Genomic DNA, 72089 nt, shown 5'->3' on the forward strand with positions numbered 1-72089 from the left:
ATTACCTGAAGATTAATGCATACGCAAGAACATAGGGTGCAAATTTTGTGCCTTTGTGCAGTTTGACGTTTGAGCCAAGATATACCGTTAAAAAGACCTAAAAATATTTTTTAACAGGCGCCTGGGTGTATTTGCCCAAGGAACAAGTATACGATGTTTGACGTCAACCGATAAGAAATAAAACATAGCCCCAAACTGAAATTTATGGAAGATAGAAAACAGTTGAGCAAATACAGTGGGTTTCCAAACAATGATGTTGGCAAATTAACTAGACACACTGTTGTTTATTTCCCCACTTTCCCTGCTTTCTCCTTTCGTCCTCTCCACACCTCGCCAACTCCCCTCTTTCCTCCCTTGCCTTCTCTCTCTCTCTACTGTCTCCTTCTCCACCCCTTTTAACGCTTCCCCAGTGCCCCTTTCTTTCCGCTTTTTCTCCTCTTCTCCCCCTCAGTCCTTTAACCTGCACGTTATGGACACTGTGTCTTGCTTACAATGCCGTTGCAATCTAGTTGATGGAAATGGGAACAACGTTAGTGGAGGGGAGTTAGGCAAGACAGGGTAAAATTATCTATTTTGTTACGATTCGTGTCATGTTGGCAGAATGAAACGCATTTTAAGTATCAGTAATAAAATACAAAATATGCATTACCGTGATAAGGGTTAACAACCCTTGGGTAATTGGTTAGTAACGTGTGTGTGTGTGTGTGTGTGTGTGTGTGTGTGTGTGTGTGTGTGTGTGTGTGTGTGTTTGTGTGTGTGTGTGTGTGTCCTCCCATTCCGTCCCTCCTCTTCTTCCTTGTCTCTTCTTCCTTCCCTCTCCTCTTACTTCCTTCCCCTCTTCTGTCCCCCCCCCCTCATCGCACATTCCCTTTCTCACTTTCCCTCACATGCCCTCTTCTCTCCTCTCACATCATCTTGACCTCTCCCTTCCTTTTAATTTTTGCATCCTCTTGCCCCCCCCCCTTTTCTCTTGACCTCTCCCTTCATTTTAACCTTTTTCTCATCTCTCCATCTCTCCTTTCACCCTTCACCTCCTCCTCCTCTCTCCATTTCTTCCTCCTCTCTCCACGCCACGCTCTTCTCTTCATCATTTTCTCCTCTTTCCACTCTGGTGCCATTCATCCATCCTCAACCCTCCACATCTATCAACTCTCCACCCGTCTCCCTTCCATGCCTTCCTATCACTCTCTCCTCTCTTCTCTCCCTTCCATTCACTCCTCTCTGCCACCTCTCCTACCTGCTTCATCTTATCTGTCCTCCACGCCCTTCCATCCAACCTTTATCTCTGATTCCCTTCTTCCATCCAACCTTTATCTCTGATCCCCTCCTTCCATCCAACCTTTATCTCTGATTCCCTCCTTCCATCCAACCTTTATCTCTGATTCCCTACTACCATCCAACCTTTATCTCTGATTCCCTCCTTCCTTCCAACCTTTATCTCTGATCCTCTTCTTCCATCCTACATACTCGCTCCCCCCTTCCTCCAATCTCTCTTCACTCCTCATATTTGCTCTGTTGTCCTTCCCTCTTTTTTAGCACATTATTTTTCTACCTACAGTCTCCAACTCTCCCTTTTTTTTTTTCCTCGATCCTTTAACCCCCCCCCCTCCACTCGATCCTAACTCAGTTATTAACAGGTCTTTTCCCTCCTCCCTTCTCCTTTCCCTTCCACCTGCCATTACCTCTACTGTTTTTCTTACCCTCCCTTTTCTTCCATTATATCTTCTTCCCCTAAATCGTTGTTTCTTTCACTCCCCTTTCCCCTTCTCTCTTCCGATTTGTCCAACTCTCCTCTTCCTCTCTTACATCGTTCTCTTCAACTCTTCACACCCCTCCCCATCAACCCCCTACCATCCCCCTCCCCATCAACCCCCTACCATCCCCCTCCCCATCAACCCCCTACCATCCCCCTCCCCATCAACCCCCTACCATGCCCCTCCCCATCAACCCCCTACCATGCCCCTCCCCATCAACCCCCTACCATCCCCCTCCCCAACAACCCCCTACCATCCCCCTCCCCAACAACCCACTACCATCCCCCTCCCCATCAACCCACTGCCATGCCCCTCCCCATCAACCCACTACCATCCCCCTCCCCATCAACCCCCTACCATGCCCCTCCCCATCAACCCCCTACCATCCCCCTCCCCATCAACCCCCTACCATGCCCCTCCCCATCAACCCACTACCATCCCCCTCCCCATCAACCCACTGCCATGCACCTCCCCATCAACCCCCTACCATCCCCCTCCCCATCAACCCCCTACCATGCCCTCCCCATCAACCCCCTACCATCCCCCTCCCCATCAACCCCCAGCCATCCCCCTCCCCATCAACCCCCTACCATCCCCCTCCCCATCAACCCCCTACCATCCCCCTCCCCATCAACCCACTGCCATGCCCCTCCCCATCAACCCTCTACCATGCCCCTCCCCATCAACCCACTGCCATGCCCCTCCCCATCAACCCCCTACCATGCCCCTCCCCATCAACCCACTGCCATGCCCCTCCCCATCAACCCTCTACCATGCCCCTCCCCATCAACCCCCTACCATGCCCCTCCCCATCAACCCACTACCATGCCCCTCCCCATCAACCCCCTACCATGCCCCTCCCCATCAACCTCCCCATCAACCCACTATCATCAACCTCCCCATCAACCTCCTACCATCCCCCTCCCCATCAACCCCCTACCATGCCCCTCCCCATCAACCCACTACCATCCCCCTCCCCATCAACCCACTACCATCCCCCTCCCCATCAACCCACTACCATGTCCCTCCCCATCAACCCACTACCATGCCCCTCCCCATCAACCCACTACCATCCCCCTCCCCATCAACCCACTACCATGCCCCTCCCCATCAACCCACTACCATGCCCCTCCCCATCAACCCACTACCATGCCCCTCCCCATCAACCCCCTACCATCCCCCTCCCCATTAATCTCCTTCTGTTGCATTCATTTTCCTTCCCCTGTACCTTTATCTTCCCTCCTCTCCTTCATTCCTTTCCTTCTTCCTCTCTCTAATCATTCGTCTCTCTTCCTCCTCCCTTCTCCTCCACGTCCTCCTCCCTCCCACGCAGGATTTCGGTGGGTGTGGGAGGTAAAGAAAAGAAAATATCGAAATAAATTAAACTGTGAAATGGACAGAGAGAGAGAGAGAGAGTAGTGTAGAGTGTATCAAAGTTATATGATAAAGAACTCATATTATTCTGTATCAATTTTCGTTCCTGTTAAGCATATATATTCAGCATATGGTATTCTGCCAGTGTTTAGTAATTTCTTTCTTAGTCCATTTGTGTCCTATACTTATTGCTTTTGTTTTTCTCTTCTCTCTGTTACCTATTTCAACCCAACTCATATGTCTCTCTCTCTCTCTCTCTCTCTCTCTCTCTCTCTCTCTCTCTCTCTCTCTCTCTCTCTCTCTCAAAGACACTCGTATAAAATCAACGGCACTAACAACCTTTCATCATCATCGATATATCACTAAGATGAGGTGCAGTTAAGGACATAAGAGCAATGGAGAGTAAAGTTACATAGACAGATAATCATACTGACATGTTATGAGAGCGAAATGTAACCAACCAACACGCTATGTCAATTTATCATTCAATTTTATTTATGTACTGGTGATTAAGTGACTTTTAATACATCCCAGCTATGGGTACTTACCTTCCACTGACAAGCATAAGTCTTATCTCCTAACATCCTCGTACATGAGTTATCACTTGGGCACAAATATCCACCATATATGTTGTGGTATGCAAGAATTATCACATTCTTCTCTGGTGCCGTAAATATAAACTCTCTTAGCTGAGCTCTACAGTATATAAAACTGTTTTTATAGTCTAATCTTCATTCGTACAGCTACAAGACATGAACAAATTAGGGCTAATACTGCAGTGGTAACTTATGAGAGGAGAAACGATGTATGATATAGTTAACTTATGGAGACTTGCCTAACGTCATTATAATAAACATAACCCCTGATGTTATGATATTAGTGGAGTTGTTTTATGACGTGTCGGTGAGGCTGTATGGAACTACAGAGAACATGATAATATCAAAGACAAATCCACAGAGTTTCCTTGTAGTATCTCAGATCGAATACGCTTCCACACTCCCTAGCCTAGCCCTCCGCAGCATTGCACGACGTTACTTACATACTGAGGAACTCTTTTGTGTGAAACGTTATAGATTACTTCCATTAACCCCTACAGGATATTGTATTCATATTGATTATCTCTTGTATTACGGTGTTATTGTGCAGGACGTAGAAAGTCACTACATACTTTAGACTCATATTCCCTGTTCCACACTGCCATAATTCACAGAGCTATTCCTTACACTATGACACTACACTGCTACATTTTCAGACGAAACACTCCCCCACGTTGCTACACTGAACTAATGGTACACGTACACCACCCATTACTACATTAATCATTGCCACTCCTGAAACTGTAACCACTCACTCTGCCGCACATCACTCCGCCTCATCACAGTGACACACCGCGTACAACTATTACCACACCACACGTTCCATACCTCACACTAATTTACAGCACGCCACCAGATCTAACACTGTCATATCACATATATTGCCAACCCCTACACTGACACACCAGACACTGACCCACCACACTACCGCATCACATCATACATTTCCACATCATAGATTGTCACACAACACATACGTCTACAAAACACACTGCCACACGCTACACTGTTACATCGAACGTTATATGACCACAGGCCATATCGACAACTGCCACATTACACACTACCACATCCCCTAACATGTTTCTACTACCACATGACTATTTCTCCTTCTATTTGTCAACGAATTATATATAATATCCTTCAGTCCCTCTGGTACCGAGACGCCCATTGTATTTAAGTCGGTTAGGTGGGAACACGTGAGAATATGCGAGTCAGAGGTGAAGGCACTGACTTATCGCAACGACTCAAATCCTGGAGGTGACTGGGGTGTTATCATCATGTACAATGCTGACAGAGGGGAACTTACGCCATATTCCTACCCTTTACTCTAGCTCTCCAGTAGCGTGTTTTAAAGCTTATTTTCGTGCTGCAAGAAGGTTTATTCTGTTTCATGATAAACTCTTGAACTAGATGGAATAGAAATATCCTTAGGTAGCCCATCACTATTAGAGCTGAATCTATCAATCTACCTCTCTATCGATCTATTTATTTATTTACCTATTCTAAAAAAAAATAACTTTACCAAATCACCCTGTCACAAAGCCATCGACACTTCATTAGCAAAGTTATCAGAGGATATGTCAAAGGCCTAATGAGATAAGTGGACAGGAAAAATATACTTGCGACAATTAAAATGGAAATTGGCACTGGCGCTTATTTTGTTTAGGCTCCCACTCACCTGCTCTCCTGATCACCGTTGTTAATTCAGTTGGCCGGTTAATGAAAGTAATTAGAGAAAAAATTGGTGCTGAACCACTCACTCTCTCTCTCTCTCTCTCTCTCTCTCTCTCTCTCTCTCTCTCTCTCTCTCTCTCTCTCTCTCTCTCTGTCGAGTTCTTATCTCTCTTGTTTTTGTTTTCTTTCCCCTAACATACACACGCACAACTTTCGTGCAACTTACTATTCAAGCCTGAGAAATGCCTTGGATGAGAAGCACTAGCGATATAGCTATGGTAGAAGGCTAAATATTTGTCACAAACAACAATATATATATATATATATATATATATATATATATATATATATATATATATATATATATATATTAGGTTTTACGGCAGGTATCCCCGAAGGGCTAAGGCGTTGCCCCTGAGTAGAGGACTTTTGGATTGGAGCGTGTAGTATTTTATGACCGGATGCCCTTCCTGATGTCTACCAATGGCCCTTGGGTGGTTTCGATCCTCCGACCCTTCGGTCAGAGCGGAGCGCTCTAACCCACTGAGCCACTTGGTAGAGATACATTGGCTGTATCGGCCCCACTTTGGTCGTGATAGGCCGGTCCTGCAGTGGACACTCAAACGGCTGATGAGATGATATATATATATATATATATATATATATATATATATATATATATATATATATATATATATATATTCTCTTCTATCCTATTTCCTTCCCTTCCCTTCCATTTTCTTCTCTATTCAGCCCAAAGCCTCTTCCCACCTCTCTCTCTCTCTCTCTCTCTCTCTCTCTCTCTCTTACCACCTCTGTTTTCACTCGGTCACTTTATGGGTTTGTTTGCGTGCTTTCCTTCACGGCCAATATCTTGCACAATGCTGAGGCCGGGAGGCTTAATTTGGGATGCAATACTTGGCTTCAACTTTGGCAATACAGTTTGTGTGTGTGTGTGTGTGTGTATTAAAGAGAGAGAGAGAGAGAGAGAGAGAGAGAGAGAATGAATAACGAGAAGTCGGTAGGGCAAATAACTCCCCGATTTGGAAATGTGTGTGGTTAGCTGTCCTACACATATGTGCGGTACCCCATAAGGAGGGTAATGGCGGTCCCGCACAACTCAGCAAATGAGTGGATTTAAAGCATGCACGACGTTGTGGGGTGGATGTGGATGTGGTTGAGAAGATTAGGAGAAATACACTGAGGTGGTTTGGACATGTGAAGAGAATGGAGAATGAAAGACTGACTAAGAGGGTGTAAGTAGGTGAGGTGGAGGGAGGGAGAGGGAGGGGTAGACCGAGGATGAGGTGGAGGGATGGAGTTGAGAGGTATATGAGGGAGGGGGGGGTGAGTTGGGGGAAGGTTAGTCAAATGGTGGGTGACAGAGCGTCTTGGAGGCGTTTTGTCTGCGGCCACCCTTTGCGGGATTAGGGCGTCGGGCAATATATAGATAGATAGAAGACGTTTGTTCACGGCACGTAATAATTTCTTCAGTTAATTTTGCACACACACAAAAAAAATCATTTTTGCAAGACGGATCAAGTAAAAAAAAAAAAAAGACTAAGTACACTGAAAGTTTGTTGTTGTTGAAGGAGAGATGGTCAAGTGATGGTCTATGTCGAGACAGAGGAAGTGAGTTTTTGTGGCATTAATATATATAGGTTTTTGTCTCACAGATAAATAACTGATCAGATGTGTGATAACCCAGAACCTCCTCCCATAATTGTTGGGATGACTGTGGTGGTCGACGGTGTTAGAAGCCGGTGGAAAAAGTGAGGAGTGGAGTATCAGTGTATGAGTGGATGTGGAAAGATTTACAGCTAAGGTCACTGATGAATGGATGGAAGACTGTTTAGAAGGCGAACAGTGATCGTGTATAACGGCATACAGAATTACAAATAAGACACACAAACAGACACAGAGAAGCACCCCCCCCCCACACACACACATACACATACACCCAAACGACGAAGAGCCTAAACGGACGCGACATACAAACGTAACCACTATCTGAGTGAATCAAATATAGATGCAAACAGGAGAGGAAGAATGAGGGAGGAGGTTAAACGGGTAGGAGAATAATATAGAGCACGAGGAAGAATGCAGAAGAGAAGAAAGAAAGAAGGTAGGAAGATGGGTAGGAGAAAACCAAGTTAATCGTGAAGGAAGGCTGAAGACGAGGAGCAAGGAAGGGAAAGTACAAATGGGGTGGGTAAGAGGATGAAGAGGTTGTTGTTGTAAAGATATGAGGACACTGGACAAGAAAAAAAATGACAGGGGGAAAGAAAGGGGAAGAGAGGTGGAAAAAGAATGGAGGATTTGAATAAAAAAGGGAAGGGGAGGTGAGAATCAGAATTAAGAGTAAGAGAAGAAAAGGAAAAGGAAGGATAATGAAATAAAAGATGGAAGAAAAGCAGGAAGGAGACGGAAGAAATAAAAGGGAAATAGCAATGGAGATGAGAAAAAGAGGTGAAAAGGAATAGAGCAGAGGAAAAGGAAGGAGTAAGAGGGAGGAAGAGGAGTGAAGAGGAAGGCTGTTTATATTAGGTAGGCTGGTCCCAAGGTGGTGGTAATTCCGTTAGTGTAATTGCTTGGTCTCCTTGCCCGTACCCTCACCTTCACCTGTGAACCATCATCTGGGGTCTTACGTAAGCTATGTCGCCAAATGTACACTCAGCAAAATACACGACCAAGAATCCTTATATCTGGGATGAAATGGAGAGAAGATGGAGGAACCTGACTAATGGGGCAATAATAGACTAGGAATCTGATCGATGTTTTTATGAATTACTTATGTACTAATTTCGTTCTTGTTTTTTATGTATTTCATTACTTAAGCTTAAATCTTTCACCAGGTAATAACTTGATTTTTCGCCCCCTACTTTTTTCAGGTGAGTAATGGATGCAAGAGCAGCCGTGGCTCACAGGGTTAGGACGCACCGCTCTGACCGAAGGGTCGGAGGTTCGAGTCCACCTAAGGGTCGTCCTCTACCCAGAGACAACGCCTTAATCCCTATCGAAAGAAGGGGACACGGCGTAAAATAAACACAAAAAATGGATGAAAGAGCATTCAGAGGTTGGGGGAGTGGACTTTCTGACCACCATGTGGTGGTGGCGAAAGTCAAGGTTCAAAGGCAATGGTGGAATAGAAGAAGGGAAGGACTGGAAGAAGTAGTCCATACAAGGAGGGTAGAAAGGTTGCAAGAGGATGGAAAAAGTGCAGAATATACCAAAGAAGTGGAAGAACAATTGAGTAAATATGATTTGAAGCCGATGGGAAAGGTGGAAAGGGTGTGCAACATATTTACGGAAAAAGGCTGTCCAGCATGTGAGGTGGTGTGTGGGACGAAGAGAACAGCATGGTGTAATGAACAGGTGATACAAGCTGTGGCGCAAAAGAAGAAAGCATATAGTGAGTGGAGAAAGCTGAGAGACGGAAGAGAGAGTATGTAGGGAGGAACAGAGAGGTGAAAAGATTAGTAAGAGAGAGTAAGAGGAGAGTGGAAGAAGAATTTGCAAGGAATCTGAGTGTAAAGTGGAGGGAATGTATGAAAATGTTCTGGAAAGAGGTAAAGAGAGTAAGGCAGGGTGATAAAGAGTAGTAAAGGGTGGTAAAGGAGTGAAAGATAAAAATGGTAGATTGCAAGAGGAGAAGGGAGAAAAAGTGAGCAGATGGAAAGAACACTTTCAGGAACTGTTAAACATAGAGAATGAAAGTGATGCGAGGATAAGTGGCTAGGAAAAGGCTGGGAGAAGGAGGGAGGTGAGAGGAGAGGAAGAAATAAGTCGGATGGAACTATTGGAAGCAAAGAAGAAAGTAAAAATAGAGAAAGCTCCAGGAATATAATGAGTGTGTGGTGAAATGCTGAAGCATGGAGGAGAGATAGTAGTAGATTGGATATGTAAGATGTGCAGATTGGCCTGGGAGGAAGGTAGAGTCCCAGAGGATTGAAAGTCATGTATAATTATTCCCCTGTTCAAAGGAAAAGGGGAAAGAGAAGTGGCATTTGTCTTCTGAATGTAAGAGGAAAAGTGTATGGCAGGATACTTGTTGACGGAGATAGGGAAATAACAGAGGAATTAGTTGGAGAAGAATAGGGAGGTTTTAGGGAGGGAAGAGGTTGCATAGATCAGTTATTCATTCTTAGGTCTTTTGTGAAAAAGTTTCTAGGGAAGGGAGAGAAGTTGTATGCGGCCTTCACGGATTTGGAGAAAGCATATGACAGGGTGGATAGAGAAGTAATGTGGAAAATATTAGAATATACATATATCGTGTCTTGATTACGGGGGGAAGATTGCATTTGCATTCCTTTACTTCTGGCAGGAAATTTTAGACTCATCATATCTTCTTCATCATCCAAATTTCATCAGTTCACCTCTTCCTCCTATTCTTACCTTGGTGTTGTGTTCTCTCCCTCTCTCTCTCTCTCTCTCTCTCTCTCTCTCTCTCTCTCTCTCTCTCTCTCTCTCTCTCTCTCTCTCTCTCTCTCTCTCTCTCTCTCTCTCTCGAGCCCGTGGACTTGACCAAACACTTTATGCTGATTTACTTGTGAGATCTGCGGGAATTTGTGATGTGGCTGCGATTTGCGCTTCAGGGTGCACACACACACACACACACACACACACACACATATACGGAGAGAGAGAGAGAGAGAGAGGGGGGGGGTTGGTGAAAGGTAAAAAGTTATATTTGCACAGACCATGCAGCCTCTAATGTCTTAATTATGTGGTGCATTCTCATAATACTGTAGTACCGCTTCATATGTGTGTGTGTGTGTGTGTGTGTGTGTGTGTGTGTGTGTGTGTGTGTGTGTGTGTGTGTGTGTGTGTGTGTGTGTGTACATCTTATGAATTAAAAATCTTTTCTCTATCTTCCTTTCTGCTCCCTCCTGCAACACTTAGATTGGTAATGTTTTTTTTTTAAATCATATTCCTCCCTTCCTTTTCACTTTGTTTCTTCCTACTAGCTTCATCATTCATTCCTCTTTTCCTTCTCTTCCTTTTTTTCCCCTCCTTCTCACTCCCCTCTCTTGTTTTCCCCTTCCTTCGCTTGTGTTGTTTCTTCTTTCTCCCTTTCATCCATTTCTCTCCCTTTCCTCCTCCTTTTATCTTATCATTTCTTCTCCCCTTCCCTCACTTTCATTCTTCCTTCTCCGTTTCCTTCTTTCCTTTCCCTTCCTTCCCTTCCTTCCATCACTTTCATTATTATCTCATCGATTCTCCATACTTCTCTCTCTGCCACACACACACACACACACACACACACACACACACACACACACACACATACACTCACACACACATACATACACATTAGTTGTACACTCCTTTTTGGCGTATGAGTTTGTATAATAATTATTTCTTCGTGTTTTCACTTAGTGCTTCATCTGCCTTACATATTCACTTTTCTTCCCCTAAAGCAGTTGTACCTTCATTTCCTTTGTTTTTATATTATTCTTCACTGCACGCCATACTTTCCTCTCACATTCCTTAGTTTGTCATCCTCGTTTCATGTACTATTTATATGTATTTTCTGTCATCCTCGTTTCATGTACTGTTTATATGTATTATCTAAGTGCTGCACCCACTTACTCCTGCACTATTTATTTTGTATGTTACAGTCTCATTCATGTACCAGTATTTTCATTGCACTGTTTTTGTACAAGATTAATCTCACTTTCACACTTCATATTTTTCACGCGTTCCATACCGTTATGTGAAGAAACATCAGTAAAAGTTATTCTCGCAGCAGAATTATGATATTTCTGAATTGCTACTTTCAGACATGTTTTCTGGCTAAGGAAGCCCCCTAAACTGAAGGGATTAATGGAGAGTATAGCTAATCCCTCCAGTTTGATTTTTTTTTTTTTTTTACTGAATCAATCGTCCGGTGACTGGAATTATGCAATACTCGTAATATGTCCTCATAGTAGTGTATATTCCTAGTTACTATTTATTTTAGCCTCCCCTCTTCTTTCATATTTGTATTCTCTACCATTTCAACACCAACACTACTAACAATACTTTCACACGTCTCATTTTACCCACGGCCTCCATAAGAAGGCATCAAGAAATAATATAACATAGTTACCGCCTGCCAAACTCTAAATTTAACACTCATCGTACTTTTGCTTACACAGGTTTCTGGAAATATTTTCATGAGAAAGAAGACTGGCTAGACAAAACTGAGGTAAAATATTTCAAAAGTGATTTTTTTCTTCGCTGTGAATAACAAATACCTTTCAACCTTCTCTCTCATATTCCCTTCCATCTTCCCTCTCTACCTTCGTTCCTCCCTGCCTCCTTCACTCCGCAGAACAACACTGATAAATACTGCGGACTCGGTGTTACTTCCCTATTTAGGTAGGTAGTGTAAAATAAGAATTCCTTACCTTCTTTCCAGTGAAATTTCCATTACAGTTTTCCTATCCTCCATGGTGCTCCTGCTCACTATTTCTTGCCAGCTTCGACTTGAAGGTTTGGTGGGTGGGTGGGGGGATGCCCTGCTTTTCTATCCTTGTCTTCAACTGAGAAAATAGTTTTGTTAATCATAACCTTACCTACACCAAACAGCCAGGAAAGGACCAACAGGTCAGTTGTTGTTTGCTTTCCTATGTACTTCGCACTCTCTGCCTTCCACTCACCCTGCATGCTTCCATCCGTGTGTCCTCCCCTCCCTGCTTCCCTCCCTCCCTCTTGCCTTCTTCCTTCCCTGCATACATCCTTGTTTCACTGTGCAAAGCCTTGTGTGAATAGGGTCGTGTTCAAGGTTGCTGCATCTATAAACTGTCGAGGGGAGCGCCACCTCACGATAACTCTCTCTCTCTCTCTCTCTCTCTCTCTCTCCAGCCATCTTTCCCGGGATTATTACTTATTGTCCCATTGAAATCACGCTACAGGTCTTACGGCAGAAATTGCACCATTGTGGGGCTTCAAACCCCCCACCCAGCCCAGGGCCATTGACCGATGTTGATGAAAAACAATAGCCTTCCAGGGTTTATTGATATCCACTTTTTTTTATTTTTTTCAGAACGATTGGAGCAAAATTGTGACCTGTAGAGTGCAGACAAACAAACGGACAGACAAACATACTGAACTGACCAACATGCTTGTCGAATCTCTCGATTCCAGCAAGCAACAAATATAGGTGAATACATAACCTCCAACTTCCTTGGCGGAGGTACAAACAGAAACAGAGTAGTATGGCAAGAGAAACTATTACACAGAATGGCGAGAAATATGGACCAATAATCGATTCGATGAAAAACAAATAATAAATAAATAAAATGAGACGTATTAAAAAGATTTTTTTTTTTTTTATGATGTGGTTTACTGTATATAAGCTGAAGTTGATTGTTCGCAGATATAATAAACTAATGACTGGATTACAGATACAAAAATAAATGAATATAGTGATGTGGCTAATATGTTTAAATTATTTAACGTATTTGAATTTCGTTAAAATGTAAACTATACTGATCTACCGTAAGATCCGCCGACATGTCCTACAAACACCTCCGCTAATACCAGTGCACCAGTCCGGTATGAGACAGCCCTGGCATGTATTCGATGTGGACGGTGAGTGTTAGCGCCGAACTGGTGAGATGTGGAGGAGCATTGCACGCAGTAGGACTGCTGGGCCTCAGGGAACACGTTATTAAGCTAATGCCCAGAGTCGTGAACATTAGAAAAAAAAAATGTGTGTTTGAGAAGACATGGAAAACTGTATCGTTTATGATAGCAAAGAAAACTAGAAAGCACTCAGAGAGCTCATACCTTCTCCAATGCCATTGCAGGATCCGGATCCGGATTCGGATTCGCCTCAAATGTCAATCAATTCTTTCTTGTCCCATCGCCCACCCTTTCACAAAATTTCATTGTAAATCATTGAGAACTTTTGGAGATATCGTGTGGGCAAACAGACAAACGGGCAAACATAGGTGAATACATAACCTGCTCCAACTTCCTTGGCGGAGGTAATAATAACAAATTAATCGCTTACTGATAGCACGAAGTTGAATCTGTTATTGATAACAAAAACAAGTGGGGAAAAAAAAGACAGCAAAAACACCACCAAAAACAATGTATCACTATAAGGTCAACAGACTGGTCCCAATCCATCCTGGTCCTGGAGTCGATCCTAAGAAGTGTATTATCATTTTGAGGAAGACTGAGGAAAACTGAAGGGTCGATCTCAGGCTGAAAACCTTAAACTTATCACTGTTATCTCTTCGAACTCCCTGAAGTCTTTGTTAGTTTGTTTATTGATATCTCTAGGCGACTTTACTTAGTTTAACAGAGCCCCGTAAAAAGGATGGAGTTGCTTCATCAAGCATAGGCGTAGCAAGAATGATGTAACAATAACGTGTTTTTGAATGGGTTAAATGACAGCAAATGACAACAGAACACATGCTAGCAACACAAAGTAAGAGTGCTAACGGTAGCTGACAATGTATGACAACATCATAAACTGGCGGTGTATGACAACAGCACACTCAACCAACGTATGATAACACAAACTGACAGCTTATGACGACGACATAGTTAACATCACAAATATGAATAAAAGCATGATCCTGCCTGTTCACAATAAAGCCTTTTCCAGTGATGGTTTCTTCAGAAGACCAACACAGTATTTTGTTCACAGCTAAACTAAAGCTGTAAGCGCCGGGCTATCAGGAGGGAGGGGCAATAGCTCACTTTGTTAGTTTATCCACCTGTAAACAGTAAACGTCCATCAAAACACGCAATAAATACAATATGCACTGAAGAACAGAAATGTATAACCACAATAAGAATACGCAAACATGTGCATATTTCATAACAAGATAAGTCGACAGGTGCAGCTGTTTGTTGTTTGTGGTGATGACAGAGTGTGGGAATGACACAAACAAATATTATCAACTTTCCTCATGCAACGAGTAAATTTATATTTGTTCGAGACCATTCCCATAATGGATTACCTTCAAAATATTATTATTTACACTAATACTAAGAGCCTGAAGCAGACAAACAATTTGTGCCTCTTAGACTGCTTATGAAATAGATATAAGAATACTTATAATTCCATCATATACACTGAAAAACTACAGCCTCAGTATTATAAAACAAAATTCTTTTACTAAATTCCAAATCCTTGACAAAGAACGGTATTCAAGATATCAAAGTTCCATCGTAGTGCACGCAAAGTGTGCAGTGTTTACACCTGCTTTCTCAAAGCGAGAGAGGAACATTTTTTTGCGTGTGTTGGCGTGTGCTCGTGTAATTCACCGGGTCGGTCAGGATCACGTGATGGTTGTGATCATCAGCTTTTTACCCTCCTGGAAGAGAGTTGAGAGCTCATATAGTCCTATCTAAGGGCAAAGCCTTGACCTTCACACACGCACATACCCATCCCCTTGCTCAAGGGGAAGTGTAACCACCCGCTTCGTCAGTGAAACATTTCACATCCCGAGCAAGGCGCGAACTCCCATCTTAGCAGATGCTAAGCAAGAGCGTTACCACTGAGTCGGTGAGCGCTGTGTGTGTGTGTGTGTGTGTGTGTGTGTGTGTGTGTGTGTGTGTGTGTGTTTCTTTGTTGTTTGTGAGTGTGTTTGTGAACAAAATAAAGAATTTTGATCCGATTTTAACTAAATATGGCGGAATGGTCGATGATTAGCCACGGAATAGACGTGTTGTTTTTTGGGAACAATAGGTCAAAGGTCAATGTTTCAGGGCGAGGTAAAGGTGTGCTTAGAAAGGAAAACTTAAACAGTCTTGGTCTGATTAAGATCAACCATGCAGGAAGAGTTAAGGATGAGACAAGAACGAACTAATTCAGTTGTGAGGACAATCATCAAAGGTAAAGATCACAGGGCAAGGCCAATATTCGACTCGTGCTTTTGTGTGTGAACAAAGTATCTAAAGCAGGTTGGCTAAGCTTTGAGTCAAACTTAATGGAAGGATTAAGGGTCAGCCATGGAACAACAGACCCAAGGTCAAGATCACATGGTAAGTTCAACTTCATTTTATGCCATTAAGAACAAACTTTGTGGATGGCTAAGGGTAAGTCGAAAATATAAGAAGTCTATTTTGAAAAGAGTTAAATGACATGTCGAAAGGTCAAATATCGAAGCTGCATAACCAGATAAATTTAAATGGTTTAGATCAGATTTTGATCAAAGTTTATGAAAAGGTTCAAGGTAATGCAAGGTTAAAGAGATTCCATTTTAAGAAAAGTCCATTCAAGGTTAAGGGCATCAAATAACGTTAAATGTAAGACCCTATAACTCAAAGACTGATTCGATTTGAACTAGACATGATGGAGAGACTCAGAGCCAGCAAAGGATGAAGAATTTCGATTTTTAGGATAAAGATCGAGGCCACAGGACAAGGTCAACCCAAAGAGTTTTGGTCTTAATTAAACTAAAGGTTATGGAAGAGTTAAGAATCGGGGAAAAGTGAAGCAATTCACTTTTGGAAACAACTGCCTGAAGGTCAAGATCATATAGCAAAGCCAAATCTTTGGCCCTTAGACTAAAAGCATGGGGGTATAGCACTCCCTGAAAGCTCCTTGTTTCGTGCTGTTGTCTTCATTATTTTTTGTTTTTCCTGAGTTCTTTGGCTTCGGGACATATGAACCCTCTAGCAGCTAGTTACCATAGATAAGTCGGAGCAAGTGACAAAACTGATGATTAAAGTGTTTGTTTTGTTCAGTGAGGCTCTTTCATGTGTGAGCACGTCATAGACACGGCTGGACACTAGTACCCATTTTTTTTTTTTTTTTTAATCATCCTACTTTCGTATTTCCCATATGTTACAGCAACGTTCACCCAGTTTTGCATACCTGTTTCTACCCTTCTCCCTTCCATAAACCTTGCTTCGACACTTTCATGAGACCTTTTTCCAGCATTTGTTTTATTCTTTCAATGGGCTTAACGTGGACACAGGCATAAATAACAGCGGGAATTTTTAATATGTTTAAAAGATGGGAGAATATAATGTACGCGATGGGGAAAAGGATGAAAGGGAAAAGAGGTAACCAGGGAGCCAAATAATGCAAGAAAAGGAACAGAACTTAAATGAAAGTGATGGTATAAAATGCGATGGCAGGGAAAAATACTATATTAGGAATGGTTGGTGAGTGGGTCAGTAGAAAGAGAGTGGGGTGCAAAGGCAGGGTGGATAAGCAGGTGGAGTGGATGAAGTGGGTGAGGTGGGTGAAGTGAGTGAGGTAGGGAGGCAAGTTGTAATATATGGGTGGGGTGGGGTAGGGTGGTTGGGTGGGATTGGTGCTTCAATGAGGTGGGTGTTTTTTGTTGGTTGCTTAAATTTTTAGTTGGTTATGCGGATGTGTGGCTTCCCGATAGACAAGCCCGGAGACGGGTTCACCACACTGGAGAATGAGTAGCTATATGGATGAGTTCTTTGATGGGTGTATGCTGAAAAATAAGGTCCGTACTTGGAATAGGTATATGTGGGTAAATAGGTCCATGATGTTACGTCCTTGGATGAAATGGGCAAAATGGAAACATCTGTCTAATGGATAAAAACCGTCCATGGAGAAAGAGGTGCATATGAGAAAATTGATCCACGTGGGGATTTGGTGTCTCAGAGGGCCAAGTCAAGGGGCTTTACAGGGAAACTACCAGGATTCTTTCTTCCCATTTTATTCTTGTATTCTGTTTAATCCCAGTCATTCCCGTAAAACTGAAAGGTAATAATTTCTTTGTCTAAGAAACAAGTTCAAACATTTAACTTCTTATAACTGCATAAATCAGTAATCAAACTGAATAGGTCTTCTTCAACTAAGTCTTAATATCATGATACATCATTCACATACTGTACTAGAAGCATACATGTAACAGAATACTATAGATATACTGAATTATGATACTGTACCTCGGTCACCTGTCATCTTGGCCTTGAGTCCGTGGTTGTGAGTCTGTGACGAGGTGGCCGTTCGCAAAACATATCAAAACAAATTCGGATTTGTAAACAAACTGCAAACGATTGAAGTGCACCTTTTGCACGGTGTCTAAACTAAATGAAGATACAGTTCTGAAAACTAATATATACTGAGTATGCATATAATGGCATGCACATAATGAATATGACATTTACATGTCTCCCCTAAATTGTGAGAGCAATTTACCTTACATTCTAATGAGTAAAAAAGTAAAAAATTAATACTAATATAAAAGTAGAAATTAATACTAGTACTATGAGAAAGAAAACACTTTGGCACAGTTTTGGCACTTAGGTAGGCTCTTTGGTGGGGATACCCCGGTCTCACTCTGCTTCAACTAACAAAATGAGTTTGCGAATTGGTCTTTCAATGAAGGTGATGGCTTGAGGACGTTTACCTTGGTCATCTAACTCTGAGTCTGACATCATTACCTTGACCTTGCTTACATGACCATCTTCATCAGGAAGAGCTTCTATTATTTTTCCTAACTTCCAATTATTTCTTGCCAAAGTCTCTTCTTTTACAATCACTATGTCATTTACTTGCAAATTTCTATGTGGCTTTACCCATTTATTTCTCAATTGGAGAGACTGCAAAAACTCCCTTTTCCATCTAGACCAAAACTCATTTGCTAAGTACTGCACCCTACGCCAGCGCTTCCTTGAATACACATCTACCCTGTCATAGCTGCCTGGAGGAGGTAGTACAACTTTAGATTTCATGGTCAATAACATATTGGGTGTCAGTGGTTCTATGTGCTCAGGAGAGTTCAGTGTGTCTACAGTTAAAGGACGACTATTTACTATAGACTCAACTTCTATCATGAAAGTTCTTAAAGATTCATCATCTAACTAAGACCCATGCTGATCGAGCAATACTGAAAGTACATTTCATACTGTACGTATTTGTCTCTCCCATACGCCACCCATATGACTTGCATGTGGTACATTCATTTTAAATTCTATCCAGTCACAATGATCTTTCAACAGTTCTGTTCTTATTTTCTCTTGGTCCATTTCTTTTAAACATGTCAACAACTCATTCCTAGCACCAACAAAGTTTGTACCCTGATCAGATCTCAACTGAAGTACAGGTCCCCTCCGTCCTATGAAGCGACGGTAGGCATTGATGAATGAGTCTGTGTTCATAGTGTTGGCTTTTTCTAAGTGAATGGCACGCGAAGTCATGCAAGTAAACAATACACCATACCTTTTCAGTTCCTTACGTCCCTTCCTTAATAAAAAAGGGTCCAAAGAAATCAACAGCAGAATAAGTAAAAGGAGCAGTAGGTTCTAACCTATCTGTAGGAAGATCTGCCATCTTTTGTTCCTGTGTACTTCCTCTAACCTTTCTACAAATGGTACACCTGGAAATGTGCTTAGTTACTAGAGAAGATCTTCCTATTATCCAATACCCAGATCCTCTAATCTCACTCAGTATGATGCCTCTACCTTGGTGATGTACTTTTTTATGGTAGTAACAAATCAACAACTCAGTTATGTGTGATTTCTTTGGTAATATGGCTGGGTGCTTTTTGTCTTTGTGCATATTTGCTCTTCTGATCCTTCCACCTACTCTGATGATCCCATCTTCATCCATGAATGGATCAAGCTTATACATCTGACTTGATTTCTTTAGGACATTTTTCTTGTTTCTTCCAACACCAGAAATTAACTCTTCCTTGTTAACCTTGTTCATCAATGCTCTTTTTTCTTCTGGGAATGCTTGTGCCTGAAGTTGTTTTATTATCTCATTTTCAGCTTCTCTCAGTTCTGCTGCAGTCACAGGAATATACTCAGACTTGACATAGTTTTGTTTAGCTGTTTTTACATTTTGCTTACTTTGCTCTTTGCCTTTGAAATTTTTCTGAAGTCTGAGGTATACTGCAGTAGCTCTGGTTGTACGATGCCAATCAGAGAAATACTTCAGTCTGTCTAGGAATGATGATGGCTCTTGAGCTTCTGTGAGACATGATACAACTTTCTTCACTTCAGGATCATCATCTGCAACAATGAAGTCTTCTACTGATGCTTGAGGTGTGTCAAGGAATTGCCAAAGAAAGTCTGGTCCATTCCACCACTTAGAACTGTGAATCATGGCTTGTACTAGCATGCCTCATGATGCATAGTCAGCTGTGTTATTTTCTGTTTCAACATACTTCCAATGTGCTGGTGATGTTTCATCTCGTATCTGTTGAACTCTGTTTGCAACATACACATGGAATTTCTTAGCATCATTATAGATATAGCCTAGTACTACTTTGCTCTCAGTCCAAAATACTTCTTTGACATCTTGGTAATTCAGCTGTCTTCTCAGAATTGTGTGAACTCTTACGGACACAACTGCTGCTGCAAGCTCTACCCTTGGAATAGTGATGGCTTTAAGTGGTGCTACTCTTGATTTTGCCATTACAAGTGCACAATGCATCTGACCTTTGTCATTAATCAATCTAATGTAAGAGCACTGTCCATAGCCTTCCTGACTAGCATCTGAGAAATGATGAAACTCAACTCCTTTAATTTTTCCAAATGCTTCAGGTTTGTAACATCTTGGTATCTTCACTTGCTGCAACAAGTGCAGCTCATTTCTCCACTGTTCCCACCTAGACTTCATGTTTTCTGGTACAGCATCATCTTACCCCATCTTTACATAGATCCGGGAGTATTCTTTTTCCATTTAGAACGAAGGGAGACACTAAACCTAAGGGATCAAATATGGAGCTTACAGTTGATAAAATACCTCTTCTTGTTACAGGCTTACTACTTAAAGTGATCCTAAACTGAAATGAGTCAGATTCAACACACCACTCTACTCCAAGTGTTCTCTCAATAGGCAGTGAGTCCTTGCTGAGATCTAAGCTCTTGATACTTCCTGCCATTTCTTCTGGACTGATGGCTGCCAGTACTTCCTTGCTGTTGGACAAGAACTTATGAAGCTTGAAGCCTCCTTTCATGCACATTGCCTTACTGCTATTAATCAGTTGGATAGCTTCAGCTGCAGTAGGTACGGACTTTAACCCATCATCTACATAAAAATCATTTTTGACAAACTTAGCTGCATCAGATCCAAACTCAAGCTCATTATCATCAGCTGTTTTCATTAATGTGAAAATTGCAACACTTGGTGATGAAGTAGCTCCAAACAAGTGTACAGTCATTCTATATTCAAGCACTTCTTTGTCCAGATCTCCGTTTTTCCACCACAAAAGGCGTAGCAAGTTCTTGTGTTCAGGAGACACATGCACCTGATGATACATTGCAGAAATATCACATACAAATGCTACCTCTTCTTGGCGAAATCTGCATAACACTCCAATAAGACTGTTTGTGAGGTCTGGTCCTTGTAATAAGTGACTATTAAGTGACTGTTTCTTGTAGCTAGCACTGCAGTCAAATACTACTCTTAACTTGCCTGGTTTCTTTGGGTGATACACCCCATGATGAGGTACGTACCACACAAACCCATCTGCTCTTGCTAACTCCTTGGCTGGAACCGCTTCTGCGTACCCATGTGTTATCATGTCTTGCACAGACTTCACATAATCTTGATAATATTTCTTGTCATTTTTTAGCTTTCTTTTCAGTCTATCTAGTCTGTAAACAGCTAAGTCTTTGTTGTTTTCAAACTTGCCATTTTCATTCTTGAGAGGAAATGGCATCTCATAATGTTCTTCTTGTGGCTTGTATACTCTCTCTTTCATTTTTGTCATGAATAGTTTGTCTTCATATGAGATGGGAACGTCATCTGTCTGTCTGTCATTAAAGTCCAGCTCAAACATATTCTTGATTTGCTGTGGGTTGACAACCTCCTTTACTTGAGTTGGAACAAGTAGGAAGCTAACTTTCCTTTCATTATTGATGACGACTTCTTGGGCCTTAGTTCTGTGTACCTGTACAATGCTATCTTCTGTGCTTCTGTCGCTACAGACCTTTCCTATTATACCCCATCCTAACTCTGTCCTTCTAGCAAAGGGATCGTTTTCATTTCCTGGGATAATTTCCTTTGGCTTCAGTGCTTTAGTACAGCTGAGTCCTATGATGAGACCAATTTCTACGTTAGAGTCATATGGCATCAGTTTGTCTGCTATTCCTTTCAAATGAGGCCAACTGTTTGCAGTCTCGGGTCTTGGTATGTGATCTCGTCTGGCTGGTGTATGTTCTCTAGAGTATGTATAGGGAAGGAACACTTCTTTCTGTTCATAAACTCACATTACCACAACCCCCTTGTACTTTGGTACAAAGCACAGTATCTTCTCCCATCACAGTAGCCAACTGCAGGGGTACTTGTGGTCCAGTTGCTTTAACTTTATCTAGAGTAGTCCCTTTAATAAAGCAAACGTCAGACTGATCATCTAATAAAGCGTAAACCAAGACTCTGATGCATCACTGCTGTGGTACAGCCACACTGGAACAATCATGCTGTGTGTATCGCCTACAAATGACCTGTTGATTTTAATTCAATCTGAGACAGCATTGTCCTCTGTTGTCTTGGACTGTTGTCATTTCTCAGTTTCCTTCTCTTTAATTCTTTCAAGTATGGCTTCATGAAGAGATGTTGGATGACGTCTCTTACATACTGTACATACTTTCCTTCTTTTGCAGTTTTTCATTATATGCCCATACTTTAGACAACCCCTGCAGATAAATGACTTCTGTACATATTCTACCTTGTCCTTATTGCTAAGCTCACTGAACCTTTTACATGTGTCCAGTTCATGTTCTTCTTTGCCGTAGATACACTGTGGCCTTTTAATGTTTTGATTATTGTCATCCTTGTCCTTTTGAGTCCTTTGTTTCTTGTCACCCTTGTCCCTTTGATTCTTTTATGCCTCTGTTTCTTTCACTCCAGTTGTGCTGGCTACAAGACTTTTTACCCCAAATCTGTTTGTTTCTGCTTTACCTTCCTTCTTTCTCTTTGAAGCAGCTATGTTATGCCTTTGACTCATTGCCATTACTGCACTATAGGATGAGATTGGATGACAAGCTTTCTTTGCCTCATCTGCTATAAATTGACAAAAGGCATAAAATGGAGAGTATTCTATGCGTGTGGAGAACCAGGTGTGGACTACTGAATTCCATCTATCAATTAAAGGTGGGGGTAGCTTCTGTAAGATTTTGCTGTTTTCTTGAGGATCATTTAGAACATTAAGGAAATTTGTTGAGTTCATTATTGCCAAACAGTTCTGCAAGAAGTCAGATAATTTCTGTAGCACTTGACCATCATTATTTGAGATCTTTGGCCACTCATTCAGCTTTCTTCTATAAGCATTCGCAACAATGAACTCATTTCCGAATCTGTCTTTCAGTATACTTTTAGCCTTACTGAAAGCTTCTTCATTATGGATACACAAAAGTCCTCTAATAGCTTCTTTGGCTTCCCCATCAGTGTACCTCCCTAGGTAGAAAAGTTTCTCTGCTGGATTGGTGACTCGTGACTCTATGAATATTTCAAAATTCTTTATCCAGGATGGAAACTCTAATAAATCTCCTTTGAAAATCTCTGGCTCAGGGCGAGGCAATTCACTTGTGTTTTTGGACTCACCTGCAAGAATGTCTGATTTAGTTTGGACACTTCTCTCTCTAATTCACCCATGGCAGAAACAGATGAATCTTTGACAGTCACTTTCGGTTTTGATACGCTAGGTTTGATTTTCTCACCTTCTGTCAGTTCTTGTGATTCAAAGAATTTTTGAAGATGCTGTTCTTTACTATCTAGCTCATCATCACTCTCAGGCAAATCTGAAGGACCTCCCACTGAATTTACAGCATTGTCTCAGTTTGAGTTGCAGCTAGATCTTTACTTAGTACTGTAGTTTCTTATACTCCATTTCCTTTTCATGCAAGAATTTCCGATATTCTATGTCCATTTCTTGAAACTGCTCCTCAACTTTTAGCCTAGCTAGTTTAGCATTTAACTCTTCTCTTTTTGTGGTGTTTGAATAAGATCTACTAGTGCAATGAGAATGCCTTGAAGTTTTAGTACTTTGTGACCTAACAGACTGTGAGCACTTGGATGCTTTACTAATTTGTGACCTAACAGACTGTGAATCCTTGGGAGCTTTACTTACTGATTCTGTGTTCTGCATCAATTCATTTAGTTTACTGTTGATTCTCCTTATACAGGTGGTGTGCACTTCTTTTTCTTCCACTAACTCCTGTGACAATTTTACTTGTAGGCTTGGATCTGCTTTCATTAACTTATGAAATGCATTTACTACTTCATTAAACTGCACATGTTCTGCATTTGCATGATCTTTAAGCTGATCCAAACTTACATCATTCATACCTGACAATTCCTTTACTACTTTTGTCCATGCTTGCCTTGATGATGCTAACCTCTTTGAACACTGTGTTATTTAGTACTCATGCCCTTTCTCTGTTAAAGACCTTTGTCTGTTACTCTTCACTTCCTCATTTGCCTCAGTAGACTGGAGAGTCATTGGCTTCCTCATTTCCCTCAGTAGACTGGGGCAGGTCACTTACAGCTTGTTCAGTATAACTCATTTTGCAACTATTATTATATTGTACCTAGTTTGAACTCAAGACTAACATTCAATGTATACTTATTTGTAGTCGAAAGTTCCCTCTGGCTGTAGGTGAAGCTTAGAGAATGAAGAGTTTCAGTGGTGAGCACAGACCAGTTCTGCAGTGTCTGCAACTTGCACACAGAAGTTCTAGAAGTCACTGTCAGGCAACCAGGAATGTTTTATTCATCAGGGATTGGCACATTCATCAGGGAAATCCTCTGCACCCATCTGTTGCTTTTGTTGATTGCAGGAATTCTTCTGGTCCCCTCATTCTTTGTTCATACTGCAGGCCCCCATGTGCTGTGCTTGCAATTTTATGGAGGGACGAGTTTTACTCTGAGGGAAAAGTTTTACTCTGAGGGAAGAGTTTTACTCTGACCGAGTTTTACTGTCTCAGAGGGCCAAGTCAAGGGGCTTTACAGGGAAACTACCAGGATTCTTTCTTCCCATTTTATTCTTGTATTCTGTTCAATCCCAGTCATTCCCGTAAAACTGAAAAGTAATAATTTCTTTGTCTAAGAAACAAGTTCAAACATTTAACTTCTTATAACTGCATAAATCAGTAATCAAACTGAATAGGTCTTCTTCAACTAAGTCTTAATATCATGATACATCATTCACATACTGTACTAGAAGCATACATGTAACAGAATACTATAGATATACTGAATTATGATACTGTACCTCGGTCACCTGTCATCTTGGCCTTGAGTCCGTGGTTGTGAGTCTGTGACGAGGTGGCCGTTCGCAAAACATATCAAAACAAATTCGGATTTGTAAACAAACTGCAAACGATTGAAGTGCACCTTTTGCACGGTGTCTAAACTAAATGAAGATACAGTTCTGAAAACTAATACCGTATATAGTGAGTATGCATACAATGGCATGCACATAATAAATATGACATTTACATTTGATGTGTCCCTATGTGTGGAAAGGAGTCTGATCGGTAACACAGGTTCTTGGAGAAATTGGGTATATTGAGGGGAAACTTCATGGAGGGGAAAAAAATGTATAATGGGAAAACAGGTTATTTGGGGGGAAAAGGCCCATGGAGAAAAGGTAGTTCTATGGTGGAAAACAGCTCGTGTAGATAAAGAATATTAGTCTATAAAGGAAAAGAGGTTCATAGGAAAATAGATCCATGGGAGAAAAAATAGGCCCAAGTGGTAAAAAAGTTCCATGGGAGAAATAGGTCCATTGGTAAGATTAGCTCCATGGGGCAATATTAGTCTGTTGGTCCACGAAGGAAGACAGGTGTATAGGACAGTAATAGGTCCAGTAGGGAAATGGATCCATAGGGGAAAGCAGGCAAGCGGGCCCAATGAGGAACAATATGTCCATGGATGAAAACGGGTCAGTGGGACGAAAATAGCTCCACTCGGGAAGATAAGTGGGTTGGGATATGACCCATAGGAGGTGTGCCAGAGATGGGCTTATGCACTAGCAATGTTCATGGCTTAATAGTTATCCAGTATTTTCTGCTCACACTGACTCAAAGCCTCACACCTACTCCTTCCTGGCCTGCATCCAGCTCCTCTTCATTTCCTTACTTGACCCTTTCTTTCCCTTCTCTCCCCACTTCTCTTCTTTCTCTTTTGATGTGCCTTCCTCATAACACTCCTTTTGCTTTCCTTCTTTTACATCCCTCGATATATACCCCCTCTCCCAACCCCTCCCCTCCATACTAGACTCCATTCTCTCCTCCTTCGCCCATCTTTATCCCACCACCATCCAGCCTGTGATCCTGAAATGACGGATGACGGAGGCGTGATGGACATGACCTAGTTGGAAATAGTTTACTGGCTCTTCCTTGAGAGAGAGAGAGAGAGAGAGAGAGAGAGAGAGAGAGAGAGAGACAGACAGACAGACAGACAGACAGACAGACAAAGACAGAGACAGACAGACAGACAGACAGACAGATAGACAGACAGACAGACTAAGAGGGAGAAATAATACAAAACGAAAGTAGAACTGAGGTGGGTGTACAACTTTTGCTTAAAGTACAAGTATACGACTGGAACTAAATTTGCCAGACCAATGGCGATGCCCAACACTTGTCCTACACGTAACAGATCATGGCACACACCTTTTGTGACTATTTTTTTACTAATCCTATCTGTATTTACAAGATCTATTTTAAAACTGGTGGGAAGATATTATCAAGGGCTCTTTTATGACAGTGGATAGACAGGGGGAGCTGCAAGGCTTGGTGGATGAGTCTGGGAGAGTGTGTAAGAAACGGAATCTAAAGGTGAATGTAGGGAAGAGAAAAGTTATGGTCTTCCAGAGAAATGAAGTCAGTGAATGTAAAATGAGGTTGGATGAGGAGGAAATAGAAAATGTGAGTGCGTTAAGTACTTGGGTAGTGTGATGAGTAAGGATTGAAGTTTGGAGTGTGAAGTGCTTGAAACGGTACAGCAGAGAAGAAAGGTTGCTAGTTCCTTGAATGCAGCGATAAGAAACAGGGAAGTGAGCATATAAGTGAAAAAAGTACAACATGACAGTATTGTGATACTAGCTCTAACGTATGGAAGTGAAGCTTGAACCTTGTCAGAGGGACAGATGTCAAGAGTGAGAGCAGTGGAAATGAGTTATTTGAGAGGAGCCTGTGGAGTCACATGGAGAGACACACTAACAAATGAGGAAGTTAAGGAGCGTTGTGATGTGGATGTGGATGTGATAGGAAGCGTTAGGAGAAACACACTGAGGTGGTTTGGCCATGTGGAGAGGATGGAGAGTGAGAAACTGACGAGGAAAGTGTATGTGAGTGAGGTGGAGGGGGGAAGAGGTAGGGGAAGGCCCACGATGAGATGGAGGGATGGAATGGAGAGGTATACAGTATGAGAAAAGGGGGTGTGAGCTGGGAGCAGGGCAGTGAAGTGGCGGGGGACAGGGCGACATGGAGGCCATTTGCTTGTGGTCACCCCTTAAGGATGAAGGGGTCTGGCAATAGATAGATAGATAGATAAACAGATAGATAGGCAGGGAATGTGGAAGGAATTAATAATGTATGGAGCAGATGAAAACTTGTTGAATGCAGTAAAGACTATGCATGACGGCACTAGGGCTGCAGTGCGTTTTAAAAGTTCTTTGACCTGAATGTTGGACTGAAGCAGGGGTGTGCCGTGGCTAATACTTTTGTATACAGAGTTGAAATAGTAGATAGGATAGTACATACTGGAATGTCTCTGGTGACAGAGGATAGGACGTGGAAATTTACAGTACTGTTCCACTGTATGCTAACGATACTATCTTATCAATGGAAGATTAATGTGAGGTGCAAGACTTAGTGAATGAGTTTGTTCAGTGATAGCAGTGGTAAGGAATGGGGAAGTGAACATGGAAACAAAAAAGTTGCTGCAAAACGGTATTGTGATGCCCACTATAGTCGTTCTATTTTATGAAGGCAGTTTGGGTGGGACGCTCTGGGACCTCACACTGTTAGCTCTGTTGTCACATCGCCGCCGACACACGTATAATTATTTGTGTTCACCTCTCTCTCTCTCTCTCTCTCACTCTCCTATTTTAAGCAAGTAACTACTTATAAATGAATTTTAAACACTGTATAGATGTAATTCAATAAAAAAGCTGTAGTATAGTATAAATCTCATAAGACTTGTCAGCGTTGCCTTTGAGACGTTGTCAGGTGGTGACACGAGGGACAGCCCTGCGTGAATGGGTCATACTCGGTCAGTCTCCCGCCATGGAAGCTATTTAAAAAGAAAAAAAAAAAAACGCACCTATTGACTTTTACCTCAGGGGTGGTGTGGAAAAAAAGTCGAAAACAAGAGAAAAAATTAAGAAAATACAATTAGTAGTAGTTAATATATAATTTGAGAGAGAGAGAGAGAGAGAGAGAGAGAAAGAGTACGTGTGTGGCGACGATGTGGCAACAGAGCTAACAGAGTGAGGTCCCAGAGAGCCCGACCCAAACTGCCTTGATAAAATAGAACGACTGTAGAGGATTAATGCTTGTTGTGTCCCACACAGGTGTGACTACACCACCAGGAGATGACAGGGAACAATCACTCGTTAGTCTGGGGGATACTGCTTTAAAATTAATTCAGTTAACAATTTATCACACTTAAAATGACCATAGCTCATGTTTACATTCTTTTCATATGTGCCAGAAATTAGACAAGATTCTATTACATTTCTTTCATCTAAGCTTTTTGATCTTGCTAGAATCTTGGAGACTGCTCAGTCAATATAAAAGACCTCTACCCTTTACGTTTCTGTCTCACTCTGCCTGAAGATGTATATATACGGAAGTACTCACTGTCGCTCCTTTCATTTCTCTCATAGTTATTTTGCATACATTTCTTCACGGTGAAGTGAAGTCTCTGCATATAGATAGATAGATAGATAGACAGATAGATAGATAGATAAATAAATAGACAGACAGATAAATAGATAGATAGATAGATAGATAGACAGATAGATCAATGTATGTATATTGGACCACCATGGGGACATCACACAGCCTTGTCGCACGCCCACACCGATTGTGAACCATTCGCTTAGAGGCCCATTTACCCTTACACATGCTTCACAACCATCATCAACACTCTTCACGGCACCTATGGTGGTACCAGTCTTAAATGACGATTTGGGTGGGGCACGAACCTCTGTACAGTGTTGCCACGTGTTCCATACCCGCTATGTAAACGGCTCTGATATATGTAATAGGCATCACAATAAGATAAACACATAAAACTATAGAGGTCAGGTGTGTATTATAATATATGAAAGAACAGTAAACTGATTATGCGTAAAGTATTTATACTACAATACAGAAACGTGGCATGATTATTTTACAGTGTTGCTTAAAAAAAAGTAGTCACTTTTATTGGCTGTTACCGTATTTCTGGGGTTGGTAATAATGTCACAATTACGATTATAAGGTAATGTGCAGGAATATAAGCAAAAATATGCCAGTTTCTTAGTAAAAAAAATATATACATTAAACCCTCGTGAGCGGCAACACACACACACACCCAGTCCGACCTGGTCATCTGTGAGGGATAGAGGAATAGGCCTGTTTGGGGACACCTCTTAAAAAAAACGTGCCAAGACTTTAACCTCCTGGGTGGTGTGGAAATAGTCAAATTTACAATATGTACATTATAACAGAAAAGAAAATAACCAAAATGTATCCTAAAATACCACAGACGAGAGAGAGAGAGAGAGAGAGAGAGAGAGAGAGAGAGAGGGGCGGGGGAAGGCAGACCAGGGTCAGTGTTGAGTGCAGCTTAGTGAGAGATGAAGGAAGGGAGGGAAGGAAGGAGGGAGAGAGTGACTGAATGAAAACAAATCATGTCGCCACAATAGTGAGGTCATCTGGCGCCATATGTAAACCAATAATATTTTTAAACATAATTAGATATAATAAAAACAAAATAAAGAAATGAAAGCACAAGTTTATAAGTCACTCATAAATGAAACAAAATTCCCAAGGGTGACACACAACTCCCCAAGGAGAGAGAGAGAGAGAGAGAGAGAGAGAGAGAGAGAGAGAGAGAGAGAGAGAAAGAGAGAGAGAGAGAAGGCAGGCAAGGGGCAGTGTTGAGTGCATTATCAAGCTGAGGGAAAGATGAAGGGAGGGGAGGAAGGAGGGCGAGAATTATTGAATGAAAAGGCGCCGTAACACCGAGGTCATCTGGTGTCATATTTAAAACAATAATATAATAAAAAACAAATTAAAGAAATGAAAGCACAAGTTTATAAGACATAAAAGAAACAAAATTCCCTAGGGTGATGCATATCCCCCCAGGAGAGAGAGAGAGAGAGAGAGAGAGAGAGAGTATGGAAAACGTGGCAACACTGTACAGAGGTTCGTGCCCCACCCAAACCGCCACTTTAGAATGGTACGACCTTAGCAGCTTACCATCTGCATCGTACATGCTCATAACCTTCCGTAATCCTTGTCTGTCTACTTTGTCGTATGCTTTTTTCAAGATCCATGAATGCCATAAACACCTTATGGTACTTTTCACAAGCTTTCTCCACTATATGTCTTACTGCAAATATTTGATTCACACAGCCTCTGCCACTCCTAAAGCCACCCTGTTCATCACTCACTAGGACTTCTAATATCTCTCTTACTTTCTCCAAAATAATTCTTCCATATACCATCTATACCACACTCAATAAACTTATGCCATGATAATTCTTGCACTCACTTCGCTTACCTATATTTTATTACAGGGGTACGGTCACAGCCTTTTTCCACTCTGCTGGCACAATTTCACTCATCCATGCCTTCTTTCATATCTCCAACAAGCACTTCATTCCACTCTTTGCACTACACTTAATTATCTCTGCATACACCTCATCAACCCCAGCTGCTTTCCCATTTTTCAGCCTCTTCATAGCACTCTCCACCTGTGCGAGTGTCACGTCTCCTGGCAACGCATTCCTTCTCTGTACACTTCCAAAACCAATCATGTTTGTCGCCGCTCTGCTTTCCCTATTTTCATTCACCAGGCTCTCAAAATATTCTTTCCACCTGGTTCTTACTTCATCTCCATGGGTTAATAATCTACCACCTACATCCTTCACATCATCACATTTCTTTCCGCTTTCACTTCTACATTTCCGCACCTCTTTCCAATATTACTTCCTATTTTCAGAGCAGCTTGCATTCATTTTTCTTCCTAGATCATCATTTACCTCCTTCTTTTTCCTCTTCACTAGTCTCTTTACATGCTTCTTGCCCTCAGTATATTCCGTTCTTACTTCAACTGTACTGTTCTGTAACAACTTTAGCCACTTCTTCCTCTTTTCCTCCACTGCTCTCTTAATCTCTTCATCCCACCGTGCCGTACCTTTCTTCTTTGTTGTTACTCCTGCCACACAATACACAGCTTTACCATTTATGACACAGTCCCTATATGCATTCCCCATTCTGTCCAGATCTATTTCATTCCAATTCACTGATTCCAACTCCTCCTCAACTTTGATTCTGTAATCATGAGACATATATATATATATATATATATATATATATATATATATATATATATATATATATATATATATATATATATATATATATATATATATATATATATATATATATATATATATAAATATATATATATATATATGTATATTGTTGTTTGTGACAAATATTTAGCCTTCTACCATAGCTATATCGCTAGTGCTTCTTATCCAAGGCATTTTTCTGGCCTGAACAGTAAGTTGCACGAAAATAGTGCAATTGTGTATGTTAGGGGAAAGAATTAAAAAAGAAAAAAAGAGAGATAAGACCTCGACAGAGAGACAGCGAGATAGAGAGTGGTTCAGCACCAATTTTTTCTCTAATTATTTTCATTAACCGGCCAACTGAATTAACAACGGTGATCAGGAGAGCAGGTGAGTGGGAGCCTAAACAAAATAAGCGCCAGTGCCAATTTCCATTTTAATTGTCGCAAGTATATTTTTCCTGTCCACTTATCTCATTAGGCCTTTGACATATCCTCTGATAACTTTGCTAATGAAGTGTCGATGGCTTTGTGACAGGGTGATTTGGTAAAGTTATTTTTTTTTAGAATAGGTAAATAAACAAATAGATCGATAGAGAGGTAGATTGATAGATTCAGCTCTAGTTTTGATGGGCTACCGAAGGATATTTCTATTCCATCTAGTTCAAGAGTTTATCATGAAACAGAATAAACCTTCTTGCAGCACGAAAATAAGCTTTAAAACACGCTACTGGAGAGCTAGAGTAAAGGGTAGGAATATGGCGTAAGTTCCCCTCTGTCAGCATTGTACATGATGATAACACCCCAGTCACCTCCAGGATTTGAGTCGTTGCGATAAGTCAGTGCCTTCACCTCTGACTCGCATATTCTCACATGTTCCCACCTAACCGACTTAAATACGAAGGGCGTCTTGGTACCAGAGGGACTGAAGGATATTATACATAATTCATTGACAAATAGAAGGAGAAATAGTCTTGTGGTGGTAGAAACATGTTTGGGGATGCGGTAGTGTGTGGTGTGGCAGTTGTCGATATGGCCTGTGGTCATATACCGTTCGATGTTACAGTGTAGTGTGTGGCAGTGTTTTTTGTTGAAGTATGTGTTGTGTGGCAATCTATGATGTGGAAATGTATGATGTGATGAGGTACTGTGGTGGTTTAGTGTCTGGTGTATCAGTGTGGGGGTTGGCAGTATATGTAATATAACAGTGTTAGATCTGGTGGTGTGCTGTAAATCAGTGTGGGGTGTGGGAATGCGTGGTGTAGTAATAGTACTACGAGGTGTGTCAGTGTGCGGGACGTCAGTGTGTGATGAGGCGGAGTGAGGTGTGGCCGAGTGAGTGGTTACAGTTTCAGGAGTGGCAATGATTAATGTACTAATGGGTGGCGTATATGTACAATTAGTTCAGTGTAGCAACGTGAAGGAGTGTTTCATCTGAAAATGTAGCAGAGTGTAGTGTGACAGTGTAAGGAGTAGCTCTGTGAGTTATGGGAGTGTGGAACAGGGAATATGAGTCTAAAGTAATGTAGTGACCTCTAAGTCCTGCACAATAACACCGTAATACAAGAGATAATAAGAATAAAATATCCTGAAGGGGTTAATGGAAGTAATCTATAACGTTTTCACACAAAAGAGTTCCTCAGTATGTAAGTAACGTCGTGCAATGGTGCGTAGGGCTCGGCTAGGGAGTGTGGAAGCGTATTCGATCTGAAATACAAGGAAAATCTATGGATTTGTCTTCGATATTATCATGTTCTCTGCTCTTCCATACAGCCTCACCGACACGTCGTAAAAACAACTGCACTAATATCATAACATTAGGGGTTATATTAATTATAACGATGTTAATCGTCTCCATAATAGTTAACTATTTCACATATCGTTTCTCCTCTCATAAGTTACCACTGCAGTATTAGCCCTAATTTGTTTGTGTCTTGTAGCTGTACGATTGAAGATTAGACTATAAAAACACAGTCGTATACAGAGCTGCAGCTAAGGGGAGTTTATAGATACGGCACCAGAGAAGAATAAATTCTTACATACTACAACAGATTAGTGGTGGTTATTAGTGCCCAAGTGATAACTCATGTACGAGGATGTTAGGGGATTCTGCTTGTCTGTGGAAGATAAGTGCCTATAGCTAGGATGTGTTATAAGTCAATAAATTACCAGTAAATAAATAAAATCGAATGATTAACTGACATCAGCGTGTTGATTGGGTACCTTTACCTCTCATAACATGTCAGAAACATTATATTCTGTCTTTGTAACTTTACTCTCCATTGCCCTTATGTCCTTAGCTGCACCTCATCTTAATGATATATCGATGATGATGAAAGGTTGTTACTGCATTCGATTTTAGATGAGTGTCTTTGAGAGAGAGACAGAGAGAGAGAGAGAGAGAGAGAGAGAGAGACATATGAGTTGGGTTGAAATAGGTAACAGAGAGAAGAGAAAAACAAACGCAATAAGTATAGGACACAAATGGACTAAGAAAGAAATTACTAAACACTGGCAGAATACCATATGCTGAATATATATGCTTAACAGGAACGAAAATTGATACAGAATAATATGAGTTCTTTATCATATAACTTTGATACACTCTACACTACTCTCTCTCTCTCTCTCTCTCTCTCTCTCTCTCTCTCTCTCTCTCTCTCTGTCCATTTCACAGTTTAATTTATTTCGATATTTTCTTTTCTTTACCTCCCACACCCACCGAAATCCTGCGTGGGAGGGAGGAGGACGTGGAGGAGAAGGGAGGAGGAAGAGAGACGAATGATTAGAGAGAGGAAGAAGGAAAGGAATGAAGGAGAGGAAGGAAGATAAAGGTACAGGGGAAGGAAAATGAATGGAACAGAGGGAGATTAATGGGGAGGGGGATGGTAGGGGGTTGATGGGGAGGGGATGGTAGTGGGTTGATGGGGAGGGACATGGTAGTGGGTTGATGGGGAGGGACATGGTAGTGGGTTGATGGGGAGGGAGATGGTAGGGGGTTGATGGGGAGGGGCATGGTAGTGGGTAGATGGGGAGGGGATGGTAGTGGGTTGATGGGGAGGGGCATGGTAGTGGGTTGATGGGGAGGGACATGGTAGTGGGTTGATGGGGAGGGACATGGTAGTGGGTTGATGGGGAGGGGGATGGTAGGGGGTTGATGGGGAGGGGCATGGTAGTGGGTTGATGGGGAGGGGATGGTAGTGGGTTGATGGGGAGGGGCATGGTAGGGGGTTGATGGGGGGGATGGTAGGGGGTTGATGGGGAGGGGGATAGTAGGGGGTTGATGGGGAGGGGGATGGTAGGGGGTTGATGGGGAGGGGGATGGTAGGGGGTTGATGGGGAGGGGCATGGTAGTGGGTTGATGGGGAGGGACATGGTAGTGGGTTGATGGGGAGGGGCATGGTAGTGGGTTGATGGGGAGGGGGATGGTAGGGGGTTGATGGGGAGGGGGATGGTAGTGGGTTGATGGGGAGGGGATGGTAGAGGGTTGATGGGGAGGGGCATGGTAGGGGGTTGATGGGGGGGATGGTAGGGGGTTGATGGGGAGGGGGATAGTAGGGGGTTGATGGGGAGGGGGATGGTAGGGGATTGATGGGGAGGGGGATGGTAGGGGGTTGATGGGGAGGGGCATGGTAGTGGGTTGATGGGGAGGGGCATGGTAGGGGGTTGATGGGGGGATGGTAGGGGGTTGATGGGGAGGGGGATGGTAGGGGGTTGATGGGGAGGGGGATGGTAGGGGGTTGATGGGGAGGGGCATGGTAGTGGGTTGATGGGGAGGGGCATGGTAGTGGGTTGATGGGGAGGGGGATGGTAGTGGGTTGATGGGGAGGGACATGGTAGGGGGTTGATGGGGAGGGGCATGGTAGTGGGTTGATGGGGAGGGGGATGGTAGGGGGTTGTTGGGGAGGAGGATGGTAGGGGGTTGATGGGGAGGGACATGGTAGTGGGTTGATGGGGAGGGACATGGTAGTGGGTTGATGGGGAGGGACATGGTAGTGGGTTGATGGGGAGGGGCATGGTAGTGGGTTGTTGGGGAGGGGGATGGTAGTGGGTTGATGGGGAGGGGCATAGTAGTGGGTTGATGGGGAGGGGCATGGCAGTGGGTTGATGGGGAGGGGGATGGTAGTGGGTTGTTGGGGAGGGGGATGGTAGGGGGTTGATGGGGAGGGGGATGGTAGGGGGTTGTTGGGGAGGGGGATGGTAGGGGGTTGATGGGGAGGGGCATGGTAGGGGGTTGATGGGGAGGGGGATGGTAGGGGGTTGATGGGGAGGGGGATGGTAGGGGGTTGATGGAGAGGGGTGTGAAGAGTTGAAGAGAACGATGTAAGAGAGGAAGAGGAGAGTTGGACAAATCGGAAGAGAGAAGGGGAAAGGGGAGTGAAAGAAACAACGATTGAGGGGAAGAAGATATAATGGAAGAAAAGGGAGGGTAAGAAAAACAGTAGAGGTAATGGCAGGTGGAAGGGAAAGGAGAAGGGAGGAGGGAAAAGACCTGTTAATAACTGAGTTAGGATCGAGTGGAGGGGGGGGGGTTAAAGGATCGAGGAAAAAAAAAAAGGGAGAGTTGGAGACTGTAGGTAGAAAAATAATGTGCTAAAAAAGAGGGAAGGACAACAGAGCAAATATGAGGAGTGAAGAGAGATTGGAGGAAGAGGGGAGCGAGTATGTAGGATGGAAGAAGAGGATCAGAGATAAAGGTTGGATGGAGGGAGGGAATCAGAGATAAAAGTTGGATGGAAGGAGGGAATCAGAGATAAAGGTTGGATGGAAGGAGGGAATCAGAGATAAAGGTTGGATGGAAGGAGGGAATCAGAGATAAAGGTTGGATGGAAGGAGGGAATCAGAGATAATGGTTGGATGGAAGGGCGTGGAGGACAGATGAGATGAAGCAGGTAGGAGAGGTGGCAGAGAGGAGTGAATGGAAGGGAGAGAAGAGAGGAGAGAGTGATAGGAAGGCATGGAAGGGAGACGGGTGGAGAGTTGAAAGATGTGGAGGGTTGAGGATGGATGAATGGCACCAGAGTAGAAAGGGGAGAAAATGATGAAGAGAAGAGCGTGGCGTGGAGAGAGGAGGAAGAAATGGAGAGAGGAGGGGGAGGTGAAGGGTGAAAGGAGAGATGGAGAGATGAGGAAGTGGTTAAGATGAAGGGAGAGATTAAGAGAAAAGGGGGGGGGGAAGAGGATGCAAAAATTAAAAGGAAGGGCGAGGTCAAGATGATGTGAGAGGAGAGAGGAGGGCATGTGAGGGAAAGTGAGAAAGGGAATGTGCGATGAGGGGGGGGGACAGAAGAGGAGAAGGAAGTAAGAGGAGAGGGAAGGAAGAAGAGACAAGGAAGAAGGGGAGGGATGGAATGGGAGGACACACACACACACACACACACACACGCACACACACACACACACACACACACACACACACACACACACACACACACACACATTACTAACCAATTACCCAAGGGTTGTTAACCGCTTATCACTATAACGCATATTTTGTATTTTATTACTGATACTTATAATGCGTTTCATTCTGCCAACATGACACGAATCGTAACAAAATGGATAATTTCACCCTGTCTTGCCTAACTCCTCGCCACTAATGTTGTTCCCATTTCTATCAACTAGATTGCAACGGCATTGTAAGCAAGACACAGTATCCATAACGTGCAGGTTAAAAGATTGAGGGGGAGAAGAGGAGAAAAAGCGGAAAGAAAGGGGCACTGGGGAAGCGTTAAGAGGGGGACAGAAGGAGACAGTAGAGAGAGGAGGCAAGGGAGGAAAGAGGGGAGTTGGCGAGGTGTGGAGAGGACGAAAGGAGAAAGCAGGGAAAGTGGGGAAATAAACAACAGTGTGTCTAGTTAATTCTCCAAGATCATTGTTTGGAAACCCACTGTATTTGCTCAATTGTTTTCTATCTTTCATAAACTTCAGTTTGGGGTTATGTTTTATATCTTTATCGGTAGACGTCAAATATCGTATACTTGTTCCTTGGGCAAATACACCCAGGCGCCTTTTAAAAATATTTTTAGGTCTTTTTAACGGTATATCTTGGCTCAAACGTGATACTGCACAAAGGCACAAAATTTGGACCCTATGCTCTTGCGTATGCATTAATCTTCAGGTAATTTTCGAAGTATGTCCGTTTACTGTAGCTGTGTGGAGAACATCCTATATCAATTAATTACGTCCGTTATTTATATACCATCGGTATTTCCTCTCAAGTGTAACATGAACTCCGATTATATTTTCCTGTCCATAAATATCTGAAGTCTGTCCACAAACATTCCTCGTCAATGAGTTTTAATGAATACATTGTTCTTTCCCTCTCCCTTCCCTTCCTCTCCCTTCCCTTTCCTCTGCCTTTCTTCTCCTCTCCCTTTCATCACACGCTTTCTTGAATGTTTACTCTGCTTCTCTCTCTCGCTCCCATCACTCTTTCCTTACTTCCATTCACCTGCTATTTCCTTCCCCCAATTCTTCCTTTCCCATTCTGCAGCTTCTCTCCTCTTCCTCTATTTTCAATCTCCCATCCCTTCCCCAACTTATGCCTTTCCTTTCCTCCATCGCCTTCTATTCTCTCTCCTCTCACTCTCACTACTACATGCCTTACTTTCCCCATCACTCCCCCTCCCTTCTTTTCAGGTGTACTTTTCTGCCTCTCTTCTCCTCCTTAATCCCCCTTACCTAACTCTCTATCTTTTCTTTCACTTCACACTCCCTCTCCTCTTTCATTCCTTCCTCCTTTTTCCCTCTTCCACTTCGTTCCACACCTCTCTCGCCTTTCTTCTTCTCGTCTTGGATATTTCCTACACCTTTGTCCTCTTCCGTAACTCTGTTATGTAATCTTTACGATTTATTTTCTTTTCGCTCTTCTTTTCTCTCCTTCTCTTTCCCTTTTCCCTCACAGACTTCCTCTTCTTTCTTCCTCCTCCCTCTTTTCCTCCTTTCCATGGACGTTTCCTCTGCATCTCCCATCTTTTCGCCCCTCATCCATTTTTCATTCTCTTCTCTTTCTTCGTCCCCTCATCAGTTTTTAACCCTCTTCCATCTTTCTTCTTCTCCCTCTCCCATTCCTCTTTATCTGTCTTTTCCTTCCCTCCCTTCTCGCCAGGGGTATTTCCTACCGCTTGCTCTCCTCCCTCACTTCACTTTATCACCATCATCTTATACATGCAATTTTTCTCTTCTCGTAACCTCCAGTTCCTTACGTGTTATCCCCACTAACGCACCACCACCTCCACCATTACCACCACCACCACTACAGCCTTGTTCCAGCACTTCTTCCAACTCTTGCCACCACTGGCCATCTTTAGCACCGCTTCTTGACACCATTTGCTTCACCCTTTGTCTTACACCAATTTTATAATCTCCATTCTGACACCTTTTATTTTACTATATTGCGTTTACTGGCATCAGTTAATGTCTTTCTCTGCCAAAACTCAGGAACATCGTTGCCACCAACTTCGCTTCCTCTGACACCACTTATTAAATCAGGATCAATGTCTAATTGTGCTGGTGTATTTAATAGCTGCCTGTGACATTACGCTGGAAAATAGTACGCGTACATCGCAGATTCTTATATTAAGGACAGAACTACGCTAGTGATAATCAAGGTGATAATGATGATACTGATCATGACAATGATAATGTTGATGAATGAAGATGGTGATGATTGGCTTTAATGAAGTGAGTGATCACGATGATAATGATTTAGTTGATGAATAAAGATGATGATGATGATTGATAATGATAATGATGATGATGATGGACACTATGATGATGATGCCTATAACGATCAAGGTAATGATGACAAGACGATGGTGTCTAACAGTATAACCCCGTCTCCTGCCCTCACGTTCTTGGGACACGCAAGTTTCCACTGTCTTACACATCCCAACCAATCGTCCACTGACCCACCCAGCCAAACATTCCACCACATCCACCCCAGTAGGCCATCCACCACACCCACCCAATCTACGTCACTCCACACTCGTTGTGCCCACCTCACCTGTCCACCCACTTCCTCACCCATCAACCAACCCACCCAGCCACCCACAAAGTTAGTCACCCAGCCAAAAAGTTTCGCCACATGATGATTTGTAAGTTTACTCACACACACACACACACACACACACACACACACACACACACAAAGAAAGAGAGAGAGAGAGAGAGAGAGAGAGAGAGAGAGAGAGAGAGAGAGAGAATATCCTGGCATAATGGATAGGAAGCAGGTCACTGACTACTCCCATCTCTCTCTCTCTCTCTCTCTCTCTCTCTCTCTCTCTCTCTCTCACACACACACACACACACACACACACACACACACACACACACACACACAAAGAGAGAGAGAGAGAGAGAGAGAGAGAATAGGCAATATCCTGGCATAATGGATAGGAAGCGGGTCACTAAATGCTTCCATCTCTCTCTCTCTCTCTCTCTCTCTCTCTCTCTCTCTCTCTCTCTAGTGTACACGGTTACCCATAAATAATGCACCAGTTGTCATGAGGTGTCACTGATATCCTGTATCATTTCCTGTTTCCCATAACACTGGTTTACACACACACACACACAAAAAAAATCTGAGGCAAGCATGTGAATAGGTGTTTTTGACTAATTTTGATATGCTTAATTCAAATTTCTAAACAGTTTTGCTCTATCGCCTCTAGTTTTTTTTGCTTTCACATATCCCTTTTTTTTTTATCATAATGCATATATTTATAATATAATGAGTTTATTTCATATATTAAAATGGCATATTACAGAACGAAACAAAACAGACACAGAACACTGACAGAACCAAATATTACCATTACTTGGATATAAGCATATATACACACCATAGTACTACAGACAGTCAGAAGTGAGTTTTTTTGGACGATCTGATGTACTTTGCCTCCGGGATGTCGCGCAGGAGCATCCAGCAGAAGTCCCCCATCATGCTGGGGTTCCACTTGCCTTGGTAGTTGCCCTCCATCTTAGTAATATCTTGGTGGAACCTTTCCCCATGTTCGTCACTTACTGCTCCGAGGTTCTGAGGGAAGAAGCTGAGGTGGAAGTGGAGAAAGTGAATCTTGAGAGACATTCGGCACCCCATATCCTGATAAGCCTGCAATAACTTCTCGACACGCTCTTGGTAATCTAGTGCCCGTGTGTTACCAAGGAAGCCATGGCAGACTGACTTAAATGCTTCCCATGCTCTCAGTTCCTTCAAGGTGAGCTTCCCCTCGAATACCTCATCCTTCAGCACCTCCCATATCTGAGGTCCGATGAAGATGCCCTCCTTGAGCTTAGCAGAACTGAGAGCTGGGAACAGAGTGCACAGGTGTTGGAAGGCAGCGCCATCCTTGTCCATGGCCTTCACGAAATTCTTCATAAGGCCAAGCTTGATATGAAGAGGGGGAAGAAGCATCGTGTTCATATCCACCAGAGGATTTTCTTGGGCACTGTGCTTCCCAGGCACAAAAAAAAAAAAATAGCTCCTAGACCCCCAGTCCTTCTGCGTGTAGTGCTTGACATGTTTGAGCTTGTTGTGGCGCGCGTTTTAAACCAAGTTCCAAGAAAATAGGACGATAAATGGATTTTTGGCGAATATTTTGGGTCTAGGCCTATATATATACATGTACATACATGTATACACGTGTATCTCAAAAACTAGAGGTGATGAGTGAAAATGGATTTCGAATCTGAAATCAGCACCCCAATATTAGGTTAGAACATCTAATTTCATGCTTGCCTCAAATTTTTTGTAAACCAATGTAATGTTTGTCCCTTAGGGTTTACTTTTTTACCTCTACTGACTACATGGTTGATTAGTAATGTAATAATGTGGACCAAGAAAACAGTTCCTGCAAACCACGATGTCTGATATCGTGGTCTGCAGGAAAGCTTTATGTGTGTGAATATTAAACACCTGCGGATGCGGTTAATTCACTGGGCTGTTTCTAGAGCTTTTTAACCCCATCGGGGGCAGTGTGAGGGGTTACTGCGTGCACAGAACAATTAAGCAGGGAGTGACCGATTAACAGATGGTGAGCGATTATGAATGAGTGTATGACTGCGTGACTGGAAAAATGAAAGTAAGTGTGGGAAAATGTGACGGAGTGAGTGTGAGAGCCGAAGGGAGTGTGTGGTTGTGAGTGTGAGACAGTAACCCACGAAAACATATTTACACTTAACTTGGTGAGAGGACATAATGATCATCCCCATCTGTGTATCCATCTACCTATAACAAAAGACAGTAATCTGCAAAGGGCTGCCGCAAACGAATCGCCTCCATGTTACCCTGTCCTCTGTCATTTGGATGTCCCATTACCACCGCACACCCCCTCTCTCATTTACCTTTCCATCCCATCCCTGCATCTGCTCCTTGGTCTCAGCTTCCCTCTCCTCCCTTCACCTCACTCACAATCCCCTGTTCAGCTCTTCATTCTCCATCCTATCCACATGGCCAAACCATGCCACAGTGTTTTTCGTTAGGTCTTTATCTGCTGTGTTGTAACAGAAAAAAATCAGCCTCTGGCTGATGTAAGGATGCTAATGTGGGTTTGACATTCAACTCTCCCTCAAACATATACCTTTTCACACACACACACACACACACACACACACACACACACACACACACACACACACACACACACACACACACACACACACACACACACACACACACACACACACACACACACACACACACACACACACACACACACACACACACACACATTTTCATACAGTCACCATAAAGGACACGCTCTGTACCATCGTCATTACACCCTGAAGTCAGCGTTACAGACAATTGGTAAGACAGCTTTGTACACTTGTATATACCAACATATGTGTTACCTAATGGGTGCCTTCCAAGCTGTATTGTCACCTGCAATATTCCTGCCAAGATTGCTAACCATGTTGTCCCTTCTCAGGACCCATCCCATGATTTCCCTGGGTCAGTCAATGAGGCCATCCTTTCAACGCTGGACTGCTCATGTTCCACGCAATTGCTCTCACATATTCTTTCCACACATCCACATCACCTCAGCTTCCTGTGCGTTTCACCTCACTAATACACACTGGCAAAGCGTCCTTCTTACGTCTTCACATGTTATTCCCTCCGTAGTTTTGCATCATACATCTTCACCAATGTCAATTCAGTAAGCTCAGTCTTCGCAATTCTTCGTCTTTTACTACCCATGTTTCACTACCATACAGCGATACACTTCCCGCACACGAACAAGAAATTTTCTTTGAAATTTAGAAGTATTTCTCTCACACCCAATACGGTCAACAGCTCTCTGAACCTCTTCCATCCGCTTGAAATGCTCACGAAGGAGTTACTTTCTGCATAACTTTCCATCCTAAGCACATCACCGAAGACGCAAAACTCAGAACACTTAACTCTCTCGGAGTCCGAACAACTCTTGTAATCTCTTCCATCTAACGGCAGAGGAATTTGCTTAGCTCAAAGTGATTCATATCAGACCGAGAGTGTTAAGAGTCACATAGCCCACATATTTTCCTTTAGCTTTTTATTTTTTTTTTACCACACAACTTTCCTTGCATATGCTATAATCATAACAGCAGCCAATTTACCTTTTACCCCATTGCAAGATTTCTTTACTCACCTCCTCAGACAAAACAATATATCGAGTTACTACAGTGTTTTTTTTTTTCTTACCTAACGAGGGTTCCAAACCTTATTCGGCTCGATTGAAGTCCGGATTATTTTTACTGAAAACAAAGAAACCCATTTCTAGCTTATAACTAAGGATGATCGAATTTCGGTCAACAGAGAATTGGCATTCAAGATGTGGGAGTGGCCCAGCAGTGTCAGGTAAAAAAAAAAATAAAAAGGCCATTGCAGCCAAAGACTCGTTCCTGCCTTATAATAAAAGTCACCAAACTTGATATGAGCAGAGGATGTTGCGATGGTTTGGGCATATGGAGAGAATGGATAATGAGCGATTGGTGAAAAAGATAACTAGATCTGATGTGAGAGGTGTAAAGGCTGAGAGGAAGACCACGAATAGGATGGATGGACAGTGAGAAGAGAGCACCGGATGCGAGAGGGATGTCTGTTGAGCAAGGAACAGTGGCTGTGCGTGACAGAAATAAATGGAGAGAAATTGTGAATGAATAAGTGATGACGCAGCCCTGAGGGGATAATCTCCCCCATTTGGTCTGATCAGCTAGTCAGGTCAGGTGCGGGTAAGGGGATGGGTCTGTTATGATGTGGCAGGGGTAAACCAGCTCTGCTGTCGGGCCCTGCTGCGGATGTCACTGATTGCATTGCACAGTTGACCCTTGTGCGGTGTGGTGCGGTGAGGATCTGTCCGTTCTCCCCTTGGGGCTAAGATGCGAATGAATGTTTTTGAATGGATGAGTAAATGGGGAGTGTGTCGTCCTGTCTCGGCTACCTCCCTTTCCTTGGGGGAAGCAGCCTAGGTATATAGATAGATAGATAGATTAGTAATCAAATTGTGGGAATGGCCCATTTTTGTCAGGTTAAAGCAAACCGGCTATAGAAGCCAAATAATTCATTCATGCCTCATAATTAAAACTCCTCCAGTATCATGTAACCACGATGTTGTATTCAGGTTCTGAGAGTAGCTCGGTTTCATCGGATAAAAACACACAGGCTTCAGGTATTCTTAACAAATGACACTGGGTCTAAAAGTAAGTGGTGTCCTTAACTCTGTACTGTTAGCATTGTGACCAAACCGTCACACCCTTAACGCACCACACTACACCACCACCAAAACAACGCTCTGCCATTAACGTCTTCCTACACCCGGAAAATTTATAGCAGTTGTAATTTCAACCCAAATAGCTTACAGCGAGATATTTTTAAAACCTTGATGAAATACGGGCGAGGAGGGGAGGTGGGGGTGAATGCTGTAAAAATGAATTCCCGCCTTGACCTGAATAACTAATAGCATCCCCTCACCCTGGGACAGAGGATTTTGCTAAGCATATTCTGGTGCTGTGCTGGTGGTGGCGTCGTTTTGTTTCTGACATGATTGTTGTTCTAGTTCTTCGTGGTAGTTGTGGTATTCGTATTTATGGTAACGATGGTGAACTTGTTGCTGTTGGTGATGCTGATGCTGATTTTGTTATAGTTTGTTTTAGTTATAGTTGTCGTTCTTGTTGTTGTTGCTGGCGATGGTGGTGGTGGTGGTGGTGCTGTTGCTGCTGCTGCCTGAGACTGTCATTTTGACTTTCTCGTATTTTCTACCCCCCTACCTTGCTAAATTCTAGATATGAGAGAGAGAGAGAGAGAGAGAGAGAGATCTACATTCACCATGGTTCCTCCCGTATTTCAATAAAACGAGCTATGTGTCATCTAATAGAAGGCAAATGTGGTTGTCTCAGTTTGTATCAGTTAATTCCATCACAATCTAAAATTCTGAAAACGTATTCTAAGCAACAGCGCACAACTTAAACGAAACTCTATTTAATTGCCAAATGTCGTTCTTAAGCTGCATGTTCTTTCCATCAAGGTCTTACACTCTTTGACTTTTAACTGTTATCCTCACTCCCATTGTCTCAGGTATAATATAACACATACCTGAGACACGATTATGAACATCAGGCAGCTTTATGAAGGCCTCACCTGATCTTCTGACCTAAGGCCAGTGTTTACAAGGATGAAACATTAGGCTTCTATTAACACCTGTTACTCAACGGTCAGTGTTTGCACTTTAGATTTTTTATTAAATCAAATCTGCTGCTGCCGTATAATACGTCATTAACAAAAATATGTCAGTATCATCAAGGACAATACAAATGTAATGTAGATACTATGAGACTAACAAAATGTTCTACGAAGCCTCCAATGCCACTTACAGTGCGACATGAAACCCTACGATGTTCCAATTCTCATCTCACATTTCTTCAAGAGCCTCCAGGTCTTACTTCTCTGACTTTAATCACAACATTGATGTCCAATGGTTCAGTTTCCAAGGCATCCAGACTGTATCCGGACATTCTTCGCAATCCGTGCTCTGCCCTGGAAAAAATTTGGTCTCTGCCATGGTGCCGGGAACTTGTGGTCATGTATTAATACCCGGTATTGTTTATTGTAATGGATTAGAGAGGGTTGGATGGGTTGGTATCTATAATGACCCGCTCATGCAGTGTAGTGCCCGGAAGTGATAATGAAGTTGTATTATGTTTATTTTATGACCAAAAGTTCAGTTTAGTGAGAGTGTGTGGCCAGGGTATAGTTGTTTCCATGCGATTTGATCAGAACGTAGATTAAGTTACTTAGTTGCTAATTCATTTTTTTTCCTACTGTAATTTACTAGTATTAAGTCTCTTTATAATATAAAAACTCGAGTGAGAAGGAATATGTGCTTATGGTCACGTAATCCAGCATAATGTACGCGAGCGCAAAATGGTGTAAGACACGATGTTTTTTCATTGTTTTTCGATGCAAGTGTATAGAGAGAGAGGTTGGTGACATTATTGTAACTAGGGAATGTGATAATCGATTGTAAGGAGAAAGACATCACAGTGAGTCTATCACGAGTCTATGGTAATGAAAATTTTAAATTGTGTAAGCTGTCATCTCTCCCCCGACCCCCTACCTTTCCACCTCGAGTAGTCGAGTAGACTGGTGTTTCACTCGCTCACCGGCCGTGAAACGTGACAGATGGTCGGTGCAGTAGTCATCCCCCCCCCCCTCCAAGGAATTCTGTAATTTGATAATATTGATGTTTGGTATGTTGATACTCCACGAGTGATAATAGTGACGAAAATAAGAAACAGACTCGTGTTAGTATCAATGTTGTCGTTCCTCAGGAAATGTTTGATCACGCGAGGTGACGCCATTGGCCGAGTCTTGAGTTCCTGCTCGCCTCTCTCGTATTCCTTGAGCTGGATAGTGAGGTATTTTCCATTCATTTGTGTACTGTACGTTGTATTATTTAGTGTATAACTGGAATATGAGAATGTAGTTAAGAAACAGAGTTTTGTCTGAGCCTCAGCCCAGTGGGCAAAACTCGTGAATTCCGTATCTTTTAGTCATGGATATTTGGTGAAATCTCGTGTACACCAGCATTAACAAGATTTCTACATCCACGTGGAAACTTAGTTGAAAAGATCTCGTGTAAAACTGGATGAAGAATTCATGTGAATTCTCTCAGAATAGTATGAGATATATGGTAGTAGAATTCACGTGAAAATAGATTAGTTCCAATTGTGATTCTGCAACATTAGAGCAGTGTGAGTGTATGCCTTTTTTTGGTATATATGAAAGTAATTATGTAGCCTGCGTATTAGCACTATAATGTTTATTGACTGGAAATTAAGATTATATATATATATATATATATATATATATATATATATATATATATATATATAAGGATATTCCTAACATTGTCGTTTCTATTGGTCTTTGGGAATATCCTTGAGGGACAGAACACATCATCTTTGGAGAGAGAGCAGACTAAATTAGTAAAAGACATTATAGAAGTTATAAGAGAACAGAAATGTCATGATGCTGCTGATGACGATATATATATATATATATATATATATATATATATATATATATATATATATATATATATATATATATATATATATATATATATCGTCATCAACCATTTAGAGAAATTGTCCTGAACAAAGGCCTCCCCAAACCTTCTCCATGAATTCCGTATTTGAGAGAGAGAGAGAGAGAGAGAGAGAGAGAGAGAGAGAGAGAGAGAGAGAGATGGAAGTGGTTGTGGATAATTCGTTACCTAAAATGATTATCTCTCAACTTTAGCGATACAAATGATGGTACAGTATATATTCATGATATTCAAAGTAATACTTTTTATGTGCTTATTAAACATTTTCTTTATTTTTATCATTATTTTTTTAACGAATGCGAAATAATACTAGATCAACAATATCGACGTAAACAACAAGCCTGAAACACAGTGGTGACATGCTCGTACAAACTAGCTATACTTTCTCGCTAGATATAGAGGAACTGACCTTGATCATGTATAAATATTTAAATTTTACATCTAACGACGTTCTGTAAATGTTATAGTTATTTGAGCCATTTTCAATGATATTTTAATATCTGTGGCATTATTCTAGCTCTTTTGCCATTTCATCTTGCTACTCATAGCGAAGTTTGAGTATTTCCAATGGTAACCTTGCACATACATTCAAACCCCGCATTTACCGTACGTACAAAGGCACAAACTTTGAGGGAAGGTAAGATTTTTGAAGTCCTCTATCAATTTTCAAAATCAAAAGTTAATCATACTGTATATAAGCTTCAAGTATAAAGACTGTAGTGTGTTGAAGAAATTATCCTTAAACTGGTCAACCACACAGGCTCGGTCTAAATAGCCTATAGCCTATCTGCATGATGTACAGGGCCTAGGCTAGGCATTAATTCTGTCAGGCGCCTGTATAGTGCTAATTTAGGTAGTATTACGTTTTCGTTTTGTCACACCCTAGGGGAATACCAGCCTTTTCAATGATATTTACTCCTCAAATTGGGGGGGGTTTCATATATGACATTTTCCTCTCAAATATGTCCTTTACGTGTTTTTGTTCATGTGGTAACAACTCGCTGTATAGTCACAGCTTGGGGAGGGCGACCTTAGCCTGACCCTGCCCGCCAAATTATGAGCTTTCACAGTTAATGTAGGTTAGGTTGAGGATTAAATTTGGTTGGATTAGGTCTGATTTGGTAGGTTAGGTTAGATAAAAAAAAAAAAAAAAAGCTCTTCATTCGATTTTAATTCCTTTTTTTTTTCTTTTGTATATGACTTTAATCACATACAGGGATTAGGCCAGGTTAGGTTAGGTAAGATGCTTTCACAGTTAATGTAGGTTAGGTTGGTTAAATTTTGTTGGATTAGGTCTGATTGGGTAGGTTAGATTAGCTTAATTAACCCTATAGCTGCTACATACATCATATGAAGAATAGCGTGCGACTGCAACTTACATATGATCAAGCTCTTTTTATTTTAAAAAGGCATGCTACATTCTTCACCCAAATGTCCACAAATAGCATACCACGGCCAAACTAAGGTAAATAACGAACTCATATTTGGTTTCCTATTCTTTTCCATGCACGCTTTTATTTACAAGAGCAAAAATTATTTTTGAGGAAAAAATAATCCCGTTTTTTTGTGCACGGGGGGGGGGATCGACCACAAAACCTAATGCCGCAGTTAACAGGTTAAAAAGCACTTCGTTCAGTTTTCCCTTTTTTTAAATTTCACATATGATTTCAATCATGCACAGGGATTAGGCCAAGTTAGGTTAGGTTAGGTTAATACTAAAAGGTAAATAATTTGTTCGAATTTACAGTTTTCATCTCGTATTTGACTTCAACCCCTTAATGGGAGTTAGGACAGGGTTGGGTATGTGATCATTTGCGGTTGAAAGTATTGTCAGTTAAAATCACAATATGAGTAAATCCTCCCCCCAGAGAAAAAAATTAAATTTGTATATATATATATATTATATATATATATATATATATATATATTTAGTACCAGTTTAAGGATATTATTTCGAATTGACCTCACACAATTACAGGCCTTAGGATTCGTTTGCAGTGGAAGTTGTTCCCTAAATCATGCAAAAAAGGGTTATTTCTTACCTATACTGAGAAAAAAAAAATTAAATACCGTGGGCTCGCACAGTACAAGAGTGGATGGGTGGTCATGGGCCTCATGCACTTTGAAATCGCGCACTGTGAATACATAATCTTTTGGGAAAAATTACATATGGGCAGTACCCCCTCATACCTTGGCATTTTTTGACCCTTAGAGACATAATAAAGGGAAAACTTTTCAGAAATACTGTATACTGCAGATATAGCTACAGTACAATAACCAAAATATGGTCAGTCACCTTAACAACAGTAGACAACAGGCCTGATGGACGGAAATAACGTGTTCCAAGGCGCAGTAACATTTAGAGTGCCCCCGCTGCACCATCATGCAAAAGCTGTATTAAATCTTGCTGAATAAAACTTTCTTCAAAACCAAGCATCAAAACTACTTAACAACCCTAATGACAATAGAATATTCTGGTCAACTCTCAGTTCTTTCAATAATAACTTTAACAAGTCATCATCCATTCCCCCACTAAAACCTCCAGATGGCAACATTACAAATGACCCACGTGGGAACGCAGATATCTTTGCCAGTACATTTGCCAGAAATTCTACCTTAGAGGAAGCCATCCAGAACGTCCCAGCACTAGAACTTGACTCGCCCAAAATTGTTCCACTTAAAATACAGACAAGGTACATGAAATCCATCCTAGACAATTTACCTACCAACAAAGCTCCAGTCCCAGATGGAATTCCGCCAATTGTTTTGAAAAAGTGTTTCCCAGGACTTGCCTCTGTTCTTGCTAAATTATTCAGAATATGCATCCGTACTTCTTCATTCCCTAATTCATGGAAAGAAGCCAATATCCACGCAATGCCGAAGAAAGGAAGTTCCTCTGACCCCTCTGATTATAGACCAATAGCTGTCACATCTTCTCTTGGTAAGGTTTTTGAAACTGTAATTAATAAGCACATAGTTAAACATCTTGAATCCAACAATTAATTAGTGATAGACAGTATGGTTTTTGCCAAGAAAGATCCACCATTGACATATTCAATCTCCTGACTCATACCATCCATCAATCAGTTGACTTACATGGTGAAACTCACGCTGTAGCCCTGGATATTTCTAAAGCTTTCGATAGAGTGTGGCACCATTCCCTGTTGTCCAAACTCCCTTGCTATGGACTAAACACTTTTGTTCCTTTGATTTCCTCATATCTCAGCAACAGAAAAATAAGAGTAAAAGTAGATGATGTATATACCAATTTCCACTCAATTAACGCCGGTGTGCCGCAGGGATCAGTTCTGGCACCAACCTTGTTCCTCGTTCATATTAATGATCTCTTATCTGTCACTCACAATCCCATCCATTCATATGCAGATGACTCAACACTTCATAGTTCATTCACACTCAGACACCCATTTACAAAGTCTGATATCTCTAACTCTCAACTCAGTACAGCCATCTCTTTAAACCAAGACATTTCCACAATCCGTGAACGGGGACAAAATAACCTAGTCTCACTTAACGCTAGTAAAACTAAATATATACAATTTACTAATAGATGGGGTAATAAAAGAGGTACAAGGTAGGGTAGTGGATGTTGGAGTGGCCCTGGTGAGAGAGGATAGTGTTTGGAAACTCCCTGTACTGTTGTTTGCAGATGATACTGTGTTCTTGAGTGAAGACGAAGGGGAGCTGCAAGGCTTGGTGGATGAGTTTGGGAGAGTGTGCAAGAAACGGAATGTAAAGGTGAATGTAGGGAAGAGTAAAGTGATGGTCTTTGAGAGAGGTGAAGTCAGTGAATATACTGCGAGGTTGGATGGTGAGGAATTGGAAAATGTGAGTACGTTTAATTACTTGGGTAGTGTGATGAGTAAGGATGGAGGTTTGGAGGGTGAAGTGCTTGAAAGGGTACAGCAGGGAAGAAAGGTTGCTGGTTCTTTGAAAGCAGTGATAAGAAACAGGGAAGTGAGCATGGAAGTAAAAAAGTTACTACATGACAGTATTGTGATACCAACTTTAACGTATGGAAGTGAAGCTTGGACATTGTTGGAAGGACACAAGTCAAGAGTGAGAGTAGTGGAAATGAGTTATTTAAGAGGAGCCTGTGGAGTCACATGGAGAGACAGGCTGACGAATGAGGATATGAACGAGCGTTGTGGTGTGGATGTGGATGTGATAGGAAGTGTTATGAGGAACACACTGAGGTGGTTTGGCCATGTGGAGAGGATGGAGGGTGAAAGACTGACAAAGAGAGTGTATATGAGTGAGGTGGAGGGGGGAAGAGGGAGGGAGAGGCCGAGGATGAGATGGAGGGATGGGGTGGAGAGGTATATGAGAGAGGGGGGTGTGAGTTGGGAGCAAGGCAGTGAAATGGCGGGGGACAGGACGACGTGGAGGCGATCTGCTTGTGGCCACCCCAAACGGGATTGAGGCGTCTGGCAATAGATAGATAGATAGATAGACTAATAGACAGGTATTGCCAGAATCGTATATTACCTTCAATGCTACAAATATTCCAATTTCCAAAAGTATTGAAATTCTTGGCGTCTCGCTTAACAATGCCCTCAGCTAGACCTCTCATGTCAGATCATTTGCTAAAACCCCCTCAAAGAAACTTGGATTATTGTACAGAATCCGTAACTTCTTCACTGACGAGCTGTTAGCTATAATTTATAAGTCATGTGTGCTCTCAGCTTGAATACTGCTCACCCTTGTGGAATGGATATGCAGAGGTTGCATTAAAACAACTAGACAAAATTCAGAACAAAGCTGTTAGAATTATTAATAACACTGCTATTACTAACAAACTACCTCCCCAACAAGTAAGAAGGAATGTTGCCTCCCTTGCATTATTGTACAGATATATTTATAGCAAATGCTCAGACGAAGTTACGTCCATTGTGCCACCTCTCCATGCCTTCCCTCGTTCTACACGGGCATCTGGTAGCGCTCAGGACTGGAATATCACTCAGCCATTCTGCAGAGCTTCTGCATATCAGAATTCTTTCATTCCCCGAACTGCATCTCCCTGGAACTCGCTTCGCCAGAGTTGTTTCCCTCCAAACTTCAACCTACAGCTGTTCAAGTCTAACTGTTACAGATATTTTATGAACAGAGGATACCAGTAGTCAGGTGCATGGATTTTTTTTGTTTGTTCATTTGTTTTTCCTCTCTTCTGTTATTTAAAAAAAAAGAAAAAACGAACACTGCTGAATGTGCTCATGGTTGTTGGTTGTCTGCTATCCTTACCGTCCTATCTGATCCCCTGTTAACCTACAAATACCTATCATTAGCATGATAGGTATTTGTATTATCTGTATATATGTAACTATTTTGTAATAATGGATAATGTAAGTCACACCAAATGTTTTATTCTATTGCGCATCTCAAGCGTAATTTGTTTGGAGTCAGCTGACTTGACGGGTGTTTTCGATGTATGCCGCTCAGTTGCAGCTGGTTGTTGGTGGATGCTGGGTATTTACTTGTTGTTGGAGCCATATTATAAGGGTAGGTACAAGTTGTATAGGATTGTGGAGTTGCGAATACTTAGGTCATGAGGAAATAATAGTGGTATACTGTACATAAGGCAACGTAATTGTATCCACCCCTGTCGGGTTTGTTTGATGGTGGATTGGAATGTTTACTATCTGCGGCTTTCAGCCGGTGCAGGAACTGTGTGCAGAAGTGGTAGCCTAAGGTGATGATGACAGGATGCTCACCTACTGGGAATCGAGGCTCGTGATGGTGTGGCCATTGAAGTGAGTGTAAATAATATTACTTTGTGTTGTATATAGCGGTGAGGCATGTTGTGCCTAGGGTGAATATTTGGGCTTTGGTAAATATATTTTCATTTCCTTGCTTTATTATTGTATGCAATTGTGAATTATTATGGATATGATTGTTATGGAATTATTGTGCAGGCATATCTATTATTCATATTTGTTTACTGATGTGATTAGGCTTATAGACTACTCACTGTGTTACTTTTTGATTACCACTGAGGACTGGACCTATACTACATTTGCACTACATAGATTTCTTGCATTGATTTATTGTGGCCCAATGAATTTGCCTTAGATTGTGTACATAGGAATTTTATAACATTATTGAGACTCTGTTCTCTGTTTTATTACAATTCATGTTCCCATTGTTTTATTGGATTATTGTATTACAGGTTGAAACTTCTTCTGGAATAAATAGCTGTTATGACTTGTGGCCCATCCTTGATTTTCCCAGTACATTTCAACTTCAACCACCATGGGGGTGCAAGAGGAATATGATGCCTTGAAGAGACAGAGGGGCACCACCAAAGGAAAATTCACCAGGAAGGTAACATTGTGTGAGGAAGGATTGGATAGAGGTGATCATTTATCAGTGTTAAAGAGGAACTGTGATGAAGTGTTGGAAGCATTCAAATGCTTGGAGAGTAAAAGTGATGAACTTCTAACTTTCATATGTGACAATAATCTAAATGACAATGTGGAACAGGAAGCTCAGAAATACATTTTAGACTGTGAAAGAGTTAAGAATGATTTATGTGCAAAAATAGGTAAAATTGAGAATGACCAGAAAGCCATGGATAAACCTAAAGTTAAAGTAAAGAAATTTGAGCAACCTAAGTTTGAAGGTAATCTGAGAGACTACCCTACCTTTAAACAGGATTATAAGAATCTTGTCAAAAGTATGTATGGTACTGATCCATATGCTCTTAAAATGTGTCTTGGTGGTGAAGCACTACAGGCAGTAAAGGGCTCTGAGGGTAACTATGAGGAAATGTTTCAGCGACTGGATGATAAATTTGGAAATTCAAGAAAGATTGTGGATTTAGTGATAAGTGATCTCAAGTCTTTAAAGAAGATTACTGATGGTCACACCAAAGGATTCATTAAAATGGTAGACCAGTTTGAGCAGTGTTGGTTAGATCTGAAAAAGGTAAATCTATCGGATGAACTTAACACAGCCAACGTTGTCAGTCACATTGAAAAGGTTTTACCTTCTCTTCAAAAGAGAGAATGGGTCATTAAAGCAGAAGAAGTGTCAGTCACTAGCAATTTGTTTCCAGAGATGTTGAAGTTCCTGCAGAAGGAGAGGAAAGTTTGGAGTACATGAATTTTAGCATTAGAAATAGTAGTGGTGATAATAAGGTAACACAAGCAGTACATAATGTTAAGAGTACATTTGATAATAACACTGATTCAGACCTGGTAAAGTTGGTGAAGAAGATGGGTGAAGAGCAGCAGGTCAAGAATAAAGAATTTGAATCATGTATTATAAGCTTAACTGAGATGGTAAAAGGTGCTAACCATAAGGCAGAGAGCGGGGGTGGAGGGTGCTTGTTACACAACTCAACGGGTCATGAGATTACAGACTGTTATAAGTTCAAAGGTCTTAGTAGCAAAGATAGACTTGAGATGATGAAGAATAATGGCATATCCTTTAGGTGCTTGAAGGGATATCATCCAGCTCGTAGCTGCAAAGTGGGTAAATTGTGTGATGTGGTGATTGTAGGACAAGGGTTGTGTAATCGTAATCATCATCCACTTTTGCACCCTAATAAGATGGAAGGTACTCTTCATAATGTAGTATCAGAGAAGACATTTACAACTTTGTTGAATATCAGTGCATTAAATAGCGGAAACCAACCTGTTACTGTATTATGGGATTCAGGATCTGATATTTCGTTGATAACTCATAGCATGGCAAAGAAACTGGGATTGAAAGGGAAGAATGTCAATCTTTCTATGATTAAAGTAGGTAATACCATTGAACATCAATCTAGTAAAGAATATTGTGTGCCTTTAACTGACAAAACTGGTAGGGTTTGGAATGTGGATGCTGTTGGTATCAATGAGATATCAGCCAGAATCAAGAAGGTTGATCTATCAAAAATGCCTGAACTTTTTGTGGGAATATCAAGATCCGAGGTAAATCGCCCACATGGTGAAATTGATATGCTCATTGGTGCCAATTATAGTGAATTGTTATCAAGAGTTGTTCAAACAAATAAGAGTCTACAGTTGTTAGAAAATCAGTTTGGGCTCAGTATCCGAGGTAAGATATGATGAAAATACAGGTCAAGTCAACGCTAACAACCATTTACTCGTAAGAACGCATAAACTGTCAAGCTTTGCAAGTCTGAATGAAATCAGCATTGAGTCTGCTGATAATCTAAAGAGTACGTTGGATAAATTTTTTGCCATAGAGGAAATTGGAATAAAGTGTGAGCCACAATATATCAAATGTATGTGTAGAGGTTGTCCTGGACCTAACTGCATAAGTTTGAGAGAAGAAAAGGAACTAGCGTTAATTGAGGAAGGATTGGTGTACAATGAAGAGCAGAAATGCTGGATAGCTAGTTATCCATGGATAAAGGACCCAAATAATCTGAAAAATAACCTCAAAGTAGCAATTGCCAGATTAAGAACAACAGAGATCAGATTAAAGAAACTCGGCATCGAATATGCAAATAAATATCAAAGTGAAATTGAAGATATGGTTAGTAGGGGAGTAGCGAGGAAACTAAGTAAGGAAGAGGTTAGAGACTACGAGGGTCCAGTTCATTATGTTCCCCATCATGAGGTGTTGAAGCCAGAATCTAGTTCAACCCCCCTGCGCATCGTTTTCAACTCCTCTGCATCTTATATGGGCCAGAAGCTGAATGACTTTTGGGCTAAGGGGCCCGACATTTTGAATAATTTGCTTGGAGTGTTATTTAGATTTAGACAAGATACGGTAGCTATAGCAGGTGACATATCGAAGATGTATCATACTGTCAGACTCAGCACACTAGATGAACACACTCATAGATTTGTGTGGAGGGACTTGGATAGCAATAGACCACCTGATCATTATGTACTCACCACAGTCACTTTTGGAGATAGGCCTAGTGGTACTATAGCTACATTGGCTTTGAGACACACGGTAGAAAGGTTTGGTGGGGAGGTTCCAGAAGTGCAAGACATGATTATCAATAATGCTTATGTGGATGATATACTGTATTCTACTGACTGTGTTGAGAAAGCCTTCAATTTGATACAGAATGCGGAGGAGATACTTACTCTGGGAAGTTTTCGGGTGAAGCATTGGATAGTCAGTGGGCATTATGAAAATTGTAATGTCAATGTGATAGACTCTGATTGTGAGAAGATTTTAGGTCTGAAATGGAACCCTAAGGAGGACAATTTTTCCTTCACAGTAAAGGTTAATTTCTCACCAAGAGTGAGAAAGATACGGAGTGGTCCAAATTTAGAGTGCTGTGAGACTGAAGCCAAATTTCCAGAGGTTTTAACACGCAGAATGATATTGAGTCAGATTGCTTCACTCTATGATCCACTGGGGTTTACTGTACCAGTTGTACTGAAAGCTAAAGTTTTGATGAAGTCCATGGTTACCAAAGGTAATTCAAATGATACAGGAATAAAATGGGATGATCCACTTGATGCTTCTGTGGTGAATGAATGGAGAAGGTTCTTTAAAGAGTTGTATGCATTAGAAGACTTGACTTTCAGAAGACCCTTGAAACCATCTAATGCCTTTGGTAAGCCCATCCTAATCATATTTTCTGATGGTAGCACGCAGGCATATGGGCCATGTGCATATGTAAGGTGGCAGATTGGTAAAGATAAGATTGATGCAAATCTGATTGTGGCCAAAAATAAGATTGCACCGGTAAAACAGTTGTCTATTCCTCGCTTGGAGCTTTGTGGTGCTCTTATGGTAGCTAGGTTGAGAGAGTCTATAATGGAGGAGTTTAAATGGGAGTTTGAATCAGTGGATCACATTGTTGATTCATCAATTGTAAGATCACAAATTCAAAAGGAGTCTCACGGGTTTAACACTTTTGTTGCAGTACGTATAGCAGAGATACAAGCCAAAACAGATTCAAGCGAATGGTGGTGGGTTGATACAGTTCAGAATGTTGCAGACTTAACTTCCAAACCATGTCATCCAGAGAAGATTGGGAAAGACTCTGCCTGGCAAAATGGACCTAATTTTCTGACTATACCAATTTCAGAATGGCCTATTAGACAAATATGTGAAGATGAACTAACAGATGGAATCAGTATTACCATGACTATTGCTAAAGTGAACCAGGACATTATTGATTTGGGAGTAATTGATGTTGATAAATTTAGTGGTTATTATAGATTACTGAGAGTTACATGTAGGATAATGGCTGTGTTCAAGTGCAAATCCTTCAAGGGTATTTTGAAAGAATCCACTGTCAAAGGTGTTGCAGAAGCAGAATTAATGTGGGTTAGAGAGATGCAGAAAAACATGATGGATTGGGAAGTGAGATTCAAAAGATTGGGTCCCACACTTGAAAATGGGATAATTGTAGTAGGACAAAGAATATCGAAGTGGTTGAAAGAGAATTGGAATCAGGAATACTACATGTTAATACCAGCCAACCACCCAGTAACAAGACTGTATATATGATGTTTACACAATGTGGATCATGCAGGTGTAGAGACTACCTTGGCAAAGCTGCAGAGAAGATTTTGGGTTCCTGGGGCCCGGAAGATAATAAAGACAATCAAAAATAGATGTGTAGTATGTAGGAAGTTAACAAAGAAAATAGAAGACCTATGTATGGGTCAAGTGAGGACAGAAAGATTGAAGCCTGCTCCACCTTTTTACCACACAGCAGTGGATTTGTTTGGGCCATTGACAATAAGGGACACGGTCAAGAAGAGAACTCATGGTAAAGCATTTGGAGTTATACAGTATTTAATTGTTTGGTGACTAGGGCAGTTTATTTGGATTTGGCAGAGGGATACAGTACCGATGATTTCTTGACCACATTTCAGAGATTCACTGCTATCAGGGGTGCCCCTAAGTTCATATATTCGGATAAGGGGACTCAACTGATATCAGCTAGCAAGAAAATAGAAAGTATTGGTGAGAAGGAGGGGGTAACATGGACTTTTAACATTCCTAGTGATGCACCTTGGTATAATGGTGCAAGTGAAGCTCTGATCAAGTCTGTCAAAAGGAGCCTGTGTATTACTATTGGAGATTCTGTATTAAATTTTTGGGAATTACAGACTGCTTTATTTGCTATTGCCAATTTGTTAAACGAGCGACCAATTGGTACAAAACCTGGGTTTAGTTTGGAATTAGGTAGCTACCTCTGCCCTAATGATTTGTTACTTGGCCGTTCTAGTAATTACTGTCCAAGTGGTATGTACGAGGTCAGTGGAGATCATAAACGGATGCTGGAATTTATGCAGAGGATTGTAGATTCATTTTGGAAGAAGTGGCAGCGGGACTATTTCCCTTCCATGTTGATCAGGCAGAAGTGGCACACAACTGGAAGGAATGTAAGAGTGGGTGATCTAGTTCTGGTGCAAGATAGCAACTCAGTGAGAGGGGCATGGAAACTGGCACAGGTGATTAGAGCTGATCCAGGACGGGATGGCGCCGTTCGTGATGTTGATTTGAGGTACAAGATAATAAGGCAAGGGAAGGGATATGTTGGTGATGTGGATAAGGTAATGAGTAGATCGGCACATAGATTAGTTATTGCCGATAGAGGAACAAATGTAATCTCGATGTGTATGTATTATGATAGACTACTGGTATACCTGTTGTAACTTGTGGGGGGCGGAGTGTATCATTAGCATGATAGGTATTTGTATTATCTGTATATATGTAACTATTTTGTAATAATGGATAATGTAAGTCACACCAAATGTTTTCTTCTATTGCGCATCTCAAGCGTAATTTGTTTGGAGTCAGCTGACTTGACGGGTGTTTTCGATGTATACCGCTCAGTTGCAGCTGGTTGTTGGTGGGCGCTGGGTATTTACTTGTTGTTGGAGCCATATTATAAGGGTAGGTACAAGTTGTATAGGATTGTGGAGTTGCGAATACTTAGGTCATGAGGAAATAATAGTGGTATACTGTACATAAAGCAACGTAATTGTATCCACCCCTGTCGGGTTTGTTTGATGGTGGATTGGAATGTTTACTATCTGCGACTTTCAGCCGGTGCAGGAACTGTGTGCAGAAGTGGTAGCCTAAGGTGATGATGACAGGATGCTCACCTATTGGGAATCGAGGCTCGTGATGGTGTGGCCATTGAAGTGAGTGTAAATAATATTACTTTGTGTTGTATATAGCGGTGAGGCATGTTGTGCCTAGGGTGAATATTTGGGCTTTGGTAAATATATTTTCATTTCCTTGCTTTATTATTGTATGCAATTGTGAATTATTATGGATATGATTGTTATGGAATTATTGTGCAGGCATATCTATTATTCATATTTGTTTACTGATGTGATTAGGCTTATAGACTACTCACTGTGTTACTTTTTGATTACCACTGAGGACTGGACCTATACTACATTTGCACTACATAGATTTCTTGCATTGATTTATTGTGGCCCAATGAATTTGCCTTAGATTGTGTACATAGGAATTTTATAACATTATTGAGACTCTGTTCTCTGTTTTATTACAATTCATGTTCCCATTGTTTTATTGGATTATTGTATTACAGGTTGAAACTTCTTCTGGAATAAATAGCTGTTATGACTTGTGGCCCATCCTTGATTTTCCCAGTACAGTATATCGTTAAGTTCCTCTGTGGCATTTTATTTTTCCCTAAGTACTTGCCTTAATTAAATTACTTTCTTTTTATCATATAGAGCTCTTCTGCAGAAGGTGGAATCTAAAGCTCTTCACCTCATCAACTCTTTCAGATAGCAATGTGAAGGATTTTTCCGTAATACACAATATATAAGTTAAACAACTACTATGTATTTTATTTTAAAACATACCTATATTCATTAGTGTCCAATCTTGTGCATAGTATTGATATATTGCACCTTATAGTCAAACCAAGTTTCATGGGTTCCGTTCACCATTAACTATACCTTAACCGTTAGCCGCCGGGGGGTTCCCGGCAGCTGCACACTCCTACCTATGGACGATTTCCAAGATTTTGGAAAAAATACCCTTACTTCGAACCCTTATATTTGACAAACTATAATATATAGAGAACTCAATGAAAGTTCAAAAGACTCATCAACTCTTCCCCTTTCCAATGAAGGTATCCCGAGGTCTCTAGGTGGTCCCGTCGATGATTAAGGATGAGTTGAAGACGAGTAGTTCTTCACGTTTTGGCGCGGCTCCGAGTGTGCGCCACTGGCAATGGCCTTGGCCCGGCCGGCTAGCGTTGGCAGCACTGACTGGAGTGGTGATTGTAACACTGCCCATGCGTCCTTGGAATGCGGAATATTCCACTCGTTTTTTCTACTTACCGCCGTGAAAATGAGTCATCACCCGGTTCATGTGGCTCACCCAAGGATTTACCGCCCATTCAACCATGCCACTATGCCTTGTAGGTGTGTGGGAAAGGAAATATCTCGTCATTTTTCTGTACTCGCTTCTTCCGTAAATAATCATATTTCTCCTTTACTAAGACACTTTTCAATTACGGGTAATTGCACTTTGACAAGTAAGTGCCGTTGCTCTTTCACGCATTATTTGTACTGTAAATCAGACTGTTTTGTACTAATCAGGGTTATAGTGAAAAACATATAAATGTTTTACACAACTAACATTATTTGTACTTCACATCACAGATACACTGATGCTCATATTTGGCACAATCCCCCTGAGTATTGAGTGAAATAATTTAGGTATAGCGAAACAGGTATTCATTGTGGCCCGCTCATGTTTTTTTTTTTTTTTTCAGGTAATAGGTAGGCAAACTCAAGGTATATCCAATAATTTTCTAACCAATATCCAATAAACAGTATCAACTCCTGTATTGCACTTACTATAAATCACTTATATGCACTTGCAGAACTTATAAAAGACTTGTATCTTAGCACTTTCTATAATTCACTTATAATATCACACATTTCACTCATGAAAATACACAAATTTGTGCACTGCTGTACACTATTTACACTTCCCCACACACCTGCTCAGTACTCATACCACTCCCGAAGGGCCTGATTGTGGAGATTCTGCCCCTGAAGTGGTAGGCTGAGGTGTGGGAGAGCGCTGGAGGAAGATACGTCGGCAAGCTGGCGGCGAGAATGTGGGGGAAAAGGCTCTTCAGCGTTTTTTTCCACAGATGAACTCAAGGCGTCGTCACTTTCCCGATGTCCTGGGTCATCTTGCGCCTCCTCATCGCCGAAATCATCACTCTCGTAGACTGTCCCTTCTTCCTGGAGAAGTCGGAGAGCCCTCTCTGACGTCGGAGGGCGAGTAGGGGTTGGAGGGCGAGAGAGCTCGCTCTCCACGTCGTAGCTTTTTTTCTCCTCAGAGCACTGTCTCTAGCTGATTGTACGAGAGGACACAGTATCGTCAAGGGCACGTCCTATGGCACTATCACTAAGCCCTTTACGTGGCACTAAGGGCTGAATTATGGCGGGGGCTGATGAGACAATCGGTCCTTCATGTGATGGGACGGAATCGGACGATGTCAAGGAAGATGTCATGGCTCCTCTCGCTACCACTGCCGAGCACAAACTGAACCGCGCATCTGCGGGGTACCTGTAGGTCCTACCTACCCTTATGTATCACAGAAAATGGTCCCGCACTTAAACAGTGGCGGGAAGGTGAGTGCGGTATATCAAGTCAACCTGCGGGCCTCCGCGCCCTGAATCCTGTCGTGCATACACATCAGGCGGCGGATAGGGGTTAACTATACTGATGTAGTTACAATACTGTATGCAGTATATGAATCATGCAGGACATTTATATAGTTTGCACATTACTAAAAATTACCCAGTTGATGATTATGATTCATCTTGACAGTTTATCATTAGACAAGTTTATACAACTTAAATTAGGAGGGCTCTGTAGAAGTCAAATGGATAAAAATAATATACATTCAGTCCCTAGATCCCACAAGTTCTTCCCAAGCTGGATAAATTATAGTCTTGTATGAGTTAATCGACTTATAAGCTAATTGATGATTTATGAATGACAATTTCTTGTGGACAAATTATTACTGTTATTCAGCATAGAAAGATCTTCTTGGAGTTAGGGAGTGAATGTATATTCTTTTATGCACCTGCTTTCTAGACAACCTTCCTAATTTGCATGCATGTGATTTATTCCACCGGATATTACTGTGTAATACTCATGAATTTCAACACGTCTATTACACGTGCTTAAATTCTCGTGAAACGAACTATCAAAAAAGATTATACCACATCTTTTAGACATCTCCAGTCCACATCTTTTCCACGTGAAAAATGTGACATTTGCCCACAGGGAGATAAATGTGTGATTATGGTGGGCCAAATATCAGGTGCCTTGGAACTGTGAATTATACATATGTGTTGGGATGACTTTGCATTTCAGTACTTATTAGGGGTGTGTTGTGAATTAATGTTCACGTAGTTAATTTGTGAGGCACAATGGTATAGATGCAATGATGTTTTCATGGTTAGAGTTAGGGTTATTCATGCTTATTATAGTATTTTTATTCCATGTTATCCCTACAATAAGTAATATTTTGAGCAGATCTATGTGTCTTTAGTGCCATGTGTTATTCTGTTATTACTTGAGATGCCGAGTGTTGTAATTCGTTTCTTTATTATGACACTTTCTTGATCATGTGAAGGGATTACTTGTATTAGAGAGAATGGTTATTCATTATACATATTAACTTATATCGAGTCGAAGTGTGGAGGTCGAAGTCCCAGTGAGTGAGTCAAAGTCGAACTGTGGAGGTCAGTCCCAGTGAGTGAGTCAAGGTCAAGAATATGAGAAGATTGGACCAGTGAACTATGAGCTCTGAGGGACGGTTATGGAGAGCCACACTGGACTGAACCTGGGACGGAGCTAAATTTCGTGGCAATTTGATATTAGGACCGTAAATATTTTTTTGACCAACGTGCCAACTGATTCAGGTTTAATATGTAAAACAAGTAGCTGGGAAGATGGAAGATTTTTACCTCTCTTTTGGTCTTGTTAATACACATTTGCTCCCACTCGAACTTTATTGTTTGTATAACCCTTGAGAACTGGTGGTTTAGAGCTAACTTAGTAGTTTGTTAATGTGTAACCTTAGAAACATTTTGGGGGAAACTGCTAAGGTCGGGCTTGGGTTGCCCAATTTGGAGACTGACCCCGTCATTTTGGCATGCTACCACTCTTAACTTGACCACTTGAAAAGTAATAAACGCAACCGAAGAGCCAGACCCTCAAATTTCACGTATTAGTACCACCTGGCGGGGCAAAATCTACCAATGTTTTCTTGAAAGCCCTCTACCTATAGATAATCAAACCACATGATAGATATTTCTAACTCATAGCTTAGTGTCAATAATCACACTTTTACTCTTTTTGGAGGGTACATTATTCCATATTTTCGCGTTTTTCTCCAAAACGGTGCATCGCACCGGTAAAAGGTATGGGACTAAAAAAAATAGGAAATTAAATTCTGCGAAAGTTTGTTTCCATACATATTTGCTCTAAAACTTATAGTTTTTGGGCAAACGAGCCCGGAAGCGGAATACACATTTCTCGAAAAATCAAAAAAATCAACTTAAAACTCACATTTCTTCCAATATCTCCTAAACTACTAATTTCTTGGTAAAATGTTATAGAATTGATCTTTTAGAGTGATGATTTCTCTTTCAGTGTCCTTGTTTTCCTCTAAATAATAACAGTTTGCATAATAGACAAAGAAAGAAGATAGACCCAAATGCAATTTTTGTAATCCTGTGAAAATTGTAATACGCAGAACAAAATACACATACACAAGCTTGTATAGATGCTAGTTATGCATGCAGTGCATGTTTATGATGTAAAATGTGGTAATGAGGTATTGCAGTGAATCTGTTTTCTTTCTTGTAGTTTACCCTATCCATGCATCCCCCAAGCTCTCTGCATGCACAGTACAGTATAATATTTTCAGAATGGACCACCCTAAATGTATTCTGAAGAGCATGTTTATAATGTACAGTCTGCTGGTTAGGTACTATAGTAAGAATGTTGTGTTTTATGCTTGCAGGAGACCCTTTGCATGGCTCTTAGTGATGGTGATAGCACCTGGTCCATAGGGAAGGAAGTGTTGGTACTCAAGGTATGTTTTTGTAATTAATCTACCTTTTCTCTTTACATTAACGTAAAGTAACGCAATGTTCATTGCTTGCAATCACTGATTGTATTTTTAAATACAGTTGTGTGATAACATTTTAGGGAAGCCATTGTTACTGTTAAATACAATTGTGTTATAACTTTGCAGGGAAGCCATTGTTTAAGAACAGCCTTACTCCCACACCATGGATGTCGACAACGACGACGGTAGCGACGCTGGTAAAGTGATTACAACCATTGTCTGTCATGATGATCTACCTCCTACCAAGACACCTCGCCCTTCGTGTATCTTTGACTGTGATTTGAAGGACCCGCATTTATCATCACCTCGAGACAAGGCATCGTGGGATGGTCTAGTGAAAGCGGCTGAAGTACAGAAACACAATGGTATTTTACAAATTGCTGCCAGAACTGTAAATGATGAGGTGCCTAAAGTGTGGTATCACAGAAAGTGACGATCAGTGTTCACTTTGAAAAATAAGACTGATAAACATCCACGTGTAACTCCTGTTCCTGAAACATCTGAAACAAGGCGACAGTCACATCGTAGGAGTTCAATAATTGTGTCTGAGTCATCGCGAGTGTATCAGCCTGTGTGTATTTTTTGTCAGAAAATTAGCAAATATGTCAAAAAAAAAAAAAAAAAAATCAAGAGAACAATTGGTACAGTGCGTCGAGTTACGACCGGACACTGCAGTCCGCGATGCAGCATTAAGACGAAATGATGCCCGAATCACTGCTTTTGTGTCAAGAGACTTAGTCGCTGCCGAAGGACACTATCATTGGTCATGCTATCGTGCGTATACTCCTTCACGTACACCCAAAAACAAGGCTGGTATCTAGCTAGCTGCAGATCAGGGGGAAGCAAAATTGGACGAGTATTAAAACAAGAACATTTGCTTTGATAAACTATTTGCATTTGTGCGAGATGTTGTATTTGAAATCCTCCAAGTTGTAAGACTCACTGAGCTCACCCAAAGATTCGTAGACTGGTTCCTTAAAGAAGGAGTGGAGGAAGTGAGACTGTCAACAAAAAAGCACATTCTGAGGAAACTAAAGACGGAGCTCGGAGATACTCGTCATGTGGTGTATGAAAAAAATTGCAGAGTACTGTTGTATCCTGACAATTTGACCATGGCTGAACTTGAAAGGGAATACCAAGTATTGAAAGATGAACTACATGTCTTGAAACACAACTTTGACACTTATGGGATCATAGCTCAGACTTCAACCATTTTCAGGGATGACATTAAGAATCTAGATACCCAATCGCCCTGGCCACCTTTCCCTGCTGATCTGAATGAACCATCGCAGTACATGCCAAATTCATTGATGAAGTTCTTGAAAACTCTTATTAGTGCTGAGGAGGACCAGACTGTAACGACTAGAGTACAGAGGTTAACAGAGTCAATTGGTCAGGACATTGTTCATGTTGTAACTCATGCAAGGGTGAAAACACCAAAGCACATCACGTTGCCTTTGGCTTTAAGTCCTTGACAGGTTGTGTACAGCTGATTCACATCCTTAATCGCTTTGGACATGGCTTATCCTATTCTCAGGTTGAAGAGATTGACACAGCACTTTGTCTCCATAAACTGGCAAGGCAAAATGAAGAAGGTGTTGCTATGCCAGAAGTAATTCAAAAGAACATTCAAGTTAGTTATGCCTGGGACAACATTGATAGGTTAGAAGAAACCTTGAGTGGAGCTGGTACATCCCACAAAGTAAATGGGATCATAGTGCAACCCAAGGTCTTTGGTATGGACCCAATAAAGTCCCCTTGTCCAGGTCAAGTAAAGCAGAAAGAAAGGACAGTGAAAGTGACTGACACCAATCTTCCTATTTACAATGCTGGCAATCGTGTGGGTCCACCTCCTCGGGCATATGTAAAAGTAGAAGCAGACCAACTGAAAAGTGAAATTTACAAGAAAACCCTGGTGTGGATATTGGCATTGTTGCATTGCGCTTCAAACCAGAGAGTCAGCACTTGGATTGGGTTCAGTATCCTTGTGTGGGATGAAGACGAAATCCATGAAGATGTAGTTAGGTACCTGCCAACAATCAATGCGCCAGTGACACACGTCTCAACAGTTCATGAGGTGTTGTCACAGAAACTGAAGCATTCACTAGAACTTGAGAGCATGGTTGTTGTATTTGACCAAGCCCTCTATGCAAAAGCAACTGAAATAATCTGGAAGGAACGGGAAAGGTTCGCTGATATGGTCCCAAGGATGGGAGTCTTTCATACTGTATGTACTCTACTTGGAATCATAGGTAAACGATTTCAAGATGCAGGGCTGAAAGATCTGTGCATAGAATCTGAGGTTGTGGCTAAAGGTTCAGTTTCAAGGGTCTTGGAAGGAAGAAAGTAAAATCGTGCAGTGAGATTCCATAAACTACTGTATGAGGCTTTACTTAGGTTAGCTTGGGATAGTTTTCTACAGGAGGTCCAGTCTGGTTAGAACGAAGAGGTAAACATTATGGAGGTCGTTCACCAATTTGTTGAAGACATTTCACAGAGTTCCTTGAGGGAAACACTTGAGAACCCAGCCTTTGAAGCTTTAGCAGAGCAATTTCAGGAATACCTGGAACGTCTTCGCTGTAATGATGGGGACTTGACAGGCTTTTGGATGTCATACATTGACATGGTTGATATTATGCTCAATTTGTTGCGTGCTTCAAGGGAAGGAGATTGGGAGCTACACCTCTCCTCAGTTCATGATATGTTACCATGGTGTTTTGCCTATGATAGACAAAACTACGTCCACTACCTGTCTGCATACTATAGCGAAATGACCCACTTGGACATGGAACACCCTGATATTCATGAATATCTCAAAGGAGGTGGATTCTCTGTCCAAATTGGATCAAGAAACCCATTTGGAAAGATCCCTGTTTATCAGACGATTGAGGAAACAGTCAACAAGGACACGCAAACACCTGTGGGGACAAAAGGTTTCAGCTTAAAGCCAAACGCAGTGTGTAGATACTTTCACACTGCTGAATACCGAAGTTCGCACCTGAGACTGCTGAGGGATATACTAGGAATTGGCAGTGCATCATTCAACCATCCAAACCTTAGTCCATCTAGAACGCAAAGAGATAAGAAAGATGTTCAGTCATTGATGGACCTTCTGAAAAGTAGTTGGACAAATCCGTTCACAAACTCAGTTTTGGTCTGCATTTCCACCGGCGTGGCAGCATCCACTGAAGTCGCACAGCATCTAATGCAAGCTAAGGACATTGGCGAAGCTGCATGCAGGACCTTCAGGGAAGAACGACTTGAAACTGACCCACCTACAAAGGAATTCCATGATCCAATGAAAAAGCATAAGTTGACATTCAGTGATATAAAACTCAAGAAAACGTATCAAGCTGACGGGAGGCAGGTCATAGTGAAAGCCGATCGGAATTTATTTGCCAAAATGATTTTGATTGGACAGACACGCAAGTTATATATGAAATATGTCCTGTCGCACTGCCTAGGACCAATACCATGGGCACTTGCTACTCCTGAGGGTTCCCTACACAAGAGTGATAAAGCTGCATTGCCCAAGAAGCTGAAAAAGGATATGCCTCCTGTGGAAATACTGCCTGTGAACTCTGCGTGTGTAATTGATGGAATGGCATTGATTCAGAGTTTGGAAGCAAATCATATGTGTTTCAGTGATGTTTCCAAAGCAATTTTCACTAAGGGTTTGAGAGCAGGGGCATCCAGTAAGCGTATTGACGTTGTGTTCGATGTGTACAGAGACCATTCGATCAAAAATGCAGAGAGGATAAAAGAAGGATCACTTGAAGGTACTTCCTTCAAAACTATAGAGCATGGGCACAAGATAAAGCAGTGGAGGAACTTCCTGTGCAACCCTGATAACAAGACCAAACTTACTGAATTCCTTGTCTTAGACTGGAGTAGTGACAAACAGAGAATACTACTGAAAGGAAAAGAAGTCTATGTGACAGTTGGGGAGGTCTGCAAGAAACTCACAGAAGAGTCAGTGACCGAATCTGAAGCCCTCAGATCTACACAGGAAGAAGCTGACACCAGACTTATATTGCATGCTGTGAACTGTGCTAACACTGGCTCCAGTGCTGTCATCGTAGTATCTGAGGACAGGGATGTGTTTGTACTCTGTCTTGCCTTCTCAAGCCAAGTGTCATGCCCATTATTCATTAAGAGTGGTTCGCGAACACGTGTCCAATATGTCGATATCAAGAAATTAGCACAGAAACTCGGGGAGAAGAAATGCAATGCAGTACTCGGGCTTCACGCATTTAGTGCATGCGACACAGTAAGTGCCTTTGCTGGCCGTGGGAAGTTGTCGTCCCTAAAACTTGTCAATAGAACTGAACACTGTGAAACATTAACAAAGCTTGGCACAACCTGGGAAATACCTGATAATTTAAAAGGCTAGAATCTTTAACATGCAGCATCTACAGTGCTAGGGGTATAACTGAAAGTGTGAACGCTCTAAGATTCCATGTATTTTTCGCAAAGAAGGGGGACGTTGAGTCTTGGCAACTTCCCCCCTGTTCGTCTTCACTCATAAATCACTGTAAACGGGCAAATTATCAGTGTGCAATTTGGAAGAGGAGTTTAGAACCTTCCCAGATGTTCCAAACCCTGCTGGCCATGGATGGTCGTTTGAGGATGACAAGTTGCTGATCGACTGGGGTATTGGTTTGCCAGTCCCGGAAGCAGTCTTGGAAATGCTGGCTTATACATGTCAAAGGGAGTGTGTGGAGGAGACATGTACGTGTATTCAAAATAAACCGAAGTGCACATATCTGTGTAAACTGGCATGCGCCAATCAAGCAGGTGAGGATGAGGAGGAGGAAACTGAACTGATTTTTGATGAAAGTGATGATGATTCTGACATCGATTCATATGAAGATTGAAATTACAGTTCAACAATAATGACCTGAGGCTTTAATAAACATCATACCATATTCCACACTTAATATCACCTTACAGAAATCATAGTCACCGAATCAGACCATCAATATCTTCTTCAGTATCTTGAGTTACGCATGGAAAGCGTATCCTGCAATGCGCGAAACACAACCACCACCATTACATCATAACATACTCTTCAGAATTCATTTAGGGAGATCCATTCTGAAAATATTATACTGTACTGTGCATGCAGAAAGCTTGGGGGATGCATGGATAGGGTAGACTACAAGAAAGAAAACAGATTCACTGCAATACCTCATTATAGTAAAATGGCGTAAGTAAAAATATGGGGGGTAATGGGGTAAGAACAATCACCCCTTTAATACTTATCCCTCCAAGCAATTAATATTTTGATGTTATCTATAGTTAGCTTACCTTTATACAACATATATTATTTGCATGTTATTAAGTTTAACTTACATATATACGCACAGGGTCCTTTTTACCAAAAAAAAGGCCGAAAAAAAATCACCACAACTTTCTAGTACCTTGTAAGAATTGATTTTTTCTTCCCCCAATAACCTTGGCACACTCAGGGGTAAGAAAGGATCACCCCATCCTCCTTGCCCTCTTCATGTCTTGTCACCCCCCCATACCCCTCCCTTGGGTGGTAGGGGGGATTTTTTTGTTACCCCATAGGGATGTTCTTGGATGGGGTATGAAAAAATCAGATTCACTGATTTTTTCTCACCCCATACCTGATAATTTTTTACCCAAATGTGAGCATTTCTTGCCCCAAATTGAGTTTTTATTGCCCCAATTTGTAATCAATATTATTGTTACCACTAGGTTAGCGGTATAGTGTGGTACCCTGGGGGGGGGGTACTGTACAGGAGGGGAGTAGTAGCGTGGGGGTGTTGGTTGTTTGTGTGGTGTCAGTGTCTGACCCTTGCTGACCCGTCAGCTAGGCGTGTCACCGCCTAGGAATACATGAGAGGGAATAACTCCTGATGGAGTGATCCAGGGAGACACTAGGGCCTGAGTAGCTGCTCAAGTTGTACTGATCAGGACGACTACCACTAACACTCACTTACAATCCCATTAGAACTGCCACAAGCATAAGGTGATTTGAATGTTGGGGTGATTGTGAAAGGCGGTGAGAGGGAAGTGCGAGTGAGTGGAGGTAGAAGGGAAGTGAGAGTGAGTGGAGGTAGAAGGGAAGTGCGAGTGAGTGGAGGTAGAAGGGAAGTGCGAGTGAATGGAGGTAGAAGGGAAGTGCGAGTGAGTGGAGGTAGAAGGGAAGTGCGAGTGAGTGGAGGTAGAAGGGAAGTGCGAGTGAATGGAGGTAGAAGGGAAGTGAGAGTGAGTGGAGGTAGAAGGGATGTGAGAGTGACTGGAGGTGGAAGGGAAGTGGGAGTGAATGGAGGCAGAAGGGAAGTGGGAGTGAATGAAGGTAGTAGGAAAGTGAGAGTGACTGGAGGTAGAAGGGAAGTGGGAGTGAATGGAGGTAGAAGGGAAGTGGAAGTGAATGTGGGAGGAATAAAAAGCACACCTGTATAAGGAATAAAAAGCACACCTGTGTAAGGAATAAGATTTTCTTCAATTAAATTTACCTTATTTTTATGTGTGTATGAGGTAAAATATAAACGTGTATTCAATATTTTGTAAAAAAAAAAAAAATGTGCGGATGTTTATTTCAAAGTTGCTTTTTGCCAAATAAATGATGTATTTTTTTCTTACCCCAGTATTTTTTTCTTCACCCCTTTTCCGGGAAAGAAAAAATCACTAAAAAATATTGATATTAAATTTGTAATACGTCCTGGGCTTAAGTCCTGCTTATGTTCCCTTTACTATTCGATAATAATTTAAATGGACAGGTTATAGAGAAAATATAAGAATAAAAAATTGCGCAAATGAAAGTTTATGATTTTGTCTCTTTCTTGCCCCATCTTACTATACCACATTTTACATCATAAACATGCTCTGCATGCATAACTAGCATCTACACAAGCTTGTGCATGTGTATTTTCTTTGGCGTATTAAAGTTTTCACACGATGGAAAAAACAATAGCATTTGAGTCTGCCTTCTTTCTTTGTGTTTATTGAAAAAACTGTTAACATTTAGAGAAAAATAAGATACCAAAAGAAAGAGAAATCTTCACTCTAAAAGATCAATTCTATGACATTTTACTAAGAAATAAGTAGTTTAGGAGATATTGGAGGAAATGTGAGTGCGAAGTTGATTATTTCAAGTTTTTCGAGAAATGCCTATTCCGCTTCTGGGCTCGTTTGCGCAAAAACTATAAGTTTTAGAGCAAGTATGTATAGAAACAAACTTTTGCAGAATTTAATTTCTATTGTTTTAATCCTATATCTTTTACCGGCACCATGCATAGTTTGGAGGAAAACACGAAAATATGGAATAATGTACCCTCCGAAATGGGTAAAAGTGTGATTATTGACAGTCTGAATTACCGACCGTTCCAGCACACAGTGGTCATCACTAGTGACATGATTTCTGCCCTTTTGACAACGTAAACGTCTGGATCGCAGAGGTGACAGTACAGCAGTGTTGCATGGAAAGAATTTTTGATCTGGTCGGGAGTTATGAATATGAATATTATGTTTGCACATCATTAACATATCTGTTGATCAATATGGTACAAAAACATCTTCATCAAAGTAGGGTAGTATACTTTGATCGTACTATCCTGTCCCATACATCCTTCTCTCCTAGTACAGTATTTCTGTCCCTTCTGAGACGTATTTCCACCCGCAACATACACCCTCCCGCAAGGACCCTTCTGTCCCTACTCAGTACGACTTCTAATACCTTGATGAGACCTCTTTTCATACACCTTAATGCCCTCCAGTTTCAGAGACCACTCATTCCAAGTCATTTCTGCCCTCACCTAACTAAACCTAACCACACATAACCTTGCCTAATCTGACCTACCCTAACCTTCCAGTACCAAAATCCAGTAATGTCAGTGGCTGATTCGTCCTAACCCCAGCTCTCCGAACTCAATCTAGCCCAGCCTGATCCTACCTAACCTAACCAAACCTTCATACAAGAGACCAATCATACATATGGCAACTTCTGTCCAACCCTACCCTGTCCTACCTAACCTAATCTCTAGCCTACCAGTTTCAATTATGCCTGAGGTCAGGTCACCTTTGCTGTCAACCGCGACGCTCAGGTAATAACCACTAGACCTCCGGCTCTGTGACTGTTGATAGTTGCACCCTGATGGATTAATCACTCACAGACGTCCACCACCTCATTGATGGTGCCTTTCCTAGTGCTTGTTGTGTTTCTTGGTGTTCCGTGCTTGTGGTGCCTCTTATGTTTACTGGTGTCGTTACTGGTGCTCGTGCTGTTTCTTCCTTGTTTGCTGAGTTCTTCCCGTACTTCTTGGTGCTTCTCTTGTTGTATGCATTCAACCACGTCCAATCCGTCCTTGATGCTTCCATTCGTCCTTTGTAGTGCTTCTCATGTCCTTACTGATATCCTTATTGGTGCCACTCATGTCCTTATTGCTGCCTGTAGCGGTGGCTCTCTTGACATAATTGGTATACTTAGTAGTGCCCCATGACCTTACTAGTGTCCTGGGTGCTGTCTCTCATGTTATTTATTGGTGTCCGAACTACGACACCCACATC

Source organism: Coenobita brevimanus, chromosome 109 (assembly GCF_032717465.1).
Source record: "Coenobita brevimanus isolate Jiangsu-jjx chromosome 109, ASM3271746v2, whole genome shotgun sequence".
Classification (NCBI taxonomy): Eukaryota; Metazoa; Arthropoda; class Malacostraca; order Decapoda; family Coenobitidae; genus Coenobita; species Coenobita brevimanus.